Genomic DNA, 70,169 nt, shown 5'->3' on the forward strand with positions numbered 1-70,169 from the left:
ATAAATAAAATTTAAAAAATTTAAAAAATAATAAAATACATTGAATTAAAATAACATAGCATGAGGGAGTGAACACACTATATACAGATGATGTATTACAGAATTGTACACCTGAAACCTGTACAATTTTATTAACCAGTGTCGCCCCAGTAAATTCAGTTATGAATAACATTGTGGAGGGTGTGGGGTCCAGAGGACACAGAGTTTCATGAGCTGACGGCTGTTGAAGCTGTAGCATGAGTAAATGGAGGTTCACTTACTCTTCTCTCTACTTTGGTATGTGTTTGAAATTGGCCATAAGAAGAAAACTTCTGTAAAATGTTCTCAATCCACTGGTTTTATGTATACGTCTTTCTTCCTTAGGGAGTTCCATTAGAAGTGAACATTGACATTTGTGAATAAAAAGCCTTCAGTTCTTAAAGGAGCATTAGAATTTTAAGTGAAGGATGAAGCAGCGCTTTTACAAAAATCACAGCCAGGCCCGAGCTACCAGCTTCCTTGAAGGGGACAGAAACCATTCCCACCCATTCTTTGTGGTATTCATTTATCACACAGCTGCCAGGACAGAGACCGCTAGTTGCCCCATCGTCCATTTCTCCTTCTCCCTCAGCAATAAAATTCCCAATTTTTAGTTGGCACTTGACTACCCAGGTAAAAGAGTATGCTTTCTGTCCTCCTTTGCACCTGAGGGTAGCTATGTGACCACATTCTGACCAGTGGTTTATAAGGGGAAGTGGCATATGACTTCCTGGAAATGTCTTTAAAGAGACATGTCTCCTTTCCTGACCTCTCCCATTCTTCCTACTTGCTGGAATGTGGTCTGATGGCTGGAGCTTCAGCAGCTCTTTTGGGTCATGTGGCAGAAGTCCCATGAAAGGATGTGGAACAGTAAGATTGAAAGAGCTCAGTTCCTGAGTGATGGAGTGCCATGAGGGAAGAAATAAACTCTCATTTTGTTTTTCTGTTATTCACAACTGATTCTGATCCTAATTAATAAAGTTGCTAAAATTTATTTTTATCTCTTCTCTACTATGTATTGAGTAGTACTCTGAAGGTTGCATCATGCTAATTGCTGTGAGAGAAACTTAGTAAGTCATAGAATCAGACATAAAGGATTTTTCAATGTAATTGAAAGAAACACAAAATATACAATGATTAAGATATGATTAAATAATACCAGCTAGCATGTATTGAGTACTTATTAGGTGCCAGACCATGTTCTAAGCGTTTTATCCATATTAACTAATCAGTTTTCACAACAAGATTAAGCTATTACCATTGATAGATGAGAAAGCAGAAAAGCAGAGAGGTTAAGTAAGCGGCCCAAGGTCAGACAGCTGTGGAGACAGGACAGATAGATGGCATTGCTTAGGAAGGTTTCAGAAGGAGAGGAAGAGCCAGGGCCACCTGGCAGATCAACAAGATCTTCATTCATTCAACAGATATTCAGGGGGTGCTTGTGGAATGGGCCAGGCACCCTTTGGACAGAGACTGGGGCGAGCGTGGGCCTCAAGTCTAGTGGGGTTGACAAGGAGTAGGTTGGGGGATTGCGATCTTGCTTCCCAGCAATGGTCCTCAGTTTGGCTCAAATAAACTCGTAACAATGAAAAACAATTGAATGAGTAGGTGTGATTCGGAGCCAAGGCGGCCATGTTGGCCCACTCCAAGGCACTGCTCCAGGAAGGGTGCCCCCTGGCCTTGTGCGAAGCCACAGCAGTGACCCTGAACTTGAGGCTCCCGAGCTGAATGTGGCTGCAGGTGCATTTTGGTTGGTCTGTGGCATTTAGGATATTGAGAGACTCCACATAGAAACCCAGACTCCTGGTTTCTTTCGAAAAAGCAGAAGATTCATCAATAGCAGACCAGCATTGCCCCATCCGGCTGAAGCAGAACGCAGTCGCCCCTTCAGACCTGTCACAATTCCTAGCCCTCCCTGATGTTATAAGGGGGGGCGTTGGTTACAGGAGGTCCCCGTAGGACATGAGGGCGTGGCTAACTGCACGTGCCCTGGGCTGCAAGGGCCGAGTGTGATGCTAAATGAGAATCACAGTATCACGGCTTTGTTTCGCCCTCGCCTCCCAGAAGGGAGGAAGTATGGTGAAACCAAAGTCTTCACGAACATTCTTTTTTTTCTTTTAATGAAACAGTAACAAAGTTGTAAACATTTTTTAAAAAAGATTTTATTTATTTTTAGAGAGGGAAGGGAAGGGGAGGGAGAGAGAGAGAGACAGAGAGAGACATCAATGTGCAATTGCTGGGGGCTGTGGCCTGCAACCCAGGCATGTGCCCTGACTGGGAATCGAACCTACAATGCCTGGTTCGCAGCCCGAGCTCAGTCCACTGAGCTACGCCAGCCAGGGCTTCACGAACATTCTTATAACCAGACATAAAGCATCTGAGACTCTTCCAGGCAGTAGCACCAGTGATGACAACTTGACTGTCTTGCTTAGCTATCAAGTGTCAGTATGAAAGAAACCAAGAACACTTCTGGAAGACAAAGAAGTTGATTCATTCTGTATGCAGAAGCATGGAATGTTTTCTTTCTTTTCTTTTTTCAGAAGTACCCCCAAATCTAGGAAAAGACAAGAATCTAGATGGTTATAAGCATAAAAAATCACTAAAAGTAGACAGCAACGCACGCTTTGCCAATCAATAAGACAAAAATCAATCCATCTGAAAGGTTCATCTCTCGGGAGCAAACTGGGGGTCAGACAAAGGAGGGAGTAAGCAAACAGACCCGTATTTTAGTCTTTCGTCTGTAAGCCTTGAGTAAGTTCCTCACACTCTCTGCTCCTTCCTGCCACAGGGCCTTTGCATACATGATTTCCTCTGCCTAGAAATTTCTTCCTTCTTCCAACTTCTCCCTGCTTATTTCTTCCCACCCTGCCTTTTATTATTATTTTTTTAATCCTCATTGTATCCAAGGACATGTTTATTATTTTCAGAGAGAGGAGAAGGGAGGGAGGAAGGGAGAGGGAGAGAAACATTGCTGTGAGAGAGAAACATTGATCAGTTGCCTCTTGTGCACCCCCAACCAGGGACTGGACCGGCCACCTAGGAATGTGCCCTGACTGGGAATCGAACCTGCAGTCTTCTGACTTATAGGACCACATTCCAACCAACTGAGCTACACAGGCCAGGGCCAACCCTGCCTTTAGTGTAGCTGATTTCTGTTCTCCCTGTGCCTTCTACCTGGGAGCTTTATCCAACTCTGCACCACCTCCAGGTCCCTTGAGTATATACGGTCAAAGCATCGGGGCCAGTGCGGTCCAAAGGTATTTTTGCCTTTGTGGGCTATATCCTCCATAAAAGGATATTAACAATTATGTTTTGCAACTGCACTCACTGGCATTAAAACAAATATAACCCAGGCTGGATATATTATTATATATTCATTATGATGATACTAATGTTTTTGTTCTGTCTTTAAAAGACGTTAAAATGAAAATGTTTTCCTAAGTCCCTAAGAGCATCATGGGCCCCAGGCGCTGTACCTCATTCCCCCCGGAGGAATGCCCAGAGCGCCTGGCCCTCGCACCGCGCTTCTCCCCAGCACGCATTCCAGCTGCAGGTAAATACTCTCTGCATGGAACCCCGCTAAGAACATCTGCACCTAATGCCCCGAGGTGCCACTCAGAAGGTGAGAGGCCGATAGGCTTCTAGGAAGGACTGCCAGTCTGCATTTTCATTCTTGTATTTTTCTTTTTTTTTAATATTTTATTTATTTACTTTTAGAGAGAGAGGAAGAGGGAGGGCGAAAGAGAGGGAGAGAAACATCGATGTGCGAGAGATACATTGATCCATTGGAGGCCTCTTGCAGGTCCCCAACTGGGGGCCTGGCCTGCAACCCAGGCATGTGCCCTGACTGGGAATCAAACTGGCGACCTTTCAGTTCACAGGGCAGCCTTCAATCCACGGAGCCACACCAGTCAGGGCTGCATTTCAAGAATCAAGTATCAGCCCTGGCTGGCGTAGCTCCGTGGATTGAGCATGGGCCTGCAAACCAAAGGGTCACTGGTTCGATTCCCAGTCAGGGTACATGCCTGGGTTGTGGGCCAGGTCCCCAGTTGGGGACACGTGAGGGGCAACCACACATTGATGTTTCTCTCCCTCTCTTTCTCCTTCCCTTCTCCTCTCTCTGAAAAAATAAGTAAATAAAATCTTAAAAAAAAATCAAGCATCATTAATTCTACTACTTACAAATGGTTGAGATCCACTACAATGACCCATTCAATGTCTGCTTACCTGGCTAAAACTTTGACCCCAGTTAGGGCCGTGTTTCTCTGTGCCATTCTGCATTTCCTCACCAACACAGGTTCGGGCACCTAATAGGTGCTCAATACTCTTTCAGTGAACAAGCAGAAGAAAAGAAATGTGGCTGGCCGTGTTTGTGAGGGTCCATTATGGTCATGGTTGCAGGTCAATAACTATATGTTCAAGGAATGAGTACATTATATGTTATACTGACATTATATATTATTGATATAGTATAGCTATTACATTGATATTACATATCAATGTATCCCTGGCTCCTAAAATATTGCCTGGTGGAGTAGGTCTGCCATCGAGATATGTTGCTGAATGGTTGTCCATGGGGGTCAGCTTTTCATATATTTCACTCTGTTACGACTGCATCAGATCACAGATGAGTCATTTCATAAATCTCTTCCGATGTCCATTTGCATCTGAGATTTCTAATGCCCAAGACATAAGACACCCATGGATTTTACACAGGTAAATACGCAGGTGGTACATCCGGCTGCACTTCCGTACCACATCTCCCTTTCCTTAAGACCAGGGTGAGTGCTGGGGCCTTACTAGTCACGGTGACCTGTCTCCTGGCGACCTTGCTTTGGTGCCAGCAGACTTCTCTCTGCAGGTTTTCTTACAAATGAAAACATTGCAGGAATACCAAGGGAAGCGAAGCCTGCATTAGTGGTTTATAAATAGCAGCAGGGTATCAACACGGGTTTCTGAAAGTCAACTAATGAGAATTTCAGGCTTCTGAAGTATACCTAGCAACTTACGTGTCTCATCCGGGAGTCACGGGAAAGATCTGGGAAGCGGCCGGCGTTTTGTTTTCGGTGCCGCTCCCGTGTCTTCCGGCGGCGGGTCGGGCAGCGCCGGGATTGGGGGTGCAGCAGGCGTGGGCCCCAGGTCCAGCGGGGATTAAAAAGCAGTAGGTCCGGCAACGGACGCTTCCCCCTCTGAAAGAAGATGTTTATCAACACTGTTGAAATATTTGCTGTTGCCTACACTGTGTATTTGTAAGTATTTATCTTGCTGGGTTCCTGGGTTTCTTTGTCTTCTGATCTTAAAATTCGGTGCTGTTCTTCGGGTGGTATTGCGTGTGATGGAAATCCATTATTGCACGGAATGCTTCTTGTGGTGTGTAACCCTGTGATTGAGTCTGTTAAAGGTGTGCAAGGCTAGGTAATGGAGTTACTATAATTTGTTGAACAGCTTTGCAATAAAAATATGACTTTTACTTAAAAAAAGGGGGAGGGCCGTGGCCTGGAAGCTCAGATGGGTAGGGTGGTGTCCTGATACACCAAGGCTGTGGGTTTGATACCCGGTCAGGGCACATACAAGAATCAACCAGTGAGTGCATCAATAAGTGGAACAACAAATAAATGGTTCTCTCTCTCTCTCCCTCTCCCTCTCTAAAATCAATTTAATAAAAACTTTTTTAAGGTATGGGTGAATGGAAAACACGACGTTTGTGGTGGAAAGAAGGGTACTTCTCCATGGAGAAGGAACTGACCGTGATCTATTTATGAGATCCACAGGGAGAATTTGTTTGTGCTGAGGGTCATCCAGGTGTGTTTATCAAGCCAGCATTCTGAATCCTTCAGACAAAGACATTTTTAAAAAATGGGCCCTGGCTGGCATAGCTCAGTGGATTGAGCTCGGGCTGCGAACCAAAGCATCACAGGTTCAATTCCCAGTCAGGGCACATGCCTGGGTTGCAGGCCACAGCCCCCAGCAACTGCACATTGATGTTTCTCTCTCTCTCTCTCTTTCTCCCTCCCTTTCCTCTCTAAAAATAAGTAAATAACATCTTTTAAAAAATTAAAAAAAATAAATTCTGATTATTATACTTACGAAGGAAAGTACTGGCATAGGACCGTTTATGCTAATGTTTGGCTTTATCATTATAAATCTATTTTGCTCCATAAGAATTAAAATGTTCACTGAACTCTCTCCTACAATGAAATCATTTCAGCTTTCTCTCTTGGGGTTTACATGGAGTTCACTTTAAGATGCGAGCCTGCCTACACAGAATGGAAAGCTTAATTAAATGATGCTTGTTCCAGCGTTTTCGTGTGTTCTTCAGTCTGGTACAAGTTTTGATGTTAATCAAGGCAGGTTTTAATGACCCGTCTAAGTTCTGCACACTTCAGGGGTATCTCAGAGACCGCTCTTCTTTCTCTTGTTAAAATTGCACCGTGACATCCACATGGCATGCGCTGCATTTAAAAATATGTGTGTGTGTATGAGAACTGGGCCTTTTATTTTTCACTTCCCCCTTTGAAGGAGGAAGAGATAAATCATGAGAACAGAACTGATGTTAGGAATTTGGTTCCAAACAAAAAAGGAGCTTCCCAGGAAACGTAATAAAGTCTATGCAGGTAAAACTGAACTATGTTCTTTCTATTTTATCATGAATGATGATTCGGCCCAGAATGAGGGCACTGAGCAATTGTGAATTAGCCAAGAAAAATGATATTTTCTTCTACTGCTGGTTTAGTTTATTTAGACCTAACCTTGTTTAGTTTCGTAAAAGATGATGTTTCCCATCTTATACATGTTTAATGACTGAAAAAAAGTTCTGTATATTTAAAAATGTACAAGAAAGATTTATACAAGCAGATACACATATTTTAAAGATGTATTTAAAATACAGGGTCTGCCACAAATAATGCTCCTTTTTTATTACAGAATCTTAAGCATGTAATTCTGCAACAACAGTATCACACTCAAGCTCACCCTATGACCTTTTCTGAAATGTTCAAATAAAACTAGAAATTAGTACACCCACACTATTAGCCTACCAACCACACTCAAGCAGGCCTTACTTCGGCCAGATCCTCTATATTAAAGATGAACCCCGGCTGGGTAGCTCAGTTGGTTAGAGTGTCGTCTCAGATGAGCCAAGGTTATAAGTTCGATCCCTGCTCAGGGTACATATGAGAAGCAACCAATGGCTCTGACTGGTGTGACTCAATTGGTTGGGCACCGTCCCACAAAGCGAAAGGTTGCCAGTTCAGTTCCCGGTCAGGGCACGTGCCTGGGTTACATAGGAGAGACAATTAATAGCTGTTTCTCTCTCACATGGAGGTTTCCCTCCCTCTCTCCCTCCCTTCTCCTGTCTCTAAAAATATAGACATAAAACCTTTTTTTTAAAGCGACCAATGAATGTATAAATAGAACAACAAGTCCATATTTCTCTATCTCCCGTCCTCTTGCTCTAAAATTAATAAATAAAAATTTAAAACATAAACTAACATATATTAAAGATGAAACTAAACTCTTGTTTCTGGACATCTGAGTCACTAAAAAAATGCAATGAAGTCAAACACGTTTTCTCAGGCATCATGGCTAGGTCTAATTTGTCGTTGGCTTCGTTGTGTTTATTTTCTCCTTTTCTGTTTGTTTCTAGTTTGTGTGTTGGTTGCTGGTTTAGTGTTTTTTTTTTTTTCTTTTTTGAAGACTGTAACTATGAGCCCTTCATCTAGTGAATAAAACCCTCCAAGTTTTAACCTCTTGTGATTTAAGTTTAAAAGCCTTTAAAATGAACCCGAATAAATCTGTGTGTCCAAAGCTAGAGCACTGCAGCCTTTATTCTTCAACACACGTCACGTTTTCTGTTTGAGCTCACTGTGCCAGGGCCCCCCCACCCTGTTTGCGTTGCAGCGACTGACCACCGAGTTGGCCGGAAGGTTTAAAGGAAACATTAATGAGCACAAGTGAGGTGTTCGCCCAGATCGGAGTCACACACCTTTCTCAGTGGCTTCCTGTCGGTCCCAGCCTCTGTTTCACCGACACTCCTGGCACAGCTGAAGACATTTCTGCCTCTGGGACACAGGTCAGCGAGCTACCTCCACGGAAGGTTTGCGGGCTGCGTTACCACCACCTGAAGGCAGCAAACGATGACTCAGAACTTGGCCACTGAGCAAGCTGCGCCCGACGGGCTAGTTCGCACTTCCGTGCCTCAGTTTACTCCGCTGTACAATGGGATCTGCCTCACGGGGCTGTGGCAGGGATTCCCGGAGCTAATGCATATAAAAAAACCTTAGAAGAATAGCACGCTACAAAAATGTTTGCCATTATCCCGGTGTGATTTGGGGACAAGTCCCCCTCCCCCAATAGCTGCTGCTCCGAAATAAGAGTCCACTCAGCAGGGAGCGATCTGTAACCTTGGGGGGCGGGGGGCGGGGGGCGGGGCAGGGAAGTCGTTTACTTAAAGAACCATGTTTTCTTTTACATATTCTGAAAATGGGATCCTTCACCGGAGGCAGCTCTTCTGCCCGGTAAAAGTGCCTGTAAGGGAGAGAGAAAATGCTGACTTCTCCCAGCCTGCAGCAGGGGGAGGAGGGACTTTTAGGGCCAAAGGGACTTTTAGCTGAGTAATAAAGCAGTAGTCCTCCCTCCCGCGGCCCTGATTGTAAACTCCGTAACAGAACGTTCAAGGTCTCCTAGGTATTTTACAAAAATCACTGGAGGAAGGCGGCACCAGAATCATCCATTTTTAACCAGTGCTTACGGGGCATATTCTAAGCCAGCCGTCAACATCAGCTTAATGGTTTGTCATGGAAACTCGGGGATATTTTTCTATTGGCCTTAGTGATAACCACCCCTTGTGTGGAATACCCCAAAATAAGGGGGTTTTAAAAAATAATGTTTGTCCTAAATGACAGAAAAAAAAAATCATTGTAAAAAAATGTGAAAAATATACACACACAAAGAGGAAATTAAAACAATCACTGAGGATTGTTAGGAACACCTCGGTGGATGAGAAAGGGTTTTTGAAAAAGTCCCTCATTAGGTGATGCAGAATCTGGGATTTTTAAAGAAAAAAAAACAAAACGTTGGGATACAATAATACCAAAACAAATTCAAGGAGAGAAAGAGGAAGTCATTTTACACAACTGCTAGAATCTAGACAACTTCCTTCTCAAATAGGTGAAAAAGGACGAGGAACTTCAAGGTAGGAAGTAGAAACAAGACTTGAATGTTCCTTGGGAATTCTAGGAGCCCAAAAGCACCGCCTGAGCCACCGGCCCAGGAGCCACGAAGTCGGGGTGTATAGGGACATTCACACCCAGGTTACAAGGGACAGGGCGAGGGTGGGGTAGGGTAAGGGGATCTCTGCCAGGAGTCCGGGACTGAAGTTTGGGCTCTGCCATTGATTAACTTGGTGACCTTGCAAAGGTGACCGTCTCTCCCAGGTCCACTCTTACCTTGCAGAGTGCTATTAAGATATTGTATCTGTAAAATCCTTTTAATAGACCAATGTAAACATTAGGCCTTACGTGAAGGAGGCACAATTCCAGGCTTTTCTGGATTGCCCAGATCCAACCCTTTGTTTTCTTGTCTGTATTATTTATCTACGTGGATTTGCAGTTGCTTGTAAAGGTGAAATAAGCTGCTTCCTTTGGGCCTATTCAGAAACTTGGTTGGTTTTGCCTAGTGAATTTCTCCCAAGTTACATGTGATCAACAGGTGCCCGGAAATATTCGTCCTCAGCAAGAAAGAGACAGGGGACGCTGTCCCGAGGTTAAAGCCACCTTACTGACAGGTTTTTTGTTTTGTTTTGTTTTCAGTTTTAGTTTACACTCAATATTCACCTCACTCACAGTTTATTCCTGACACAACATGTGACTGTCTTTGAACAAGGATGGACCTGTCCTCTTGATAAAGACTTAAGTACCCTTGACAAATGGATCCAGAAGTTGGTGTTTCCTCCCCAAACACAGCCTCATCTGTACCCCATCTCTGGCCAAATTCTGTAGAGCTCTGGCCATAAATACGTAACATCTCCTAAAAACACGGGCCTGCCTATCTGGGAGCCCACGCCCATTTGCTGTCCCACATTGAAACCTGGAGGCGGGCCAAGGGTATGGACAAATAATGGCTGTTCCAGAGCTAGTTAATCATAGCCCCCGCTCCCGCCCCCCCCCCGGGGGGGACAGAGGCCCCTCCCTTCAGGACCCAAGCTGGTAGTGGAGACGCATCTGAGCCTGTCATCCTGATGGGACAGTCACCCTTGAGGGCATCAGGAGTCTTTGTTCAATTACTCCAGCTACTGATTGACTTTTTTTTCTAAATTTATTGATTATTGAGAGAAAGAGGGAGAGGGAGAGAGGCACCGATCTGTTGTTCCATTTATTTATGCATTCATTGTTTGTTTCTAGTATGTGCCCTGACCGGGGATCCGACCTCAACCGTGGCCCAGCAGGACACCGCTCTAACTCACTGAGCCACCCGGCCAGGGCTGGTTGGCTTTTCTGAGCCTGCTTTTGGCGTAGGTAGGAAAGGAGGAGGCAAAAAAAAAAAAAATGGTGTAAGCAAGTTTCGAAATCTTAGACCATTTCATGAATGACTCAGTGTTTCCTTCTGGAAAAGTGCGATAATTGGCTTTCATTAATAACTTAGCTGGGGAGAAGGTTCTAAATATGGAGGATTCTGTGTACTCTCCGAATCCAGCCATCCTCCGATCTTGGTTTTTATAGCTTCCCCAGAAGGAATTCCATTCAGTTGATAACACGGGCTTGCTGAAAAATAACAAAATAACCTGTGACATACTTCCTCCTTCAGGCTTCCTGTTCTTTCTGAGAAAAGCGTTGAGGTTGTCTTTCTCTCTCTTTCCTTTTCTTTTTCTATTTAAAAATATTCAAAATATAAAGCCTCAAATCAATATAACCTTAAACTTACACAATGTTATGAGTCCATTATCTCTCTCTAAAGCTGGATAAAATATTCAAAATATGTCCAAAGCTATTACTCTTCTTCAAGAGACTAGAAAAGAATAATGTGTCATTTATCTCTTTATAGAATGAGAATGTCATAGTGCATTCCTTCAGTGTGTGAAATGTATAACTAAGTATGTTTCAAATATTATTTTTAATTTGGGTGCATTTCAAGTTTAGAATTAAAAGAAAAAACAAACAAAGACATTAAACCTCTGTGTCTTTCTGTCTCTCTCTGCACATAAACAGTCCGAGTTCTGATACAGAAGACATCCATTCTTCCGGCATTACTGATGTTGAATCCAGCTCAGAGCTATAAACCCAGAAGATGTCTCAAATGACTCATTACTGGAATAAATGTTGCTAATGTTAAAGGTATGCAAATAGAGCTTAAACGGGTGAAGGAAGACTCTGCAATTCAATAAATAAAGTTGAGAATGTTACTGTGGTTACCGTGGACTCTATTTGCATACAGGCTTATCTTGTTTTTAAAGCAGGAGGGGGAAAAAAAAAAGAGGAGGAAGAGAAAAATCCCAACTTTCACCGCCTGTTCTCAAAATACAACCTCTTTTAAAAAAGGCCCAACAGTTCAAGACACGTTAACCCGCAAAAGGCGCTTTGTGCAGAAGAGTCCAAAACACGTTCCACATTTTCTAGTGTGTAGAGTGCAAACACGGGACTGGCTTTAGGTCATCTTCCTGAGCAAATTGCACAATCAGGCTTTTTGTCACTCAAGTCTGGTGTGTTAGGTCAGGGCTGAATCTGTCACTACTCAGGTTTCAGGAGTGGACCTGCCTGGGTTTTTGGGCTGATCGCTAGTGGGTCCTTGGCTCACCTCCCAAGTCAGACTCAGAGCCAGACGGAAACAGAATGAGAGAGAGAGAGAGAGAGAGAGGGAGGGAGAGAGAGAACCCCATAGTAGATCCTGCTGCTATTTATCCAATTACAGATCTTCCAACGCTGAATCCAGTGAATGAAAGAAAGCCAGGGTGCCTCGTCATTTGGGAAGGAAGGCGCACACTGTACATCTTATTTATGTCTGCGTAAGCATATATTTATCCACCTTGGGCTCCGGAGGAAAATGTGCTTCAGTGCGATTGCTCATCCATGTAAGGTGGAAATCGTTCAAGGAAATAAGATGAGCAAAGTCCATCCTGACTCAGGAAGAGAATGGATTTGAATAAATGCTTCAGAAAAATGTCTAAATTAGTCACACCCTCGTAGGTAGGACGGGGCGGGGGGGTGGGGCGGGGGCGAAGCTCACCAGGGGCGGGGGCTCCGCAGAAGCCCCCCCCCTTCCCCGCCCCCCCCCCCCGCGGGGCACTCACAATGCAGCGTCTCCACCGCCGCCCCTCCCGTTCAGTTCGGTGAAGACCCGGGCGGGAAGAGTCTAGAGAAGCCGGGAAGGACCCTTGGACTACAAGCCATGCGAACGCTGTAGAAAGATTCATTTCGTGAAGACCTTTAGGTGTTTTTCTTTTCCATGGGTATTTAATCTAGCTTTGGGGACCGTGGCCAAGGCTTTTCTGACTGTCCTACTCGTGGACAAAATGGAGCAGGTTTTCGGTTTGGAGTTCCTGTGCACCCCCGCCCCCATCCCCCACCCCCAAATAAAGTTGGATTCTGAAACGGAAAGTGAGACAAGGGAGGAGTGATAAGAACCTTATGCACTAACAAAAGGAGGTGGTATGGTTCTTATTTCATGAGCTTGGTCCCTTAAGATTTTAGTACAGACACGTGCATTACTGTACTTAAAAAAAATAAAAAAAAAAAAACCACCGTACACATGTCTATTAACTTCTTTTTAAAAGAAGTTAATACCTGCTTCCGATACCCAATTCAAGAGGTACAAAGGGGACACAGCAAAAGTCAGTCCCCTCCCACTGTGGTTCCCAGCCTCCCAGGTCCTCTCCCTAGAGGTCACCACTGTGACCAGAGAGATTTTATTTTATTTTTTAAAGAAGATAATTACCCTGTCAATGTGTTTCTCCTTTACAATGTAAATACACTTTTGTTGTCCTTATTTCTGGATAATTCCCTCTGAAATACCATAAGGTACAGAGGGATTAAAAAAAAAAAAAGAGTTTTGGTGGCCTGACACCAGATTTATTGTTAGGCTTTTAATTCAACTGTCAGTGAAAACTGTTTCTTTTTCTGTTTGACTTTGCACAGATACTCTGCCCCATCCTGCTCCCCCAATGGGAGTTACAGGAGGGGGTGAGGGGCAGTCAGGAGTTAGCCCAGCATCTGTATTTTCTAAAATTTTACAAGAGAAGGAAAACAAGACGTGACTGAAGACGCTAACATTTTTAATGCTTGAGCAACACCATCGTTTTCCTGATTAAAATATCAGGGGGAAAAGAGCAAGAGACTCCCAAGTACTAAGCCATCTTTCAAGAGCTGCAAGCGAGTGCCGACAAAGCAGCTGTGGTTGCTGCCGAGTGTTATCATAAACATAAAACAGTATTTATGATCAGAAAGCCTACTGTTGCCCTGGCTGGCGTAGCTCAGTGGATTGAGTGTGGGCTGTGAACCAAAGCATCGCAGGCTCGATTCCCAGTCAGGGCACATGCCTGGGTTGCAGGCCACAGCCCCCAGCAACCGCACATTGATGTTTCTCTCCCTCTCTCTCTTTCTCACTCCCTTCCCTCTCTAAAACTAAATAAATAAATAAAATCTTTAAAAAATATTTTAAAACAAAGAAAGCCTACTGTTTATTGTACTAAGTTTGAAACCTGCAGAAATCGCCCGTAAACCCGACATACAACACCCAGACACCACCACAAAAGCTAGAAGGACGCTCTCATTGGATCTTCGCACTCACCGTATGTAAGTACAAGCATTCCCAGAGTTTGCAATGGCCTCAGAAAAGACCAGAGGTACATAGGCCCAGCACCAATATTCTTCTATCCCATTGTGCAGCTGTCCCAAATAATTTGGAGTCACCTGCTGGGGCCTCTATTGTCTTCTATTTACATTTGTCCGACACACATTTAAACATAGTTTCACTGGTATCTACGAAATGTCCACGCCTATCCCCATAGTTTGGAAGATGGTATATATATATTTTTTAACGTTATTCAGGACATTCTGTATCAGTTCAATAAATATAAATCAAGTTTGAATATTGAGGATCTGATTGGCCTTTTTAAAAAAAGATTCTATTTTTTAAAAGATTTTACTTATTTATTTTTAGAGGGGGGGAGGGAGGGAGAAAGAGAACATCAATGTGTGGTTGCTTCTCACACACCCTGCACTGGGGACCTGGCCCACAACCCAGGCATGCGCCCTGACTGGGAGTCGAACCAGAGGTCCTTTGGTTTGCAGACCGGCTCTCAGTCCACTGAGCCACACCAGCCAGGCCTGAGTTAGCCTTTTTTAATGGGTACATTTGGGTATGTTTTGACACCTACGAAAAGCCTGGGAACAGACCCCAGAGACTGTATCAATATTCCATCAACTCCCCTGGCAGTAGCTTTTTGGCTTGATCGACATAATGATTCATTGACGCTTGTAATGTTATTTTTCAGTTGTGTGCCTGTGGCACTTAAAGTAAAAAGGACAAAAATAAGTTTGAGGGGGGAAAGGCCCATTTTAATTGCTTTCAAATGTTCCAATAAAACTCAAACCCATACACTCTTGCTCAAGAATTTCCTTGCCAGATTATTGCATAGTTGCTTGCCAGATCTCTCTAGCTTTCTCCCATTTTCTCATTCTTAGGAACTGCAGGCAATATTAATGTACATAAATATGTTCAAAGGGCGTTTAAACATTCAAATGTCATAGGAAAGAAGTTTTAAAAATCAGATCTCCACGCTTAAAAACAACTAAACGTTTATGAGTCAGAAAATAGCAAAATAATCTTAAACTCCGAAGAAGAAAGTTAGGTTTTTTGTTGTTGTTGTTTTTTTTTTTTTGCATTCATGGTTAAATAACCATTTTGTTATCTTCAACTGTTGTTCCGACTGAGAACATCCCGGTAAACGGCCAGTCTCTGTGACTAAGGAAATATTCCAACTTACGATCCACCGATAGGAGAAGAACTATCAGCAAGGCCAGGAGGCCCCGTAGGTCACTATCAAACAGCCAGTGGCACTGGCACGGGCCCAGCTAGATGGTGATGGAGCAGTGGTTGTGCCCAAACCGTGACAAGTGTAAAAGATTATTTCAGTCCATTGAACGACAGCAGGTGGGCACCGTGCCGCAGAAGAGAACAGAATGCGCTGTGGGTGGTGGGTGTCCTGTGTTCAAAACAGAGGCTTCGAAATTATTCCAGGGTGAAATTCCAGAGTTTCCTTGATAGGATCTGCAGTGTTGCTTGAAAATTATGAAAGAGGTAACATTTTTAATAACTTGGAAAAGCGAAGTGCAGAAATTTTGTTTTCTGATACATATACAGAAATGGAAGGAAATGATACTTTAGAGTGAATTCAAATATTTTTTTTTTTTGCCCTGGCTGGTGTGAGTCAGTGGACTGAGTGCCCGCTTACAAACCAAAGGCTCACCAGTTCGATTCCCAGTCACGGTACATGCCTGGATTGCGGGCCATGTCTCCAGTGGGGGGGCGTGAGGGGCAACCATATGATACTTCTCTCTCTCTCTTTTTCCCTCCCTTCCACTCTGTCTAAAAATAAATAAGTAAAATCTCTAAAAAAATAAACACCCCAAATATCATCTTTTTGTCACAAGCAAAAGTCTCTTAGATATGAATGCTACCCCCAAATATTCATAAGAACAATTTTACTTCAACCTTGATTTCTTTGACTGAAAGAAAGCTCAGCTTCTTGGGTTCAGGACCATACCTCACAGTACACCGTCTTTATATTATTTTCAAGAAAAAAAAATCTATGACATGGGTAAGTCTCTAGAAAGACAATGTGAAGGTCACAGGGCACTCTTCAGGTGCCCACATAGTATCTTCTGACCCAGGGACAGAGCAGGGAAACCGATTCAGGGGTAGACTCAAATCATTGCTCCTACGTGACTCAGGAACACGAGAAGGCCAAGGTCTATTTAATTTTTTAAGCTGTGCCGTTGGCTCCGGACTCAGCTCGATACACTTGTTATTTAAAGTCAATGAATTTTTCAGAGAAAGACAATGACCATAACGTGGAATCTAATGAACACACTGAACAAACAAGCAAAATAGAGACAGATTGTAGGTAGAGAGCAGGCAGACAGCTCTGGGGGAGGGGGTGGGTGGGGACGTTGGGAGGGTGGAATGATGGAACAAAAGAAAAAATGAAGAACTCACCGATGGGTGTGGTGACTGCAGGAGGTGGGTGGGGGGGTGGAAGAGAGGGTGTGAAGGGGATAAATGGTATATGTATTTGGTAAAAAAAGAAATAAAAGAAGCCATGGTAAAAAAAATAGTAAATGAATTTTCAGCTATATCTTTCATCATAATTGTCATTTAGTGTTAGAAGTAATTCATAGCCCTGGCTGGGTAGCTCAGTTGGTTAGAGGATCGTTCTGACACATTAAGGCCGGGGGTCAAGACATATGTAAGAATCAACCAATGAGTGCATAAATAAGTGGAATAACAAACTGATGTTTTTTTCCTCTCTCCTTTCCTTTCTCTCTAAAATCAATAGATTTAAAAAAAAACAGCTGCTTTTTCTTTTCTAAATTTTATTTATGTATTTTTAGAGAGGGAAGGGAGGGAGATAGAGAGAGAGAAACATCAATGTGCAGTTGCTGGGGGCCATGGCCTGCAACGCAGGGATGTGCCCTGACTGGGAATCGAACCTGCGATGCCTTGGTTCGCAGCCCGCACTCAATCCACTGAGCTACGCCAGCCAGGCATATTTTTCTTTTTTTTAAAGAGGTAATTCATTACTCTGGAGGATCAGAAGGGAGGGGCTTTCATTCTTAGGAAATCCAATCAAGGGGTGGTCAGCCCCACTAAACAGCTTCAGGCCTTCTCAAATGCCAGGAGATGTGGTCAGAAGAAACAAAACTCCTAAGTAGACCTTCTTTGCTCCTTCCCAGACACCTAAGGGGTCAGGTTTGCCAGTAAGGCGAACGTGCCGGCTTCTGCTGCACTTTAAGATTGTACGCTTTTCAGCCCTGGCTGGCATAGTTCAGTGGATTGAGCTCGGGCTGCGAACCAAAGTGTCGCAGGTTCGATTCCCAGTCAGGGCACATACCTGGGTTGCGGGCCACGACCCCCAGCGGCCACACATTGGTGTTTCTCTCTCTCTCTCTCCCTCCCTTCCCTCTTGAAAGGTGAATGGGTAAAATCTTAAAAAAAATAAAATAAAAAAAAGACTGTACACTTTTCTTATCTAACTTCTGGTTTACCGTTGAAGTACTTAATTAAAAACCAAATATAAACCGATTTAGTGGGCAAAGCGGAGCAGAATTCTTCGAAAAGACATAGTTTCAGGAAGAAAAAAAACTAAAAGGAAAAAACGGAATAATCCATGGTAGCACAAACTGAGGACCCCTCCAAGTGGGGAAAAAATGTTTTCCAGAGTTTTTTTAAAAGTGTCTGCCAAATCCGCCCATCACCTGCTGGGCGGTATTCACATTTCTCCCCCCGCCCCCCCTGCCCCCTGTGCCCATGAGTTTTTCCTCTTTTTTTTCTTGGTTTGCTCAATCCCTATTTCACATTTCTTTAAAACCTCAGAGTTCAAACTAAACAATTGTGAATAAGGGTTACATCCAGTATTCACATGGAAAATGTCTCCTGAGAGTTTGACATTCCAGTTAAGGTTGCAATCTTGTCAAAGACGATCAAAGATATCACGCTGGAAAATTGTAATCTTGTCTGGAAATCTTCCTCACGCTCCTGCATCCTGTCTGAGTTCTGCCGGAGCACTTTAGTACAAACCAGGAACTTAATTTAAGTAATTCTTACTAAAAAAGAAACTTCTGGCCCAGCACAGTTACTTTGAATCTTTTGACTGTCAATAATGAAGAGAAGAACTGTTGTGTTTTCCAGTGGGTGAAGCATTCCTCTATCCCTCTCCCAACGGTGATCTCATACACAGGGCGCCCATGAAGTCCAGCAACAAGAACATGCAGAAGGTCATCACGACATCTGCAATCTGCAGACATTAGACTACCGTGGGTGGCACAGGGGGTGCCAGAATGAAACAGGACAAAACAAAACCCAAGGAAAGTGGTTGCACAAAATCAAGTCAATGGAAGAGCACCATGCAGATTTCCAGCCTTCACAGAAATCCTCTGTGTGAACCCGTGGGGCGTTTTGGGCCAACTGAGTAGCTGGATGAAATGGGAAACTCCGCCGCAGGAAGTGCTGCTGCTGCTAATTAAGGAATGTGGAACCCTTCCTTCTGAGTCAGCTGGGCGGTATGTGGGACTCTGTGCTGCTTGCATGATGATTGCATGAAACTTGATAAAGAAAACCAGAGTATCTTGCTACTTAACATTTAGGAGGCAAGAGGTGGGGTGTGTGTGTGTGTGTGTGTGTGTGTGTGTGTGTGTGTTTAAATGGTTCCTAATCTTTAAAATGGCTCCTTGCAGCTGGCCTTTTTTTTATCAGCTGATTGTATTTACAGCATCATCTCCTGGGATGGCTTGGTGCTATCCCATAGACAGGATATGGACCATTTACGAGTTCACGTTTTCGGGTGCACCGCCTTATCGTGGCGTTCTGAGGTTTTGCTACTATTACACAGCAATAAAAACATCTCTTGGGGACTGTCAGGTCTTACTTAGTTCTAATTTCTTTTTGGAAAAATCAATGTTATTTTTTTTAATTTCAAATGTATTGTAGGCATATTATAGAAAATAATTCAAGGAAAACAGGAGATAGGAAAAGGTGGTGTAACTCTCATGATCAGAAAACTAGTTTAAAAAATTTTATGTGTGGCCACCAGCCATATATGGTTAATTTAAAAAATATATAAAAATTTTGAAATGTACATAAAGCAGAGAGAATAATAAAATGAACTGTTTATCACAGCACCCAGTTTTGCAGTTTCAAGGTGTTAGGCTCATTTGCTTTGGTTCTTCCTTTTTTAAATTTGCTAACATATTACAGATTCCAAGGTATCATGTCAATTCTCCTAGATGCTTTAGTATATGTCTCTAAAATATACATATACATTTTTTCTAGTAGCTCATAACACCATTAGCACAGCTAATGAATTAACAATGAGTCCTCAGTATCACATAAGACACTGTCCATACTAAAATTTCCCTGATAAGAAAAGCAATTTAAAATTTTTATGTATTCCTATAGCCTTCCTTTTTGCTTACTAATATGAAAATTTATAGTTTGTTAAAAAATATGATTTTGCATTTTGACTTTTTTTTTCAGTTTTGCTATTATAACTATATCCCCACAGCATATTTTTCAAAACTTTACAGTTTGACATGGCTGTGTGCAAGAGAGGGGGGTGGTGTGTAGCTTGGGTGATTAATCATTCCTCTATTTGTCTGTTTCTCCGTCTATCCGGAGAGCGTTTGTGTGTTTTTCTTCCTCTCATAGTAAACTTGTTGCCATGAATATCTTTGTTCATAACACCTTCTCCTAGATTAGGGCTATTTCCTTAGGATTCATTCCAGGATTCTTATTGCTGCACCCAAATGTATGAACATGGCAAGGCCCTTGACTTGTCTCCCTGAGTTGTTTACAAAGGGACTGTACCAATTTGCACTTCCACTTACAAAGGATGAGAGAGCCTCTCCTAAAGTGTTTCAAGGCTGTGCTTTTCAGAGCTCTTATAAAATCATTGGCTAGGGCTGGCTTGTGTTTGTCTTATAGTCATAGCCATCTCCAAATAAATAAATACACATTTCTATAGCTCTGAAAACGTGGCATGCGCAGACTGCCAAACAACCACTAACTAACTTTGATTAGAAGAGAAACCGGTCTATTTGAAAATGTGGTAATGAGATAGTTTCCACCCCCCGGGAAGCCCAGTCCTGGAGGGGGGAGGGGAGCCTGCGTTGCTTCTAGCCTCTCTTCCCATCCTGAAGAAGGTAGAAATGAACAGGTCAGCGTTCTCTCCGTTTACTTTCCTATTTTTTTTTTTTAAAGCGGGGTATGGTATTTGTGTCCATGTGGCTGAGTTGAGGATGCAGAAATACGGGTTGAAAACTAGCAGAAAACTTCTGGTGGCGGGCGTTTCCTGTAAACGCAGCCCCATCGTACCGGGTAAGAGAGGATTAAGGCAGAGAGCCATTTTAGCTTCGAGTCCAAATTCTACTTTGTTTCCTTGGGGACACGTTGTTCTTAGTTGTTGACTTCCAATGAAATTGCCTCAGAAACTGTTTATTTCGGTGCATAGCTTTCTTATTTTCTGTAAGGAATAGAGCATATCAGTTACAAATCCTTGCAGAAAATTCAGTTGTGTTGGCTTGGAGAAATTTATGTGACAGATTTTTTTTTTTTTTTTTTTTTTAAGGCAGGGAGAAAGAAAAACTATCTCATTACTGTCGTGTTTATGGGGGAGAAAAAAAAAAGGAGGAACTTGATAAGAAACTATTTAGCAAGATGGTCTTTAAAAGCCCAACATGTGAATCTTGATGAATCTTTGTTTTTTTCTCTCTCTTATTTTTTTGGAAAAAGTTAAGATGATCCCATTACCCTCATTTGTTCCTCCCTGTCTCCACCCCACTCAGTGACACTGGGGCCGTTCCTCAAAGCAAGTGGGGACAAAACACGATCTCTTAAAATATTTTTAAGAGGACACACAGGCTTGGCATTTGTAAAAAAAAAAAATCAACAAAATGTGCTAACCACATTTTTAACAAAGTTGTGAAAGCAGCCAGAGGGCTCTAGTAAGGGGAGGGCTGTTTTAGAGTAGGGAGATATCCAGGAAGAATAATAGCTAATGTGATTTTGGCTGACATTTGAGTGGTCACCATGGGTCAGGCAGTTTTAAGGTTTCATCCCAGTTGGCTCATTTAATGCTCAAAAGTGCCCGATGCGCTGGGCGACTGTTTTCTTCCCATTTTACAGGTGAGGCCGAGAGATTGGGCCACTGAGCTGAGGGCTCCCAGCAGCCGAGCCGTAGAGGCGGCATTTGGGTTCAGACAGCCTCTGAAGGTTGTGTTTTTACTCAGTTCTGCTTTCTGGGAAAATTTGCCCGCGTTGGGAGCTGCTAGGCAAAAGCCCGTCTGCTGATAGTGGAGGGGCGAGGTAGGGTCTCTTTGAGTCACCGATTGAAATTTAGGGCAGCTGTCTATGAGCTTGGGTCCAGACTCTTAATTTCTTGGCCACCTTGCGTCCGTTAGGGGCGTGGCTCTGATTTTAATCTCTTTTCCAGGATTTTCCCCAAATCTCAGTGTCCTCTTGGAGGGCGTGGCCGGAGAGGGCACGCTATATAATCCGGAGACTCGCGCGCGTTCATTCCACCTTCTTCCCCGGCGCGTCTCACGCTCGTCTCCTTCCGTGGCCGCTCAGGTCTTCGTTGGAGAAGGTGCCCAAGGGACACCGAAAGGCAGACTGTCTCCCAGCGTCCTGAGCGTCGCTCAGATCCAGGTACGTGGCAGGTTTTCCTCTACACTTCGTCTTGCTCGGTGATTTTCAAACTCACCTGCCTTTCGTCCAGCGATGCTGGCGAGTTAGGTTCCGGAGCGGACAAATCCCAGTCCAAATCCGACTGTTTCCCGTGCCTGCTGTAAACACACTCGTTTCTCTGTCCCAGTCCAGGAGTAAAACTACCCTGGCTGGGCCCTGGGGTGGTTAAGCACAGACCCGGCCCGGCCAGCTTGAGAGCTTCTGCGCCCGGGGCAATGGTCTTTCTAATAGGAGCGTGTCTTGAGTGCTTGCTATGTGCCACATTCTCCGCGAGCATTTTATAAGTGGGGACTTATTTATCCCATCCAAGTACACCTGTCAGTGAAATACTCTTCCCTGCATGTGGAATATGGGGAAACAGAGGCAAAGGGAGATCAAGTCTAGTGCCAGCGGCAGGACACCTGGAAGCCCGGCGTCTGGCTTGAGTCCGGACAGCCGGATCTAAGAGCTCAGTAGGCGTCTCACCGCCGCTCAGGGGTCGCCCTCTCCCGTGGGCGATGGGACGGACTCCGCCTGGCTCTCCAGAAATGGTGCGTATCATGCGCTTGGCCTATAGAGAAGTACTTGATCAACGATCGCCATTCTTCTCAATTCTCCTAAAGCCAAGGTCAACCACTCAGTCCAAACAAAATGGCGTGAGTCAGCATGGGCTGTTAGTTAGATCAGGCTGGAATGTCCGCGTTATTCTTGTCGTGGAACCCAAGGAAGTTAGAAACGTCCAAGTCAGGAGGCGAGCCAACCTCGGACGGCTACAGTTTCCTCATCTGCCCAGTGAATTAAATATACAGGTTATTAGGGGAACTAAAGAACGCCATGATTGGGTCATTCGCATGTGGAGTTAAGATGGCACATAGCAGGGGCTCAAAAATTGTACGGTTCCGCCCTTTTCTTATCCTTATCTCTGTTTACTGTTATTGTGTTGTGAAAGTACTCTGAAAATACCAGCACACTTAAATACCTGAGCGATTTCAGGCAGGGGGGGCAGGCTATCCACATTACTCTTCCAGGAGTATCCAGTATTTGGTTTTATCAGTCTGTTGATAATACTCTTAATATTCAAACTGGGTCATTATTCCTTCGCTCGAACCATTCCGAGACTCTCAGGTTCATTCAGAGTAAAATCTGATTTTTTTTTGTCCTTTTGTTTTTGTCATTTCCATCAACTTTATTGGTGTGCCATTGGTCAATAAGATTATATAGGTTTCATGTGCACAGTTCTATAATGTATCACCTGTATGTTGTATTGTCTGTTGACCACCCCAAGGCGCAAGTCTCTGTGTCACCATTTATCCTTCCTTTACTTTCTTCTACTTGCCCCGCCACCCTTTAGAATTAAAATTTGGTCTTTATGGTGACCCAACAACCCCATCTTAATTTTTTTTTAGTGAGATGTTTCATTTATTTTTTAAAGATTTTATTTATTTATTTTTAGCACGGGGAAGGGAGGGAGAAAGAGAGGGAGAGACACATCGATGTGTGGTTGCCTCTCACACACCCCTTCCTGGGGTCCCGGCCCACAGCCCAGGCAGGTGCCCTGACTTAGAATCCAACCCGCAACCCTTTGGGCAGCAGGCCGGCACTTAATCCACTAAGGTACACGAGCCAGGGCTATTTTTATTTTACTTACTTATTGATTATAGAGAGAAAGAGGGGGCGGGGGGAGAGGACGTGGATCTGCATTCCCACCTGTCCACGCATTCGCTGGTGGATCCTTGGACGTGCCAGGACCGAGGTGGCACCTGCAATCTTGGCTATGGGGACAACGTTCCAACCAGCTGAGCTACCCCACCAGGGCCTCTGTCTTAATTTTCTCACGCCACACAAGCCGCCATGCCATACTGGCTTCCATGCTGTTCCTTGAGGTCTTTGCATGTCCATCTCTTAGCCTGGAATGCTCTCTCCCCTCAACCCGCATGGCTCCCACCGTCGTCCCCTTCAGATGGCCACTCAGATGTCTTCATCTGTGAAGTCCACGTGGCCTAGCCTATCCCACCCACGCTCTTCACCCCCTGGCCCCTTGGCTCCGTTCCCTTTATTTCTTCCCCCATAGTAGTTACCACTTAATACTCTAGGATATTATTTAATACAGTACGTTAACTCCGGGAGGATAGGCATCTTGTCAGGTTTGCTTTCGAGCTGCACCCCCAGTCCCTAGCGCAGTGGCCGGCACACGTGGGGGGGGGGGGGCCTTAGGAAACACTGGTCGAGCGCACCCGGGGAGCACGCCGGTGTAACCCCCGGTGTGGGCCGCACTTCCTGTGTGCGGCGGCCATACTGCCCCGCGTGGAGGGAGCGGGCGGTCCCTCGAGGGGCCCGGAGCCCGCGCTGCCGCCGCCGCACACGGCCGCGTCCGGGGCGAGGCCCAGCCCGGCCCACCCAGGTCATAAAGGAGGCGCCGAACAAAGGGTGACTGTCGGCGAGACGGTGGTGGCCCGGGCAGAGTGGGCCCTGGCGGGTGGGGTGGGTGCGGATTGATCTCGGCAGACGCGTGGCGCGAGGGGTCGGCCGTTCGGCGCCGTCGGGGCCGCCGGTGCGAGCGAGGCCCCGGGGAAGCGGAGGATGGTTTCTCCAGCGCGTGTCGGAAGGTAGACATGCCGAAAATTGCACTCACCGTGTTTTGTTCCCTAGGGCGTTGAGTAGTTTGGGGTTCTATGCTGATTTGCACTTTATTCCCGCCCATCAGCCACCCCGTGGGCCGCCTTGCTGACTAGGTCCCTTCCCCTCCGTGGGATTCTGTGTTAATAGGCAACTAAGTTTTATCTGTTTATTTTTAGAGAAGCGAAGGGAGGGAGGGAGACACACACACGTTGATCGGTTGCCTTTCATAGGCGCCGGGACAGGGGACAGAACCCACAGGCCAGGCATGTGCCCCGACCCAGAATCGGAACTCGGCCCGTCGCTTTGGCGAGGAGGCCCCGACCAAGTGAGCCACACCTGTCAGTGCAATAGGCAACCAAGTTTTAATTACGCAGGGAAAACATGAATATGTTTTACATGCAAAAAGACCAAAATATTTAGCCACCACCCGACGTGACGGTCCTGGGTCCTTGTCCACATTTGGGCAGGAACCGCTTTTGGTTCAGGTCTTCCCAACGTCTGCATGTGCCCATATTCCTTCTTCCTTAGTTGTTTACCTGTTTACATAGAATTCTTCCCTTCTTTCTTAGTTGTTTACTTGTTTACATAGAATTCTTCCCTTCTTTCTTAGTTGTTTACTTGTTTACATAGAATTCTTCCCTTCTTTCTAGTTGTTTACTTGTTTACATAGAATTCTTCCCTTCTTTCTTAGTTGTTTACTTATTTAGATAGAATGGTCATTTATTAATTTTAGGTGCACTACATAGTTATATGGTATTTTTACATATTATGAAATGATACATACACATATTATAATCTATGGGTATGTAAACACAGGTGTATATTGCATACATAGTGTATGTGTATACACATACATACTTATGTTATACACATACACATATTTTCTTTTGGAAAATAGTATTGTAGTGTATGTTGAAACAAAAGTGGCATACCTTTTTGCAGCTTGAATCTTTTTAAAATTTTTTAAACTGTGATGTCTTGGTGATTTAACCATGTGGGTCCATGTGGCCCTAGTTCATTCTTCCCACCTTACTGCCTATATTCTTAAGTTTGTGTATACCACAGGTCGTGCGTCCATTTTCCTTCTGATGGACATGTCAGGCGTTGCTAATTTTTCACTGTTATAAACTGTTGTAGTGAACATTGTTGGGGACCTGAGGGATTATTTATTACTCTCGGGCAGATATTACATACTATCTCTTATTTATGCTTTAATTTGTTTAATGCCTGTTTCTCCTATTAAAATATAAGCTCCACAAGGGCAAAAACACAGTTTGTTTTGTCCCTCACTCTTTAATTACTGCCTTGGCCAAGTGCCTGAGACGAAGGAGTTGTCAGTAAATACTTGTGGAATGAGTGCAGGTTTGGCTGGGACCAGGGGCTGGCCTTTGCATGCTTAGAGAGGGACTGATGACTTATTTTGGTGCAGTGTGTAATTTTACACAGGGCTGTAGCAGATGGTTATTAGTGGGTTTAGGAAAGAGTGTTCTGGGCTAGGAAGCATAGGGGTTCAGGAGGCTCCGTGATGAGATCTTTGTCCAGATCAAAAGGAAACAAACAAGGGACATGAAGGAAAGTAAGGGTGCATTTGTGAGCAGTTGGGTTGATAGGATCTGGAGGTGCACTAATTGATTAGCTCTGAGGGGCAATGGAAAGTCCCACAGGGAGGGTTGGGACCTAGTCTGGGACACTTTCATTTTGTAAACATTTATTGCCCCCCAGCTCTATGCAAAAAGCACCAATTTGCACCTTCAAAGGAGAGTGCAGGCCTGTGGGGGAAGTGGGATGAGTACACAAGCGCACCAAGAGCGCAGGGGAGTGCTGGAGGCTGGAGGGGACTAGCCCTGGGGCCACCCAGTGATCGCTTGCTGTTCCAGGAACGGGGGAGGGGAGGGGGTTTAGGCTGAGGCTGCTTCAGCCAGGCCCCAGAGCCACACACAGCAGACTGGCAAACCCTCGGGGTAGGGCGTCCAGAAATGTGCATCGGTGTAGATGTTTAGAAAGTAAGGAAATTCAGGTTGGTGAGCTGAGGTTTGACCTCAGGTTCACATGGCCCGTTGGCCTTTTGACCTTAGGCAGGCTACTTCACCATCCTGAGCCTCAGTTTCCTCTTTTTAAAAAAGGCGGTAACGACATAAAGGGCGAAGATTGATGAGATTACAGTGGGTCCAGTGACAGGTGTTCCCCCATCAGGGACAGCACGGGTTCAGTGGTCCTGCCCTGGACACAGGACTGCTGGGTCCTGTTGGCCATGCCCTCTGTGCAGCCAGGATGAGCTCGTGGAGGAGATAATCTGTCGAGGAAGAAACACTTGAGTTCAGTAGTTCTTTCAGTTTTATTTCCGTTTCCTTTCGGTGGTTTCCTGGTGCTCTGGGAGGAAAATCCCAAGTGGCTGGCCAGGTCCTGCCGGCTGCGCTCAGACACTCTGTCTCTATCCGAAGGGACGTTGGGAGTTTTGGCAGGGCGCTGACGTAATCAGATTTGACTTTTGAAAAGATCGATGTGGCTTTTGAAGAGATCAATGCGACAGCTACGCGTTTTCTGCTGGAATGGTAGTTCTGTGGACGCAGAGTTCGTGTTCCTTCCTGCTGTATCCCTGGCCTGTGGGGAACGCCAGGCATATCACAGAGCAGGTGTGCACTCTGTTGGTTAATGCATACTTCACCTCTCTGCCTTTAAAGCAAGGCTAAAAATAGCCATTGGGTTGTGTTGGGAGGAAGATGTAATGAGATAATGGGTATTATCTCAAGCCTGGCACACAGTAACCATTTACTGGTTTTTAATCCAGTATTTAATGGGCAACTACTATGCACTAGGCATGGTTCAGTCCTGGGGATACAGGAGGGGGTGTGGGGGTGAGGCTTGACTAGTGTCTGCCCGGGAGGAAAGCTCTGGGTTGAAGGATGGAGGGAGAGGGGCGGGGGAGAGAGGAGCTGAGGTTGGAGACCCAGGCAGGGGAATGGGCTGTGGGGGAGGCCCCATGTCTTGGGGGTAAGGTCAAGGCCCTGGAGGCAGGTGCTGGATCTGGACTCCTAGCTCTACTGCTCATGACCAGTGGGCTTTGGGAGAGTCACCTAATTCCCCTATAGCCAGGTTCGTCCATAAAAATGGAAAAACATAGGCCCTACCTCAGAGGGTCACTGGGAGTTAGATGAAATGCGTTGCAGAGTACAGAGTTCACACCGAGAACATAATCCATGCTAGTGCTTATTGGCTAGCCTGTTGGCTCACTGGCCTGCTTTTGGACAGAATTGTTTGGAAGCACATCAGTCCTCCATCACAAGGGGGAGAAATGTAGAAGGCACTCCTGGGCGTGGGTTTGGACAAGTTCCCGCTCTTGACGGAGTTCGCAGTTCAATTCAGACCATGAAATTAAAAAAAAAAAATCCTAACCAACCCATTATACAAAGACCTTACTGGCCATTTTTGTCGTCTGAAAGGGAGAGCCAGAAGGCAAAGGGGAAAGGTAAGGTCAGAGACTCTCCCTGTTCTTCCTAGTGGCCCGTGGAACCCCTTGGGTTCCAGCTGCAGTGTCATGGGCATCAGGAGAGCTGAGGCTGGGCTGCCGAACAGTACGTTCAAAGCCCAGCCCTACACAGCCCTTTGAGGACTTGATACTTGGCACAGCTGACCAGCGATCAACATGGAGGTTAAGGGTGCCCCCTCACCCTAGGGCAGTCGAAAATCCAAGTACAACTTTTGGCTCCCCCCAATGTAACTACTGATAGCTTATTGTTGCCTGGAAGCCTTTGCAATAACACATATTCTGTATATCGCATGTATTACAGACTGTATTCTTACAATAAAGTAACTAGATAAAAAACGTTATTGAGAAAGTCATGAGGAAAGTAGGTTTCCGATGTTGTTCCAGCTGGAAACGAGTGTGTAGGTGGGCCTGCGCAGTGGCCGCAGAGAGCCATCCCCAGGACAGGCCCGGTGTGCAGCGCGGCTTCCCCGGGGCTCAGCTCGGGGCGACCCGACCGCTGACGGAGGCCGGCGGCAGGAGGCGATGCTCTCACATTGATAGGTGAGGAAGCTGACCTGGAGACCCCGATTTCAGTCCCCTTCCCGCCGGAACGCCCTCGGCCAAGTTCTGTGTGCTACTCACTTGCTTTGAACGCGCTTCCCGATGTGTGGTCAGGCGGACGTGGGGATAACAGCAGAGAACGAGACGCACTGTCACCTTTTATTACGGCGCTTAGAGGCTACCGGGAGGAGGGCAAGCAGAGACAAACAGTGACTGCGATGTGACATGCAGGGAGGGTGACTGCGTGGCGCTGAGCCCCTGGCTGCCTGCGGGGGTGCGTGGTCCGGTGTCGGTGGCTGGCCGGTCTCGGCCTGCCCGCTCCCCCTCCGTGTTCACTCCCCGTGGAGTCTCGCCCGGTTCCGTGGCGTCGCGCATCCGTGAGTGCCGGAGAGCCGTGGGAGGAGGTCTGAGAGTGAGACCTAGAACTCGTGGCTGGGCGTGTAAAGGGGGATGGCATAGGCAGTTGGAAATGTGTTTTGGGAGTGGAGGAGGAAGGTCTGTGTGAGGAATGTATCAATTTGGGAGCCGTACAGGCCTCTTGAAGCATTGAATTGGCTGAAATCACCTAGGGAATAAATAAGAAACAGAGAAGGTGCCAGGATCGGACCTGGGCACTTGAAAGCCTGGAGGTCGGGAGAGGAGGAAGCAGCCGCCGGGGAGGGCTGGGGGGAGCCTGCAGATTTCCAAATCCAGGGGAAGAGCGTTTCAAGGAGGGGGAAGGGGGAGACTCCGTGAGGTCCGGCAGGTGAGGCAAGTAAAATGAGGGTAGGAAATAGACACCGGCCCGGCTGGGTTGCTGAGTTGGTTAGAGTGTTGTCCCTACAGTAGCTGACCCAGAATGGCCATCCTGTGTGAGTGAACAACATTACACCTTTTCTTTGTCAGACTGGCAAAATATATGTATTTTTCGGTATGCCACAGATTTTAAAAAAAAAGGATTTTATTTATTTATTTTTAGAGAGGGAAGGGAGGGAGAAAGAGAGAGAGAAACATCAATGTGCAGTTGCTGGGGGTCATGGCCTGCAACCCAGGCATGTGCCCTGACTGGGAATGGAACCTGCGACACTTTGGTTCGCAGCCCGAGCTCAATCCACTGAGCTATGCCAGCCAGGGCTCGATTTTTTTTTTTGGGGGGGTGCTGAAACCTGGGCACAAACCTTGCAGAGCTTTAATAACTACTTTATGTGTGCCATGAGTTAAAAAGTTTGACAATTGCTGCTCCAGAGGGTAGAATAAGGCCAAAGGAGCAAGGACTCCATTCCTTTGTTTCACTTGAAGCTCTGTCTCCGGTGCCTAGAATAGTGCCAGACCCCCGCCCCCCCACCAGAAATGAGGGCTCACAGCTCTGCAGTGTGTCTCATGTAGTTCTCTAGTCTTGATGAAAATATTTATTACTTATGCCAGCAGTAGAGTTATGTATTTTTTCTGGTTTTATTGAGATACAGTTGACATGGCACCATGTAAGCTGAAGGTGTACACACCGTGATTTAATGCATGCATGCTGCAAAGTGATCACCGCAGCATGTTTGGTTCACACCCATCATCTCATAGCTACACTTTTTTCCCCTTGTGATGGAAACTAGTTATTTTTTTCCCTCTTCTGCCATCACCTCCTGCACCACCTCCTCTTCATCATTATCCCATTTTATGGATGAGGAAACTGAAACCCAGAGACAGTAAATAATATTCTAGAATTAATGCAGCTTTTGAGAGGTGGACGTGCGGGGTCGGAGCCCAGAGTGGTTGGAGAGGAGAGCTTCTGATGCCTTGAGAGGCCCCTCCTGGCCCCACAGAAGCGGTTCCTGAAGGGAGGGAAGGGGGCCGAGGCGGGGGCCCGATCCACAGGGCTGGGGGGGCGAGCTCTGGAGTTCCTTCTTTTTTTCCCGACGCGAAGGGGAGCCGGCCGGGCAGGGCCGGATTTATACTGGGAAAGACCCGGGCTGTGGGGTGGAGAAGGTTGCGCCGCAAACCTAGAAAGGAGCTTTGGAGAAACCTCACATTCAGGTATTTGGAGGACAGAGTGAGTTTGTGGTGCTGTGAAGGAGAGATGAAGTGGACCAAGTTGAAATGTATTTGGAAATTACAGGGTTTGCCGATGGAGCCGATGTGTGGAGAAGGAGTTGAAATATAGTTTGGCCTCCTCGTTTCAGCTTGAGTAAGTGGGTGGGTGGGTGGGTGGGAGAGGGTTCCATGTGTTGAGATGAGGGTGAGAATCGGGTTTCAAGAGCTGTTACTGAACCTTCCTCTTCCTGGCTTCCCTCTCCCAAAGCTCCCTTTATGGAGTATCAGGTGAGTGCAAAAAGCTTCACAGAGGTGCTTCCCAAAGTTATGTGACATGAAGTTTTTAAGGAAAGTTTACATTTGCATGTCAAGTGAGGTCAGCCTTGGGAAAACATCTAGAATGTTAGAGGAGGACAAAAGTGTTTGCAGAGGGAGGGGCACCGGTCCACTTATCAATGGGACGAATGCAGCCGAAATAAACAATGTGCCCCCCCCCCACCTTATCAAGTCAATCTGATCGAGTCGTGATCGAATCTAGACCTCTGTTTAAATGGAGCCTTATTCTTGGCCCCTCCCTTTTTGGTTTGCTGGTAAAATCCCGCAATCACATCTTTTCCAGGACGGTTCCCAGCCAGGTGGACTGGCAGACCCGGAGAGAAAGGGACAGACTCTTGGTTCCAGATACTGCCTCCACTTCTGAAAGGTAATTTCTGCTGTTTACTTTTGTCATCGAGTGGTATGGTGTTGTACAGAGGGTTTAATATTTTGAGGTGACTTGAGTGAAATCAAGGAACTTCGTAGAAGAGAGAGAAGGGCCGTGTTTCCTGCGGTTGGCAATCCCTACTTAATTTAGTGCATTCAGTCGTGTTAAAAGGCCGCCCTGGTTTTCTTCTCAAGTGTCCTTTGTAGTTTGCAGAAGCTGGCAGGTTTGGCTAACTTTTTCATTCTCTTTTCCTGCTAACTCTTCATTGCAGTTTTTCAGGTTTTCCTGCTCTGAACACTAAATTCTTTTTAAGTCAAGTATCTGTGTTGGCTGCATTTCAGCTCCGGGGTTTTACACACAGTGGCCAAACTGTTTTTTCTGTAATAGTTCCACAGTAAAATAAACACTTGCGAAATAAGAAGATCATACTGCATTCTGTACTTCTAATTAAGGCTAAGTCCCAAAAGATGATTCCAATAAGTGTTAAATATAGCAAATCAGAAGGGTTTTTTTTTTGTTTTGTTTTGTTATTAGAGCTGGAGAGAAATTCAAAAAGAAGAGGTCTCACATCACCAGGATTAAATCAGAGATAATGGGGCGATTTTTTTAAAGCGTACTCTGGGAAATATCTTAAGGAGGGCTGGTTTGTGTAGGTAATTGTGAAAAATGAAGTGCAGCCGATGTTTGTCGCATTAAAGAAAGGCTTTTTCTGCCCCTTGCCAGAGGAGCATGTGCAGAGCATCAGCTCACATTTGCGGGGACCTTTCTGGATCCGTTCTTTGTGTTGCCGGCTTCTCTGCAGCACCTGACTCCTTAAGAATTAGTCTAGCTGGGGGTGCTGGCAAAATAGGATTACTTGTGGGTGGAGCTAAGTATGTGTAGACCAACGTTCGATTTTCAATTTTCATTTCATACAATACTAATGTGAATTCTTTGCATTTATCATAAAACAACGTTCCTAGTGTTCTGTTACTTTTGGAGTTTACATTTTTAATTGTTTTAACTCTACATGTTTTCCAAATACACCCTAAGTACGCGTCTCTCCACTGGAAAGGGAGATTGTGTCTCACAGAAGCCCTTACAGTGAGTTCAGATCACTCTGCGTCCATTTAAAAACACAGTGTGTGTTTGCAACCCGGCACTCAGTCCCTGGCAGCATTTTGCAACCATTTCCCAGTTTTTTGTTGGCATCCTTCCAGGAATGGGGTTCTTTGTAATTCCTTGCTCAGACGTAAGGATCACATATAAAATTCTTAGCAGATAGGTCAGTTCAGACAATCATCTTTTAATTTTGAAAGCTACAACATAACAAGGTTTTTCTTGGGGGGAGGAGAGAAACAGTAGCTGACAACCATATGATGTTATTTTGCTAACAAAGTGGTAGCTTTGTGCGGGTGTAGAAAAGAGCACAACACTTTTTGCTCTGAAAATAATTCAGTAACAACAGGGTCTGAGAGCCAAGAGCCCTATTGTTCTTAGTGAAACGATTATTTGTCAAAACATTTGATTGTTTCCCTATGCCTGCTGAAAAGTTTGGACTTTTCTTTTTTGCTCAATTTTAATAGTAAGATTTTAAATGATCAGTGCTATTCTGTTTACAGCACTCAGGGTTTCAGAGTTCAAAGGTTATCCATTAACATGTAGAGTGAGGCTCCACTCACGTTAAGACACAACCTGGTCCCACTAGTTCATAGTTCCTTTGTTTGGAGCCGTGCTGGAAGTCGTTTGTTTTGATAAGTTCAGTAAAGCTTCTTGTTCAGGAAGAGTCTGCGTCTGGACTGTGTTTTAAGATGTGACTGTATGGCTCTAAGAAGTATTTTAAAGAAAGGTATTCATCTTCCCTGAGAAAAGGAATTCTAGTCATAGAAGTAATCGGTATCAGTGTACTTGAGTGGAAAAAAAAAAGTTCTGGCCTAAGAATCTACTTCTGGCGCTAATTAATTAAGTGTGAGTAAGTAATTGGTTCACTTCCTTTTTAGAAAAGACTAACCAGACCATATGTGGGGCTAGTAGTTATATATAAAATGACAGCAAAACATCACACTTGGCAAATTCTTCCCCTTTGCTAAGAAGCTGCCTCTCAAATTCCATTTCCTATTTATTATGGATGGCATTGCTCACCAGCTGAGCACTTCTGTAGTGTTTTTTATTTTTCATTCTGGTCCTGATTTATTAAGTATATACTTTTAGTGCCTTTCTTGATGTTTTAAGTTTTTCCGTTTTGGATACACCGAAGGCCAAAAGAAAAAGAAATACCGGGCTGTTTTGTTTGCGGTGACTCGCACAGTCCCGTCTGCATTTGCATTCGTTTGCATTGGGGCAGAAGCCTTGGTGGGTGTGATTGTGCTCCTGTGCTTCCTCTTGGGGCTTAAAATGGGGGAAATCAGTGTCCTCAGAACCGTAAGCTTTCCTTTTTTTTTTTTTTTTTTTTAAGCAAGGGTTAGAACAGTAGGGAAACGCTTTAAATGAGTTGGGCGTGGGGAGGTGGGGGAAAAGCTTTTTTTTGGGGGGGGGGGTTCCCACTTTAATAAGCCCGGTTTCATCCACGTGGGTTTCTGTCAAAGCCAAGTGGATTCTTGGAACCCAGGCCAAATTTAGAGATCTCAAATGATAGGGCGCAAACCCAGTCCTTAAAAAAAAGATTGCTTTATAAAGATACTAATTAAAAATGTTTTAATCATCTTGTATCATCGATTTTACACTTAAAGAAAATCTGAAAAAAAAATGTTTGTGCATAGCTGCTTTTTAACCTATCCAAATGAGTGTAAAGGCTTTTTGTTTGTTAGTAATTCTGGATGACCCAGGAGTTCGGGCTACCAGCCCCTCCCTTCGCCTGGGCACACCTTGCAAGGGAGGGGGAGGCAGCAAGTCGGAGGTCTGGATCTGCGCCTGCGCGCTGCCCTCGTGGGGGCCCCCTCCCCGCGTACCTGTCACTAGAACCGCCGGGCGCTGGCTGGCCACGTTGGGCCTGGGTTGTGGGGGCGGTGAAAAGCGCGCGCGTGCGCGGGAATCTCCCGGACGAGAACAGGGAGTGCGCGTGCTCGTCCGCTCGCCCCCGACTCAGAGGCGGAACCCGCGGTGGTGGGCGGGGCAGGGGCGCGCCTTCGAAGGTCACGTGGGCGAGGGCGGGGCCTAGGGCAGATCGCAGCCGGTGAAGGCAGGAGGCGGGGCGTATTCGAACGGCGGGGCCGAGGGCGGGCGCAACAGCTGCTCCCTGAGCACTTTCTGACCCAACAGTCCCGGTGTGCCGGACGCGCCGCGCCCCGGTGGCTCTAGGGACCCCCCGCGCCTGCACTGTCCCCTCGTGGACGAGTAGGGGGCGCCCGAGCCTTTACCCCCGTGCGCACCCCCACCCCGCTCACCTTAGCCCCGCGCCCGAGGTGAGCCCGGCCCCCAAATCCTCCCGGCGGGGGTGGGGGTGGGGGGCACTCCATTTGGGGGAGGTCTTCGAGGCGCGAGGCCCTGAGGCGCGGTGGGGGATGGCTTGCCTCTCGGCCCCCGTCTGTTTTGGGGGACCGGTGCCGGCGCGGAATCCGGGAGGTGTCCGCACAAAAGGCCGAGAGAAACTCCCCGTCGCCTCCCCTCCCTCTTGCCTTCCCCGCCCCCTCCCCTCCTCTCCTGCTCCCTCCTCATTCAAACCTCGGCTCGCTCGTGTGGTGTCAGTTCAGTCCCGGCCGCCGCCGAGCGAGGAAATGGCCGAGGAGCCGGAGCCGCAGGTAAAGGGGGCGCGCCCCCCGCCCGCGCTGGGCCCCAGGGGGCGCCCCACTTAGCCCCTCCGGCGTCCCGCCGAGCCCGCCCTTGAGTCTCTGGTGCTCGTTATCTGGCCCCCTCCTCGGATGATCGCCCCGCCCGACCCCCACCCTCGGTTCCTACTGGATTCCGCTCCTCTAGGGCGCCCCCTCCCCACCCGGCGAGAAGGTGCCGGGCGAACCCCCGGCGTGTACAGACAGTGTTTTACCATCACACTCACTCTTGGAAATAGTCGAGATGGCTTGGGGGCGGGGAAGTCCCCCCTCTCCGGGTCGGGAGCCAGGGGCCGGCTGGAGGGAGCTGGGGGCTGCCTGCAAGGGTGTGGGGGCTTTCCTGAAAAGTTGGGCGGCTTCACCGGGCGGCTCTCCGGATCTGCCGACCCGGCTGTGGGGGTTGGCGGCCGGCGCGGGGTCCCCCGCGATGGCCCGGGAGGGGCCAGAGCAAGTTGGAAAGAGCCAAAACAATGCGTCCTAACAGGCGTCCCCCGCAAACAATGGCCGGGACCGTCCACACGGGCCGAGAGGAAGGCGCGTCTACAGGGGCCGGGGGAGGGGCCTGGCCTGGCAGTGGACCCCGACGCGCACCCCAGCGAGCCCCCGGGCCGCCCCAAGACCCTTGCCCGGAGTCCCGGTCTTCTGCCCACCTCTGAGCAGGCGGTGCACAGGGCTGCGTTTCCTGGATGTGCGATTGGGATTTTTATTCCTTCCCCCTTTAATTTTACAGATTAAAAAGAACTTTAAAAATAACCCTTAAGCGTTTAAAGAATAGCTTTGTAACTCAATTCTAGTGGGAGACCCGAAGCCACTTGGAAGCAGAACTAGGAACTCCGAAGGGCAGGAGGGATTGAAATGTTAGCCTAAAAGTGTTTCGTTTTTTTTTTTAAAGGAAGTTTCTGCCAGCAGGCGCTGAGTGGCGAAACCGCGCAGTTTCAGATGTAGAGCCCTCTTCCCTCTTGATTTGGCCCCAAAATGAGTGCGGCACGGGATGGGAGGGCGCTGCTGGGGGCGCGGGAGTCAGGAGTTGGGGTGGCCTGGGCGGTCCTGAGCCGGGCGGGCGAGAGGTGGCCTGTGGGGTGCCCTGGCCGGTACCTGCGCGCCTGGGATCACGGCCATTCAGGTCCGGGAGTGAGCCCACATTTTAGGGATGGGGTAGGGCCACCGAGGACGGGAAGCCGCATTTTTTTCTGGCGGATGGGGTGGGCGAGCGGGTTTTTCTGCAAGGTTTAGCTCCAGGAGCAGGAAAGAGCCACCAGTGGCCACTTCTCGGACCCCAGCAGCCTGTTCACATTTATTTGAGCAGCAGAAACTTTTATTTTCTCTCTGCCCTCCCCCACTCCCTCCAAGAAGAGGATAGTTATTTCAGCGGAGGTTAAGGCTGTGGTGTGTTGCTCCCCTTTGAAATTCCTTGAGCCACGATTTATCTTTTCTGAATTAGCCTGTGGGGCTTGGAGCTTTGAACGTTCCTGAACGTGTGTTAAATAAATGGCGGTCGTAGTGGTCCTTGGGCCAGTTCGGGGCCCAGCGCTGCTGACCACTTATACCACAGCCTAGCTGGCTGCCTGGTTTTCTAGATCGTTTGCGACCATTAAGCTGTATGTTCCAAAAAGCCTAGGTCTGATTTAGTTCAGGTTGATTCAATTATGTCTTCATCGCTTTTGAGTTGGTTGAATGAGTTGACATGAGATTAAGCTCAACAAAAGAAAGGCAGGGGGACAACAGCTGCCAGCCAGGCCTGGCCGCTAGGTAGGGGTCTCGGGCCTTTTACCTTCTCCTCTGTGTGTCAAGAAGTTCATTTAAAAGTGTCCTTTTACTGTACTTTCCCCTGGAATGCAGGGGCTGCCTTGGTATCGAGTGAGACTTAAAATACTAAACCTTATATTATTTTGAGAGTGAGTAATAGATCTAGAGTTTCTAAAAAGCCTTCAGTGTCTGCACTGACAAGTGCAGAGCAGTAACCTAATTGCTTTTTGTCTGAAAAATACAGCAGACCTCTAGTTTGCGCTTGTTTAGTTAATGAGTGCTAAGAACTTTTAAGGTGTGTCCTTCATGGTGGATGGTTTTTTCTGAGAGATGCATTTATTTCAGAGACTCCTTTTTTCAGTATTCCCAAGTCCCTAGTAGTGCATGTGTTTTTTCATCCTGGTGTTTTAGTTGAAATTATAGCCCCCCATCCCAATTGCTGCCATTTTAATAGTATGTAAGTATTCAATTCTAGAGGCAGTGCCTTATTTAAAGATTGAGAAGTCAGTAGCTCCAAGACAAATTTATAATTTACTTGTTTGTTAGAATAGGGTTAGTAATCTGATTGCTTGGAATTTTAATGACTTGGTCTGAGGAAGAAGGCAGCTCCTTTAGCTCTGCACATTGATTTGCATGCTGGAGGAGGAAGTGGGGGAAGAAGATGACTCTTCTAGGTGAAAGATTTCTTCAGCGTCCCATTTCTTCCAGTCCTTTTTATCTTCACAACACCTAACACTTTGCAGTTTGACCTTTGCCATTGCTAAAAAAATAACTCGTGGGTTCGAAGTTTAGCAGTTGTCTTAGGCTCATATTATTCCCATTCACTTCTTAATAAAAAAGGAATTAATACCCCACTGAAATAAAACTTGTAGAAAACATTTTCTCCCTTCAGCCTGAAGAATCTGTTTAGATAACAGCCCTCCTCCCCCTCCTCCCCCAGGTAACAGGGGAGGAAGAGGGAGGAGTGAAGGTTTTTGGCTCTGCCTTGACTTTTAAGGTTTAAGGTGGAGGCAGATTTGCATTCCTTTTTGTGAGCCTCCATTTTTGGCAGTGGGACGCCCGGGAGAAATAGCAGCCCAGTGGCCCTTTCAGAAAGGAAATCTGAAAATAAGACTCAAGCAAGTCACTTACAAACTGGTGAAATAATTAAGGAACATAATGGCCTGGCAAGGGCAGGCCTTCTGTCTCTCGTCAGATAAATGCTAATCACTCTTCCCCCTTTGTACAGTAGGATGAAATGGCACGTTCTTGCCACAGCGGGGCTGCCTTTTCCCGGCTCTGGAGCGCTCTTGCTTCTGACATGCTTGAGGAGAGCCTCAGGGGTCCCCAAAGATGTGTTTTCCCAGTTCCTAAAATTCCCTTCTTTTCTCTCAGTTGTCACAAACATGATACTGACTGATGAGAACTTGGGAGTAGTTTTCCTGAGTCTTGACTGCCTGCAATCCACTGCTTACAAAAAAAGATATGTGTTTATCTGACTCTTAGGACTGTGATTGGCCCTCTCGTGTTTTACATGAAGCCCTGTTGCCATTTGTTCAAAAAGTTCAGTTCAAGCTGTTCTGTCTCATGGATGCCAGTGTGGCCTATAATGTTAAAGCTGTTGCGGTTGCTGCATATGACCTGTTTTAAATGGTTTAGTCCTCATTCCCTATTTCAGTTTAATCCTGGAGCAGGATGGTTACTAAGTTGAATGGAAAGGTGGCGCCCAAATAGTGAACAGTCAGTCACCAGGTGTTTCCAAGCCTTGGAATTAGACAGTAGAAATGAAAACATGAGACAGTTCTATATGCCGATGTGTATGCCAATAGAATAAAACAAACATAATGAGATTTTAAATTAAATGACTAATTGGAATAGGTGGAATAGTTCTCAGATTACTGAGGTGTTTACAGACCACGCGTTAAAGGAATCCCAGTTCTTACACCAAACGTTCTGAATAGTGAAGGGCCTGCTGCCAGCGTGCAAGGTGGACCCAGGACAACGGGGGAACGGGATCTGTCCACCTCCTCTCCAGATGGGGGAGGGGTGTTGAGTTGAAGTGCACGTGGAAGCAAGTGAATTACACAAAGCCAGCAGGAAATGGCTCAAATTCGGGTGAGGGGAGCCCGATCATTATAACTCAGTGGCCTCATTTTGGGTGCAGCATAACAACTTGACTGAAATGACAGCTTTTACTTTCAAGAAGAGTGAGGTGATTTGGCTTGGTTTTCTGCAAACAGTGGAGTACAGTTAGGTGCATTTGCAGTGGTGTGTGGGGCAAGGGGTTTTGAAGTGAGACCGTGAGGGCAGATAGGAGTCTGACTTTGAGGAAGTGGGAGGGTAGGGACCATCCTTTCTTAAAATCTGCAGCTCTGATGAGCAGGCTCAGTTCTTGTATGAATCTGTCTTCCAGATAAATGGAGGGGTAGCCCCTGCTGGCCCGCTGCCACCTCCAGGCGCCCCTTCGTGCCTGACATTGGGATGCTGGGGAAAAGCCTTTGCGTTTGATCGTTTGTGGGCTGCCTGTCCTTCACATCCCCGCTACTTCCTGCCCAGGGCAGCAGCATGGCTGGTTACTGGAAATTTGGGGCCGGTTTGGTAATTTTATGATAAAGTTGAGAAATAAAATTACCAAACCTGAAAAGACAGCTGAGTTAAGTTATATGAGGGAATTAGTTTAATTCCTCAGCCTCCCTTTGTTCTTAAGCTTTACCAGAGTTATTTCTGACCTGCACATTCCTCCCCTTCACAGGGAAGAGCTTCCCAGGAGTCAGAGGCCACGTTTTAAATGGATTCTTGTAGTGTTTTGTGTATTGGTGGCCATTACTTTCCAGCGTCAGAACCTTTTTGAATTTAAAATCATTCAAAATGCAGTTATATGGCCAGGAGATTGAAAGCCCAGATACGTTTTGTTCTTGAATCAACATTAGGAAAAGTACTTGTTTGTTCCTATCAGAGGTATTTCTGTTCTTCATCAGTGGATACTTTTGTTGTTGAGTATATAAGCCCACTGAACATAAACTGTATGTATTCATTGAAAGGAGGCTTGTTTCCTTTATTTTGAAAGCAAACAGGTGACTTGAAGGGGCCAGACATACGACTGTAGGGTAGCTTCTCTGCAGAGACAGGGAGGGGGGTATTTAAATGTCTCTAGTGAAACTTCTCATGCCTTAAAAGGCATTGCCACATTTATGTTCAGTCTGAAGGTAGTTAAGTTGGGGTGCAGTTAGGGACACCCGCCATTCGGCTCTGTGGAGAGAGGGTTGTGGGAGTGTAGGGCAGTGGTGAGATGTGCTGCTCAGTTACTTGTGCACCTATGTGTGTACAGGTGTGTGTGTACATGTACACACACAGTGTTTTCTTTGTCCAGTGAAAGATTACAGGTAAAGCTGAAACTGTGTATTTCTTTAGTTCTCTGAACTCCCTCTCTTGGGTGTAGTTATGCTAAAATCTTTTCAAAAATGCTAAGGTAGCACTGGTTAAGTCATAATAATAGGAACTCACTGATAGCAGTGCTTAATCTTGCCTAATTAAAATTCCTTTTTTTTTAGCCCTGGCTGGCGTAGCTCAGTTGGTTGAGCGCGGGCTGGGAACCAAAGTGTCCCAGGTTCGATTCCCAACCCAAGCCCATGCCTGGGTTGCAGGCCATAACCCCCAGCAACCGCACATTGACATTTCTCTCTCTCTCTCTCTATCTCCCTCCCTTCCCTCTCTAAAAATAAATAAATAAAATCTTTAAAAAAAATTCTTTTTTTTTAATTATCCATTTCCCTTATAGTTCTCTTTCAGGACACAGTGAAATTTTTAAAAACCAGTTTACAGACCACAGTATCTGTTAATTGTGATTATACAGAAACTAAAACTAATATGGTGCTTTAAGTACATATTAAGATCCTTTAACTGACCTTAATTTGGAATGAACCAGGCAGTTTTTAATCGTGACATTCAAATATGCTAATGTGATTACATTTTTATAACACTACTGTCTGGCCTCGAGTCCTCCTCAGTATTGGGCACTGGATACAATTTCAGGAAAATGAGACTGCCTCTGAACAGTTGTTTGCTTTTGAATAGTTTAGGTTGGAATGCTGACTGTCAACTTGGAGTACTTTAATCTTTTTTCTTTCACTTGCATTTTAAACATCTTTCCACAGCTACATTAGGAAAGTTGGGTTGACCACCTAGCTCTCACAGGTGTGACCTTGGTGATTTCTTTGCAGTGGTGTTGAAGGGTTTCAAGTTACAGGTGTTGGTTGCTACTGTAGATTTCTGTGTAGAGTTCTCTTTCCTTGTCAGATGAAGGGAAAAAATAGCATGTGTAAAATATGAAAGGGAAACTGCTATGAAAACATCAGTTTCCTAACCAGATCTTGGAGACAATTTTGCAGTTTAAAGGTGCAAATGAATTGGTCAGTGACTAGCAGTTTGTTTATGTTGAATGTTTTAATGATCATTTAATTGGCACTTAAGTAACTAGGGAGGGAGAGCCTAGCAGTTTTGTTGGATACTTCAGATTACTTGGCTGTGAGTAGAATTCTTGTGTGCTGCGGATAGTTTTGAGGCCCATCAGTGGCTTACCACTCTGTCCCGTGGTAACGAAGATGGTGACGAATATTCCGTATCAAGAAACGTAAGAGGCCTGAGCAGCTGCAGCACCACAGCGCTGCCTGGGGAGGGTGACAGTTTAGTCCTGTGCACACAGAGGACGCTGTCGAAGAGTCACAGTGCTTGTCAGCGCGGTGGCCCTCGCCTCTGATCTGTTGTGCTTGAACACAAGTTATTGTGTGTTTCATTAAGCATGGTATAATGTGCAATATTTGCTAATTTCAGCATCTGCAGGAAGTGGCAGAACTCAAAGTAGCTTTATTCACAGAGTATCTTAACAAACAAGCAAACGGAGGAAATGATTTACAACATCAGACTTCTATTTCAGGCAGTTATATATAGCAGTAAGTAGGGTTCCTACCTTTTTTGAAAGATTCTATTGTAAATTTAAAAAAATACTTAAGTAACCACAATATAATTTAAACCCTAGTATTCTCTCAGGATGGGAGGTTATGACGAAGAACCTTTTGTCTAAGGTGCCTTGGAGTGTACGGCTGAGGTTAAGTGCTGTTACCTGAGTAAAGACTTTGAAAAAAATTTTTAAACATTGAAAAGCATTTTTGCAAAGTCCCTTTCAGTAAGCCTAGTGTGTTCACAATGCTCACTTTTCTGCACACTAAAAGCATTTATTTAGACTGTAGGTGTCGGGTGAGACCGCCCTCCCCTCCCCCTCCAGGTCTTTGGGGAGAGAGACAGTTGACCAGCGGTCACTGTGTCCTGCGGGCGTCCGTCTGCTCAGGTGCAGAACGCCCAGGGTCTGGCGCCCACGCTTCAGCCAGTTGGAAATGGGGGTTGATTATTAACAGTAATTAGGTCCAAATGTCTATTTTCCCTAAGTTCTGTTTCACTCTAAAGATTTTTGTTGAGCAGATTGGTTTTAAGTGATGATACTGATGTATGGTGTAAGGAAGTGTTTTGTCTGCGCGTCGGTTCTGAGGCCAGAGTCAGGGGGTTTGCTATCACAGGTTTCCCTAGCGTGGCCCGCATTCTCGTTTCTTTGGGTCCGTAAGGAGAGTGGTTCGAAGCCCAAGTGATTGCTTGTGCTGGTCAGTTTTACGGTATGGCTAATTTTTTTTTATTACACCTGAAATTGCAGAGAATGGTAACTAGATGGCAGCCACAGATAGCATGTGGAAGCTCTTTTATTGAGTTCGCAGCCACGTGGCAGTTTGATGAACGTGCAAGGTAAATTCAGTATCAGCTATGGTTGGGACTGCGGCCAGAGTCGTGCATGCGGGGTCTCCACCTGTGCTGGTGATGTAGCGCGTGTCCCGTCACTCACCAGGTGTTTGTCGAGGGCCTGACCCCGTGCCTGGGACCCCTTCTTAGGCCTGGGGGGCAGTGAGGGCACAAGGCCTGCAGGACCCCTGCTCCTAGGATCTTTAAAGGGGCGGCCCAGGGTTTTGGTGTCTTAGGGGTGAATGGTAAGGATTACGAGGACCCGAGGTCGCCTAGTGCTTGACAGTCGGGCCAAGTTAATGAATGGGAGTCTGCCTCAGAGGCTTCCCCAGAGGAAGAGGAGCCTCCGTTTCCCCGGGAGGGTGGTCTCCCCACCTGCTGCACCCCAGGCCTCTCTGGCCTCGGCCTCCACCTGCTCACTCCGCCTTCCTCCTCCCCAGGCAGAACTGCCGAAGCCCTTTCTGCAAAGATTTTAGCGCTGCCTCCTTTCCCAGTCCGGTCTTCTGTCAGAAGCTGGTGATAACCTGCTTAGTCCAGATCCTTAACATTTCAGAGATAAAAATGGAAACTAAAGCATCTTTGCGAGCTGCATCTCTGGCCTTTGCCAGGGCCCTGGGTGGGGAGGGACGGCGGTGGGCCCATACCGTGTTCCAACCCGGAGATCGAGTCGAGGGTTGTGTCTTTTGGGGAAAGATGATTTACAGAAAAGTGGAATTCCCCAAAACTTAAAAATGTCACAGACCAGTAAAATTTCTTTAAAAAAGGAAAGAGAATGTTGAGGCTTTGACATGGGAGACTAACTGTTTTTTTGCCAAATTAGGATATTAAAAACAAAAAGAACTATTATTTGCTATTGCCACCCTTCCATTTTTTAAAAAGGGTATTTTGGAACCAAGAAGTAGAAAAGACCGCACATAAAGGACAGTCTTCATTGACGTTGAAATGAACGTGAACTCACTGGGGTGTTTCTCTAGTTCTCAGCTAGCTGTGGGCCAGTGAGAGTGTCAGTTTGGTGACTGCTTCCCCTTGAACACGTGCTGCTATTTTCTCAGTTAAAATATTACCCGGGATAGCGGCATTCAGTGAGTATTTGTTGACTGAGTAAATGATCAGCCACATAGCCGAACATCATTTACTGTCTTGATTCGTATGCTCATTAAATACTCTTGAGTATATCTGTCCATAAATGTAGATCTAACCCCCAGAACTGTAGACTTTTGAAACTCTTGAGGTGGTCCTGTAATTTGTCTCCCTGCATTAAGTTGAGGTAGTATATAGTGGTGACCGCTTTAAGGTTGTGACTCAGGCAGGACTGGAACTCAGGCTTCTGGAATGTTCTGTCATGTCCCTCCTGAGCTGGTAGTCAGCCCATGGGTTTATCCTCCATTGTGAATGCAACAAAGGACCAAGAAGCTAACATGGAATACTTCAGTGCACTCTTTCTTTACCCCAAACTTTGATCTGCAGTCTTATTTAGAGAAGTTTATTGTTTTTTCAAAGTGAAAGATAACAAGGAATGTGAAATTTTCTCTTGTATGAGTGTGAAGAAGTGTTTCCTGGTCTTCTCTGAGCTTGCTCTTTGAGGAAGTGGAGAGAAGGAAAGTAAATTTTTTTTTTCTTAAAAGTTTCCTGTGGTGGGAGTAGTTTGCATGTCTTTCTGTTTCTCTGGGTGGAACTGACTGACTGACTTCGGTTAAAGTAGTTGGGATACTTGGAACAGTTCCTGTCCTTGCCATGGAGGTGGAGGGTTTGGCTTGAGAGGTTGCTGGTAATTCTTCCCTGAGCTTGAACGTGAGCTGCTAGATCAGAGCCTGCAGAGCGGAATTCGGGGCGTCCGCCCTTCGCCCTCCCGTGCAGAGTGAGGCGGGGGTGCCAGCGGAGGACCCGTCTTCTGATTTCGGGATGTAAAGGCCTTAGGGCCTGCGGAGCCAGCTCTGTAGAGCATGTTAAATGTGGACATCCACAAGGGAGTGTTACGTGTGTATTTCCTTATTGTTGTGTGGATGAGGAAGCCCTACTCGGATGCTTGCTGAAGGCAGGGGGTTGTCAGAAGCAAACTGGGATTTGGGCAGGCACTGAGGTTTACAATATCCAGTGAACCAAAATTGATCAAGGTTCCCCTTGGCCAAGATGAGCAACCATTCTGAGGTGTTCTGTATTTTTTTCTTTTTTCTTTTAGAGAGATTTTATTTATTTTTAAAGAGAGGAAGGGAGGGAGAAAGAGTGGAAGAGAAACAACATTGTGTGGTTGCCTCTCATGCGCCCCCTACTGGGGAACTGGCCTGCAACCCAAGCATATGCCCTGACTGGGAATCAAACTGGTGACCCTTTGTTCGCAGGCTGGTGTTCAATCCACTGAGCCACACCAGCCAGGGCTGTATTTCTTGAATAGGGATTTTAGGAAGGGCTCCCATTTTTTGTGGTGTTGACCTGTGTATGTGTACTCGCCTGGTGTGCTTCTGGGCATGTGTGTTTCTTGTGTGTTTGTATATAAGCAGTCTGAAGCTCTGGCTTTTACAATTTTACCTAAAGTGCTTTCTTTGTCATCTTATTTTTTATAATTCTTATAGTCTCTAGGTTTATAGAGGCTTTTTATAAAGATACAGATGTACATTTCAGTGACATTTGGAAGGCATTTATCTGAATTTAACAGTTTCTGTTATGAAACATTGTATTTTTGATTTCAACCATTAAAGCACCATATTTTAAGTTTCTTAACTGGATGAAATCCTGGTGATGTAATGAGTGTACTGATTGGTAAGTGGTTAGACTTAATTAACAAGCATGTTTAACAGGCTGGCACAGTATCAAGTTAGAAGTGAAGGGGCTGAATCAGGTGCCCCCTCTTTGCTCTGTCTGGAGCCAACCGCTTCTGTCTTTTCCCCCTCCAGGTTTCGGACGGCTCCTTGTCTCCAGGTTGCTGGAATTGACTTCTTGCTCAAGTGGATGACTCAGTCAATGGAGACAAAGAGAACTAACGCTTCGCGCTGACTCACATTTGAATCAAAGCACCAGGGAGTCAGTCTGCCTTGCTGGTGGGAAGAGCCAGTGATACTGTCTATCACTGAGCTTCCTAAGGCTTCTGAAGATAAGGTATTCAGAGGAATATACGCTTTCTTTTGAACTTCTATAACAAATACTTGCTCCAGTTTTGAAGCCCCAGGGCTGCTGGGGGTGCGAGTGACCAGTTTCACAAGTGGCCTTATTCCATCTCCAGAGACCCCCGACCGGACCCTCCCTGGTCCCCAGCCCGGAGCGGCGGGAACATGCCGACTCAGTCCCTCCTGGTGTACATGGACGGCCCGGAAGTCATCGGCAGTCCTCTGGGCGCCCAGGTGGGGCTGGACGACGCCGTGTCAGTGAAGGGGGCCGCTGCCGTCCCCTTCAGAGCCACGCAGGAGCGGAGCGTCATCCAGATCGAAGGCTACACGCCCTTGGACTGCATGTTCTGCAGCCAGACCTTCGCGCACTCGGAAGACCTCAACAAGCACGTCTTGACGCAGCACCGGCCCACCCTCTGTGAGCCCGCGGTCTTGCGCGTGGAGGCCGAGTACCTCAGCCCCCTCGATAAGACTCGGGTGCGCACGGGGCCTCCCGAGGACCAGGGCGGCAAAGACAGCGAGGACGTGAGCTGCGAAGTGTGTGGGCAGACGTTCAGGGTCGCGTTCGACGTGGAGACCCACATGAAGAAACACAAGGACTCTTTCACCTACGGGTGCCACGTGTGCGGGCGGAGGTTCAAGGAGCCCTGGTTTCTGAAGAACCACATGCGGACGCACAACGGCAAGGCGGGGGCCAAGGGCAGGCTGCAGCCGGGCGCCGACAGCCCGGCCACCATCAACGAGGTGGTCCAGGAGCAGGCCGCCGAGAGCCTCTCCTCTCCCTACAAGATCTGCATGGTCTGCGGCTTCCTATTCCCGAACAAAGAAAGCCTCATTGATCACAGGAAGATGCACACCAAAGACACGGCCTGCGGCGGCGGCGCTGCGGCGGACGCTCAGCGGGCGGGGACGGCGGCGCCCGGGGAGGAGTTCCTGCGGTTCCTGGGCCTGAGGCCCGCGGCGCGCCCGGACACCGGGACGCGGCCCGCCCGGTGGATACCGCAGCTCGACCCCTTCACCACCTACCAGGCCTGGCAGCTGGCCACCAAGGGCAAGGTCGCCGTCTGCCGGGAGGTGAAGGAGCAGCCCGGGCAGGAGGGGAGCACCGACAACGACGACTCGGACAAGGAAGAGCTGGGGGAAATCTGGAGCGCCGGCAAGAGCCACCCCGAAGGCTCTGGGAAGCCCAGGGCGGGCAGGGGCGGTTGCGCGGGCCTCGCGCACGACAAGGAGAAGCCCAGACACGCCAACGGCGAAGTGCCTTCCGGGGACTCGGACGCCAAGCTGTCCGGCAACAAGGAGAAGCCCACGCATTGCTCCGAGTGCGGCAAGGCTTTCCGGACCTACCACCAGCTGGTGCTGCACTCGAGGGTCCACAAGAAGGACCGGAGGATGGACGCGGAGTCGCCGACCATGGCCGCGGACGGGAGGCAGCTGAGGACGTGTTCCCCAGACCTCGCCGGCACCCTGGACGAGCATGGGGCCGGGGACCGCGACGGCGGCTCTGAGGACGGGTCCGAGGACGGGCTCCCCGAGGGACTGCACGCAGGTGAGTGCCGGGCTGCGTGCGGGCCCCGGGGGCTCGGGGTCTGGGCTTTCGGGGTACCTCCCTGTCCCTAAGTCACGTGCGCCCCTCTGGGCTGGGTCGAAAGGCCTATCCATCTGCCAGGGTCTTTTCCTGTTCTGAAAATTCTGGGATTCTGTATTTTGCCAACAAAGGACACATGTTATTTTAATTCGTGCATCGGCCTAAAGCAGCACTTGCGGTTAAGTGGTGATTTTGCCCCCGGGGGGCACCTGGCAGTGTCTGCAGACATTTTGGGTTGTCACAGCTGCTTGGGGGTCTGTGCTGCTGGCCCAGCGAGGGGAGGCCGGGACGTCCCTAGACATGCCACGACGCACAGGATGGCCCGCAGCAGAGGAAGGCCCCAGTGTCGGTAGCACCAGGGTCGAGACACTGGCCTTTGCTTCAGTTTTTTCTGCATCCTTGACCTTACCTATGAAAATAAGTTACTCCTCCACGCAGTGGCCGGCCCTGTGCATCGAGGCCCAGCTTGCTTGTGTTTGTCGCGGGTGGATTTGTAGTGGTGACAGGAGCACTAGGAATGGTGGCGAACCAGAGGGAGGCTGCTCCTACTGGAGACGCCCCTCGGTTCTGCCTGGTGCCCTGGCCTTTGTGTCTGGGGCTGGTGTTCATTCACAGTTAGCTCACAGGCACGAGTTGTCCGCAGAGTGCAGGGAACGTGGGCGCACCAGAGATGTTTCTAGGAGCTCCCGTTTGCTGTGTGATTTTTAATGTCTTAGTGACATTTCTAGGGAGTGGAAGCTGCCATTGAGGCCTGGGTGGTGATGCTTCTGCAGTCCCAGTGGGCACTGTCCAGGGCAGAGGACCTCGCGCCCACCCCCACCCCCGTGGGAGGCTCGCCACCCTCACTTCACCCAGAGCTGCTGACATGCGCGGTCAGGTCTTTTTGGAATAAGGGGCTCTGCTGCTTTGAAAAGAGTTTGAAAATCCCCACGAGTGGATAATGAGAACATGAGTTAGTTTTAGAAAAACATTATCATTTAGAAAAGTGTTTTTGGTTAAAACAAATGCTGCTTTTTGTTGTAACTTGACTGTGTGGCTGTCTCGAGAGCTCTGGGCGTGACACCCAGATGGGTTTGACCAGAGAAGACGCTGAACTCGCCCAGGCCCACGCTCTTTCTGATCACGCGGTTGGTGTGTGAGCTGTGGTTTTGGTTTTTGTTTTTGTTTTTTAAGATTTCATTTTTATTTATTTTTAGAGAGGGAAGGGAGGGAGATAGAGAGAGAGAAACATCCATGTGCGGTTGCTGGGGGTCATGGCCTGCAACCCAGGCATGTGCCCTGGCTGGGAATCGAACCTGTGACACTTTGGTTTGCAGCCCGCGCTCAGTCCACTGAGCTATGCCAGTCAGGGCGTGAGCCGTGGTTCTCATATCAAGTACTCATTCAGAGAATTTCGAGTTCCCTTGGACACCAGAGACCTAGCCCTTGGAGAACTACCATTCTCAGTTTTCAGAAGTCCAGAAAACCCACTCCGGCGTCTGGGTGACGTCATAAAGAGCTTTCGACCCAGACCTCTCGTCTCGGTGTTTCTTGCCGGGTCAGTGCTGCTCAGGCCATGCAGTCTCGGGGAAGCCTTCAGGCCCCGGAGGCGCCAGTGCCCTGAAAGAAATGGCGTGGCTGGGCGTGTCCTGCCAGCAGGTGGCGTGGGAAGAGGGATCGGGTGGGAACCCTGGGCCCAGTTGGCAGGCAGCTAGCATGCCCACAGTAGCTGGGAGCGCCACGACCTGTGTCTGGTCTGGTTCTGCCACTGCGTGGTTCTGTGGCCGAGGATGAGTTGCTTCACCTTTCTTTGCCCTGATTCCCCTGTTTGGGAAACGGGTTCATCAGCTTTATCCTTGTCTTCTCCCCCCAGGGGTAATTGTAGCAGTCTGTTTATAGAAGCCCAGTTCTTTACAGGACAGGACAGCACTGGCAGGTCAGAGGTGCTGCTGTAAGAAGGGCAGGAACCGGGTAGACGTGGGCATTTCACGTCCTTTCTGTTAAAACAAAGGCGTTGTGCAGCTTTTTGGACGTGATGCAACACACCCTAAATCCCGACGCACGGTCGGCAGCGGGCAGTGGCGATGAGGTTGGAGCCCCCTGCACACGGGGCTGGGGGGGCGTCTCCCTGCTCAGGGAGTCCCTCTTCCTCGGTCTGTGCGGGCGGGGCAGAAGCAGGCGCGCAGTTGTGTTGTCACTCACTCCCCGTGTTGTTCTGCGGGAGCGCCTGTGGGTCTGCTCCTGCCCCACCTGGTACTCTGGTGTCCTCTGGTCTAGATTCACCTCGTTACAATTTACCGTCAACCCGGATTTCTTTAGATTTATTTTCAAGATGATCAAAAACCAAAGTAAATTGTTTAAAAAAGGTCTCCAGCTTTTATAAATGGGGTTACTAAGAGTTGTTCACGGGATAACCTGTTTCTAACGTCCTCACAGCACCTTTCCGATCAAGGGCCATCTCGGCCACTTCGGAGTGCTCAGCGGTGCTCAGGGCGCTAGAGGGGGTGCGTTTCCCTCGGGGCACGGGTCGCACACTCCTGTCTGTCTTCATGTACCGAGGGGTGCTTGTGAGCCGTGTCGTTAACACACTAGTGGGCCCCGAGTCACCTAGAACGTGAAACTTGACGGGAACAGGGGAGTGGCCTTTTAGCTGGAAATACCTTTCTCAAGGCAAAGTGACCGGTTTAGTTGTGCTGAATTTTAAGAGGTGTCTCACCTCGTCACATTGTAACATGCATAAAGTGAACCACAAGAAGAGGCATTTCGCCCTGGCTGGCGTAGCTCAGTGGATTGAGCGCGGGCTGCGAACCAAAGTGTCACAGGTTCGATTCCCAGCCAGGGTACATGCCTGGGTTGCAGGCCACGTCCCCCAGCAACTGCACATTGATGTTTCTCTCTCTCTCTTATCTCCCTCCATTCCCTCTCTAAAAATAAAGAAATAAAACCTTAAAAAAAAAAGAAACATTTAAAAAAAAAGAAGAGGCATTTCATTTAAAACTTAAATGTGCATTTTGGGGGAGCGGGTATTTGAACCTCAGCCTCTCTCATCGGCTTCTGTGACGTGCAGCCACCCTATAGTGAGTGTCCCCAGGGGACCTTTGCTCTGGCACTGTCTCGATCATCCTGCCAGGATCGAAGTTTTAAGTTCAGTGCATTGTGGTTCGAGGGCAGATTTTGGTTTGTCAGATACATTTCGGCCACGTGAGCGCTGCGGATAACACCGCCTGCTCTCCAGAGCGGCCGCGTGGCTGAGTGTTGACAGTCAGCCCTCGGGGTTTGCCCACGCCTGGTCCCTCCTGTGAGCATGAAGTTGTGCTTGCTTCCCTCTAGTGGTAACTCGCCCAGCCATGGGATGAAAAGCTTACTTCCCCCCGAGGTTGGGAAAGTTGGCCGTTGATACGGGCTCAGCCATCCGGAGGGCCTCCTCTGCAGAAGCTGCTTATTCCAGCCCGTCTGGGTGGGTCCAGCTCCCGTGGGCCGGGCCCCGCTTGGGTCGGCCACGTCGGCACAGCGGGCGGCCTGTGCTTCCGTCTTTCCCGTGTTTCAGTGACGCAGAGTGCGCAGCTCGGTCGTTAGCAGTGGCCTCGGCTGTGGTCCGAGGCCGCCCCCAGGCGAAACACAGAGACACACACATGTGTTACAGAACTTCAGGCAGCCGCAGAGCAGCGCCTGGTGTGTTCGTACCCGCACCAGTGTGAACGCTGTTTTGTACCTTTTACCACGAACATGTGTCACCTTGGCTTATTCATGTGCTTGAGCTATCTTCTTACATCCTTGTGTTTCTTCTTTAAGATAAAAGTGACGATGGAGGCAAGATAAAGCATCTTACGTCCTCAAGAGAATGTAGTTACTGTGGGAAGTTCTTCCGTTCCAATTATTACCTCAATATTCATCTCAGAACGCACACAGGTAAGGGGCTTAAGGGTGTTTTGGTGAAGAGAGTGACGTCGTGGTGGTCTGAGATTTTTGTGGTGCCTGTTCAGACAGTCTGGCGGGCCCTGGACTCGGGCGAGGGTGAACGGGTGGAGCGCCGGCGGCGGCGGCGGCCGTCTCAGCGTGTTGAGTGGCGCTGTGCCCTGAGCTATTCCCGTTCTGAAGTCAGTTTCCCCTTTAGTTTCTGATGGCCAAATCCTCCCGCTTCCGGAACTCGCCAGTGAGTGTCTTCTAATGCCGCAGTTGCCTTGTGTTGTGAATGGGTTAGAAGGAAGTGGGGATATATTCCATAGTCTTTTGTTTTTTAGGTTTTGGGTGATTTTTAGAGAGAGGAGAGAAGGGAGGGAGAAAGAGGGACAGAAACATTGGTCGGTTGCTGAGTCTCATACGCCCCTCACTGGGGACCTGGCCCGCAACCTGGGCACGTGCCCTGTCTGGGAATCGAACTGGAGACCTTTGGGTCCGCAGGCCGGTGCTCAGCCCGCGGAGCTGCACCCGCTGGGCCGGGGTCTGCTCTGTAGATCGCAGAGCAGCTGGAACGGTGGTGTAGGAGGCTGCGTGCTCTGGGTTTGGTCTCGGCCCCTCGCCAGCTGTGCAGCCTAAGGCAGGTTGCTTAAGCTCTCTGAGCCCCTTCTCTGAGCTTTGAAAGTGGGGTAGTACTCACTCCCACAGGGATACTATGAGGATGAAAGAAGTTGAGAGTGTTGCTGGTTGTTTTTGTTGTTTTTCTCTTTAATTAAAGACACGTATCCCATGTTCAGATGCTCAGTAGAGTCAGCGAGGTCAGCGGTCACAAGGAGGCTCCTGGGCGTGGAGGCCGGTTAGCAGGGGGAGGGGGGAGAGGACCCTGTGTCTGTGTTAGAGTCTCCTAGTTTCCAAAGGTCTCTCCTGGTACTTTTCATAAACCTCTGCAATATGGCGACATCTCGTTTTAGGTGAGAAACCATACAAATGTGAATTCTGTGACTACGCTGCGGCCCAGAAGACCTCGCTGCGGTACCACTTGGAGAGACACCACAAAGACAAGCAGGTCGATGCGGCCGCCGAGGTCAAGAGTGACGGGAAAAGCCAGGAGGTCGAAGACGCACTACTCGCCGCTGACAGTGCGCAAACCAAAAATTTGAAAAGATTTTTTGATGGTGCCAAAGATGTTAAAGGCAGCCCACCTGCCAAGCAACTTAAGGGGATGGCCCCTGCCTTTCAGAGTGTCCTGGGCAGCGCTGCCCTCTCGCCAGCACACAAAGATACTCAGGATTTCAGTAAAAATGCAGCCGAAGACAGCGCTGACAGAAGGAGCAGAAACCCCGCGCCGGCTCATTCGGACGCGTTGAAGGAGAGGCCGGCCGCCGGACCCCGGGCCGGCAGCCTGCTCTGCGGGCCTGAGGGGGGCCTCCCTCCTCCTCCTCGCCCAGATGCCCCCGCCGCCCGGGGCGCCGCGGCCGTGAAGCTGGACGTGGCAGTGGACGGCAGCGGCAAGCCAGGCGTGGACTGTCAAGACAGACCTTTAAATTTATCCCTCGGGCCGCTCCACAGCTGCCCGGCCATTTCTCTGAGCAAGAGTTTGATCCCTAGTATCACCTGCCCGTTCTGTACCTTCAAGACCTTCTACCCGGAAGTTTTAATGATGCACCAGCGGTTGGAGCATAAGTACAATCCGGACGTTCACAAAAACTGCAGAGGCAAGTCTTGGCTCAGAAGCAGACGCACCGGCTGCCCGCCCGCTTTGCTGGGAAAAGACGTGCCTCCCTTGTCCAGTTTCCCCAAGCCCAAGCCCAAGCCCGCCTTCCCGGTCCAGCCCAAGACCCTGCTGTTGGAGAAGGGGAAGCCGGGCCCCCCAGGGCCAGGCAAAGCCCCTCTGACCTCAGGGACTGACTCGAGCACTTTAGCCCCCAGCAACCTGAAGTCGCACAGGCCACCGTCCGGCGTCGGGGTGCAGGGGGCTCTGGCCGCCAGGCCGCAGCCAGCAGAGATGTTTCCTAAAAGCGGAGTTTCTCCCGCCCTGGAGAAGACGAAGAGGCTGGAGGCGAAGTTCAAGGCCCCGGGAGTGTCCGTGTCCCAGCTGGCGCTGGGCAGCAGCGCCATCAACGGCTCAGACTTCCCTGTTAAGCACGACGGCCCGTGGGCGCCCCCGGGAAGAGACTACTTCTGTGGCCGCAGCGCGGGAGGCACCAGCCCGGAGCTTGGAGAGCCGCTTCCCAAACGGCCGAAAGCCGGGCCGGCGGCCCTGGACGCGGAGCAGCCCGGACCTCACTACAGAAGGGGCCTCGACCTGCCCAAGTACCAGGTGGTCCGCGGGATCACGTCGCTGCTGCCCCAGGAGTACTCGTGCCCGCCGCCAGCGGTGCTGCCCCCCAAGCCGCGGTTCCTGGCCTCGGGGGAGATCGACTCTGCGAACGTGCTGACCGTGCACAAGCCCTATGGCGGCCCGGGACCGCTCTACACGTGCGCCCCCGCGGGGGCTGCAGCCGGCGCCACGCTGGAAGGTACCGCCCGTCGCGGCTCGGATGCTGGCTCGGCCCCTCGGAGCCTAGGGTTCTTGGGGGAGGGGCCCCCGGGGTATAGAGCGAATGGGAGGAGGGACAGCGGGGTGTTCCTAGATTGGCCCTGGTTTCGTGGTCCCCAAAGCTCAGTCCTCCGGAATCAGCCTTATTTCTGAGTATTGAATTTCTCTAGTTTTTCTCTCTTGGGGTGATGATAAGAAAGATGGTTTTGAGAACCAGTGGTCTGACCCTCTCCTTGCCCTGAAATGTCCGGTGTCATTTAGGCCTGTCACCTCCTACCACCGTGGTCCCCTGGTGCCCAGCACTCCCTCCCAGCCTGCCCTGGGATTTGAGACCTGGGAGACTTGTCTTCTGCCCACCCTTACCACCGCTCCTGGGCTCCCTACTCCTTCAGAGCAGAGAGCACAGGGAACCTCGAATTGCCTGCGGTCCCTCCCTGTCCCACGAGTGGGGTGGGGGATGCTGGGGGCGGGCGGGGGATCCCACCAGCACCCTGGCCCGTCTGGAGCTGACCGTGTGCGGGCTGCTGCTTAAACACGCTTCTGAGCAGTTTTGCTCTCAGGACTGGCTAGGGTTGTGCGGCCTGTTGAGTCCTTGTGTTCTTCGTGAATTTCGGGGTGCCCTCACTCCCCCGCGTACGTCCGTGGTCGCCTCCTGGACGGCTCTGGAGTTCCCTGTGGGACCGTTTTTGAAGCCCCTGCTTCTTCCTCAAGGTCGCCGCCCTTGGCAGAGGGGCCTGGCCCCAGGCTGTGCCTGTGGAAGGGCGGGAGCAGTGGCACCAGACCACCGCACCGCCTGGGATGAGGCTCTGCCGGCCGGTGCTGCCCCGGAGCCAGGCCGCGCCGAGCCCCCCGGCCGTGCTCGCTTCAGACCCCGGTCCCGCGTGGCGCCAGGCCTGTCTCCAGGTCTCCGTCGGGGGCCGCCTGGCGCCTGCTGATCTGGGGCAGATAGCAAATTGAGAAACGGTTGCTCTGAGCACTGCAGTGCCTTAAAAAACCACAGTGAGATAATAATTTCTCTTGGCTTTTGATTAAAAGTACTCGTTTTCCCCTCAGTGTATAAGATGGGCTCGAGTCAAAGCTTTGTCTTCACCAGGTGAGAAAAGACCACCTTCAAGTGAAGTCCTTTTTGAAAACCAGTGGTGTCCTCTCCTCCCATGCTGGCCGTGGGCTTAAAGTAGATTATGCTGCCCAATTCTTTGAGCTTTTTAACTCTTTCTATGGCAGCCCTGTGCTTAGATAGCCTTAACTTGGGTAAATTAAGTTTCTGGGGTGACAGATGTCTCCCTGGCACTTAAAAACTCGGTGGCGCTAATCGGACCACACGTGCGCGCGACCGGGGCGCTCTGGCGCACTCTGTCAGGTCAGGGTTCAGAAGACGGGCCTCTGACCACCCCCCCCCAGCTCACCCGGTTGCTTGGACTGAATGCTAAATGCCCTTTCACACTTTCTGTTTCCCAATTAGGAAAAAGGCCTGTGTCGTATCAACACTTATCGAGCAGCATGCTGCAGAAGAGAAACTACGAGAGTTTTATTGGGAGTGCACATTATCGACCAAATGACAAAAAAACTTGATTTCCTATTTGGGGAAGAAAGGTGAGCATGTATACAATGTAGTGATTTGATTTCATTGAAAATAAGCCATCTATCGTGCTCAGTAGAATGTAAAATTGCTTTTAACTTTAATTTTGATTTTTTAAGGTGTTTTGATTGAAACTTAGAGTGCTCAGGCCAGAAACAGTAAGATAGCAACTGAAATGTAGTAAGCATTTATTTGGTTCTGCACTGAATGTTATATGAACATGGCCTCTTTCATCCTTCTTTCAGTAGGGGGCAGTATGTCAGGCATTTTTGGCAAATTGTGTTCGCTGCTTTTTTGCGTTAGTACGATTTTATTGGTGCCTGGCCATGATCTTTTGTCCCCGGGGTCACCCGGGGGCCCGCCAGCCACGTGCAGGTCTGCATTCTTGTCCCGTGCAGAGTGGGTGAAGTGTTGGTGTCACAGGAGTGGGATAAACCCACTCTGCACGGAGACAGGAACACCGTTCATGGACCAGGAGGAGCGGGTTACCGCTGACAGGTCACTTGCCTGTGCATCACAACCTGTCAGTGACATCCCGGGCCTCTGTCCACAGCCGCTGGGCTTCCCCGCCTGCGTTCCCCACTCCCCGGAATGTCCTTCCTGCGCCCTCTTGGTGAGGCACCCTCTCTGATCCCTCAGCACCGGCTCACGGACCGTCTCTGCCAGTGTTTGCAGGGAGCCCCGGGCTCCTTCCCCTTGTGCTGCCCTGAACTTGCGTGTGGCTCATGCCCGTTTCCGCCCAGCTCCCACTGCTGGCCAAGCTCGGCGCCTAGCCCGTTGCGGGAATACCGCAGTCGGTGTCAGCTGAGTGCGTCATGTCGCAGATATTTTGTGCACCTTTCTTTCCAGGCCGGAGGTTATTCTGAGTCGTTTGTTAACCACTCCGGGTCTGTGCCACACACTCTCCTTTTGTAAGGTGTAGCCTCGCAGGGTTTCTTGGAGGTGGCAGCTGGCTTTGCAGACTTAGTGTGACTGGTGTGGGTTCTGGTTCTCGCTTGCTTCGTCTTCCTTAAATCGCAGTCAGGTCCCTGTGACCGTTTCAGTAGTGCGACATCGTGGCTGTCTGGTGTCCGGGCCCTTGGCCGCAGGACTCAGGCTCACGTGGAACACGCTGCAGGCCGCTCTGCGGCTCTGTCCGTGTCGTATACCTCAGTTTTTAGAAAATTCTTTATTCAGTGTTAGAAGTGAAGGAGGGAGGGCGGGCGGGCACGTGTAAAATGCCAGTTTGCGGTTCCACTTAATTAGGCGTTCATTGGCCGGTTCTTCACGTGTCCTGACGAGGGTGTGACCCGCCACTCTGGGGAATCAGAACGATGCTCTGACCGAGCTACCTGGCCAGGGCTTAACATTTTTAAAAGATTGTCTTTAGTTTTACCTTAATCACTTTAAAAAAATTTTTTTTAAGATTTTATTTATTTATTTTTAGAGAGGGAAGGGAGGGAGATAGAGAAACATGAATGTGCGGTTGCTGGGGGCCATGGCCTGCAACCCAGGCATGTGCCCTGACTGGGAATCGAACCTGCGACACTTCGGTTCGCAGCCCGCGCTCAGTCCACTGAGCTATACCAGCCAGGGCCTCCTTAATCACTTTTTAAACTGTGTTTAACCTAGGTCTCGACGATGGACGTGTGTACTCTGCGTGAAGTGAAGTCAGTCCATCCTCTGAGAAGCCGGCGGTGAGAGCTACTGAAAGAAGCTGTGACCGACTGATTGTACTGTACATAGACTCGGGAACACTACAGCGTGCGACGTCCCGTCCACTCTCGTACCAAATAGCAATAAAGACTGTCGTCGGAGCCGTGGGGCTGTACACGATGGAGACCGGAGATCTCTATTTTGTCCCTGAATAATATTTTTTTTAGAATTGACCAAATAAGTGGAGTTTTTGCATACTTGAGCGCTGCTGAAAAGAATCATTTGGGATGGGGGGTGGGGCGGGGAGAAAGTATATAATGCTTGCACCTCAGGTAAAAATCTGTAAATAGATAAGTTGTACCTGCTTATTCAAATACCCTGTGTATTCTTTTTCTCATGTAGCTCATCACTTTGAGCGGTTTCTTGCTATTTGTGCTCTTTCATTTAAATTGTACGTTTTAAAATAATTTCTTGATGATTTTGTATTATGTTAAATCATCCACAGTCTGTTGTCTTAAAAATCGTTACTGGAGGCAGCGGCCCCTGTGGCTGAGAGCTGCGCATGCCCAGGTCAGCCGCTCTGAGCGCTGCGCCCTCCCGTTGCTGGCGTCTCCGCCGGCAGAGGGCGCCCTCGCTCCAGCGCGTCCGCAGGGAGCCGGCGGGCGTTAGGCGCACGTGTCTGCAGAGACTCATTTCCTCTGTAGAGCAGCCAGCTGCCCAGTAAACGTACCAGATTGTATGTGGAGCTACTGAATAGAGTTTCCTATCAAATTAATCACTTTTGTTGGAAAATGCAGTGTTTTGGGCACTCGTCTAAATTAGTAGATACAAACTATAAACGCTAAATTATACATGTGATGTACAGATATTGGAAGCAATTTTCATGGAAATGAAAGTTGTGGGGTAATTGTAGGTTAGTATTTGGAGGTCTCGCTGTGCCTGCACCGGGGTCCCCGGCGGGCGGGCGGGCGGGCGGAGACGCGCTGGTTCTGAAGGAGAACTGCTGGTGGAGCCCTCTGGTGGCGATGACCGGGGAGGGGCGGCGCGTCTCCAGACCTCGGCTGCCTTCCCATTTTTGGTTTTAAAGCAGCATTTTCTCAGTACACATGCAATTGGGGTTTTAAAGAGAGGTGGCCACCAGTTGGCCTAGTAGATGTTTTAAACTTTCTGTTCCCTTAATTTGCAGTCCCTAGCGGAGTTTCTTCAGCAGTCCCCGGGTTTAGCAACTACAAAATGTTTTATTAAGAAACTGTTTTCAAAAATAAAATTTGCACTGTTGATGTTTTCATGTCCTAAGGGTAAAGTACTGAAAGAATCCTGATTTTTTTTTTTTGTTCGTTTATTTTCATTATGCAACACGAAGCAAAGTTGATCGCGAAGTCTTAACTCCCGTGACAGGGAGGCCTAACTGGAGATCAATCTGCTAGCCTTGCAATGAAGTGCTTTGTATCAGGAGAGTGTACACTATTAACCTTTCTTCCTGTCCACAAGCTGAGCCATATGTACATAATCTAGATTTTCGTTTTCATAGTTTTGCACTTTTATAGCCTATTTTTGAAGATTAACACATTTGCAAAGATGATTGACTTGATCGTGGCCTCGTCCGATGAGTGTTACCGGAAGCGTGCCCTGACCCCAGGTGTTCATCTTTGAAGGGGGTGCGGCTTAATGGAGGGCTGGAATGTAAACCTGTATTTAAAAAAAAAAAATCACCAAATCTATTTCAAAACAAGTCGGTTTGTGCTGTGCTGAAATTATTGGGGTTTTCGTATTTCTCCTTTCTAACTACATTTCTGAAAGCGTAAAAATACCAGTTTTTTTTTTTTCACAGCCCTTGTATTCCAAATTTTTGCCCATCAGTATTAACTATTGGGATACTACTGGTTTTGTATGTTTTTTTTTTCCTTGGAGACAACAGTACATATAATAGAGGTACAATCTGTTGGATTTTTGTTTATGTATTTATTTCATTCCAGTTTGATTTATTTTAATTGTTGATACTTGTCAAACAGTAGACATTACCTGTTTTATTTATGATATATTTCAGCTTAAAGTTATGTTATTATATGTGGATGTAAATATAGATTTGGTGTTTTGCAGTCTTGAGTTTTGGTCTTTATTGTGTCCCTGGTTTCCGATTTTGTTTCATTTAACTTTTTTTTTTTTAAAGATTTTACTTATTTTTAGAGAGGGAAGGGAGGGAGAAATAGATAGAGAAACATCAATGTGTGGTTGCTGGGGGGTCATGGCCTGCAACCCAGGCATGTGCCCTGACTGGGAATCGAACCTGTGACACTTTGGTTCACAGCCCACGCTCAGTCCACTGAGCTACGCCAGCCAGGGCTCTCATTTAACTTTTTATAAATGCAATTGTAAAAACACATGATAGCTGCGAGATCAGCAGCGTGACCACCCTCGTCCTCAGCTGCGATGTTTTGTGTCTTTCTGCCACTCCTTCCCCCCTCCCCCGAGCATTTACAGTCAAGTCTCTGACGGGATTTAATTTCATCCCTCGAACGCTTGCTCATGTGTGCATCTCACACGGCGGGGGTGGGGTGGGGGGGCCTCTGGCCCAGCGGACAGGGTTTCTCACGGCCCCGCGCCAGCTCTCAGAAACGCCTGCCCGCAGTCCGCGAGCTGGAATCCGGATGCCCCCAACCAAACAAGACACACTCATCCGTTCCGTTCATAGGACTCAGGCCGGGTTCAGTCCCATCCGCGCCTTGTGCGCCATTTGATTGGTCGAAGAAAACTGGGCTATTTGTCCTGCAGGAGTTACCGCATTCTCGCTTGGGTTTCCCGCACACTTGTGGTTTCCTCGAACCTGTTTCTGCAGCCTCTGTCCGTCCTGTAAACTGGTAACCGCGCCCGGGGGTGAGAGGGAGACCTCCGGGTTCCGAGGTCACACTACGCAGCCACTCGGGGTTTTCTCCCATCGACCTTCCTCCGCTTGGGTTTGGCGACCCCGATGAAGATCTCTAGGGGCGCTACCGACATGAGGTGCTGCAAAAGGTGATTTTTTTTGGATGTCCCATTATTCCTGCATTCGTTAGTTGGAATTCTGTGAGGAAGACCTCACCGGTTATTTTTTACCCTGAAATGCAGCTTTTGAACAGAAAGGGCCGACTCCTGATATCCGTGACGAACTGGATTTGATGGTGAGTTGGTCGGCGCCCGGTCAGACGCCTCCCAGGCGTGACTGGTGAATGAACTCTTGAGGATTTGGTTGTGAACTTGCACCTGGGGTTCGTCTCGAGCACTTGCAGGCATCGTTTTGATGCCCAGTCTTCTGTCTCTGGCCAACAGGGGTCTAAGTGGGCCGTGTAGTTGGGACCGTGGTCTGAAGGGTCCCTAGCTTTTTGCCGTGACAAGGTGTTCTGAGTCATCCTGAGCATTTCTTGAGATCCAGACCTGGAGACAAGTTACCTCTCCAAGGATCCTGGGTTCCACCGATGGGAGACAGGATTGGAATTGCTCAGGGGTTGGAGGGGAGGTTTGGGATGGGGTGTCGGGGCGGGGGGGTGGTGGTGGGAGGAGGGTGCTTATCACATCTGGATTTGCCTCCGCTCCTGGCCTGAAATACCTACTTGAAGAAAAATACCTCAATAAATAATACGGCTGTTGCTAATCCAAACTTAAGAGGGTGCTTTCACTTGTTTTAGTTTTGATTTTTCTGAAGGCCCAGGCTCCTGATGACGTTAGCACAATGAGCATCTGTGTCACCGTGTGTGACCACGGAGTCGTGATGCAAGCCCCCGACCACGTGATGACTGAGTGGAGCTTTCAACAAGACATTTTCTGTATCTACAGTTCTACTGGTTGGTCGCAGTGGTTTTTGACTCGGGAACCCAGACGAGCAGCATCGTCACCCCCGGGAAAGGGTTCGAAGCTCAGATGGTCAGGCTCGCCCCAGACCCGCTGAATCGGGAACCTCGGGGCGGAGGCCCTGGCCGACCAAGTGCCCATTGTCTGTTCCAGGGTCCACTGGCCCCTGCTGAGGAAGCCCCACTCGGGGGACGAGGGCCACGTGTTCGAGAGTCTTGAGTTGGCCTGGGGGGCTGTGCCGCGAGCCCCCTCTCCGCGCCCCACTGTAGACGCGTCGGTTCCCACCCCCAGACCCAGCTTTGTTCGCCGCCGTCCTCAGTACAGTTTTGTTACGTGAAACACACTGTCACAGTCGCACCGAGAAAACCAGGTACATTCCGAGACCTCCAGCTTTCCACCCCTTCACCCCATTCCCTCCCTTTTATAAAGGAACCAGTTTGGAAAAATTAGTGTTTGGTTTACCCTTCCATTTATTCCATTGGACAGGCTAGGCTTGGGAGCAGGTCACTGGTGTTTCCTCACATGAGAAGGAGCGGGCACATGGCACGCTAGTGCAGGCCAACGTTAGGACTGCGAAATTTCTCCTTAAAGGATGAAAATCAAACACCTTGGGGGAAAAAGTGTCCGAGGGGCGCGTCCGTGGCCTCCCTGCCTGATTCTCCTTGTTAGGCACATAGTCACTGAATTTTTACTAAGTGCCACGCACGCGTAGGTGTTGGGGGTCTGCCTCCATGAACCAAAGCTCCGCTGGGCGCTGGAGACGGACTGGAAAGTGGTCTCAGAGCCACGCCGCCCCGTCGGGACAGGCATGGGGGCTGCGTGGACAGGCCAGGCCCTGAGAGAGACCCGACGCTTTCTTTTTTTTTTTTTTTAAGATTTTTAATTTATATTTTAGAGAGGGAAGGGAGGGAGAAAGAGAGAGAGAGAAACATCAATGTGCGGTTGCTGGGGGTCATGGCCTGCAACCCAGGCATGTGCCCTGACTGGGAATCGAACCTGCGACACTTGGGTTCGCAGCCCGAGCTCAATCCACTGAGCTACGCCAGCCAGGGACCCGACGCTTTCCACACCCCTCCTCTCGTTTATCCCGGCCGGCCGCTGCAGAGGGCGCGGCTCTCCTGCAGTGGTAGTCATGCTGTTTCGGATCTGGTGGCACTTTTATTCCCGATCATCACCACGTTCCAGTGCTACCTACTCGGCACCTGCCTCCCAAGCCTTGCCCGCTCCCTCTGTACTTGGCATTGATTGTTTCACTCAACACTGCCTGCCGTCATCACGTATTGGTCAAGGTGAGCTCCCTGAGGGCAGAAACTAGCCTGCTTATCTCCTGGGCCTAGAGCAGGGCTTGGTGCTCCTCATATTTGCTGCTAGAATGAGTAGACGGGGCTTATTCTAGCTTGGCCACACGCTGGTGACAGGGAAGAAGTCTGGAAGTATCTCAGGATAACCTCCTGCCTTTGAGGTTATTTGCTGAATTACTCCCCGGAAGCATTTTCATTTATCCGTAGCGGTAAGTGGAATCACGCTCACCACGTGTTAGTTTATGGTCCCTCACACACAAACCAAGTGAAAGGAGTTTCGCAGAGCGGATGGCATGGGGGTGGGCAGGCCGGTTAGAAACATCAAAGGTGTGTGTGTGGGGGGAGGGGAGTGGGGGAGAGGTGGCTGGAGGGTAGTCAGGCGGCAGGAGATTAGAGACACAGGTGTACCTCATTTATTCCTCTTCATCAGTCAGTGCTTTTTTTTTTTTCTTTTTTTTAAACAAATTGAAGGTTTGGGTTGTGTCAACCCTGTGTGAGTCCAACAGTCTCAGACGATGGTTAGTTTTTTTTAAAATTTATTTTTAGAGAGAGAGGAGGAGAGGGAGAAAGAGAGGGAGAGAAACATCAATGTGTGGTTGCCTCTCACAGTCCCCCAACTGGGGACCTGGACCACAACCCAGGCATGGGCCCTGGCTGGGAATCGAACTGGTGACTCTTTAATTTGCAGCCCACGCTCAACCCACTGAGCTACACCAGCCAGCGTATGATGGTGTTTTTTTTTTTTTTAGCATTAAGGTATTTTTTTAATTAAGGCCTGTTCTATGTGCCAGAGACAGCACAAGGGACTTACATGCAGTATTTTAAGGGAGCTGATGTGTTCTCACCATTTTACCGATGAGAAAACTGAGGCCCCCAGAGAGCTGGTAAAGGGCTTGGACTAGGTCTGTGCTTTTTACCTAAAAGGTGGACATTTTGGTGAACTTAGCTGAAGAAGTAAAGTGGATATGACTACATTCGGAACCTACCGCTGTCTCTGGTTATAAGTGACAAGCTCAGTATGCTGCTGTTAAATTGCATGCGAGGAGGGTGTTCTTGAAGACGGTCAATAAACAAACACTGAGCCCTGGCTGGTGAGGCTCAATGGACTGAGTGCCGGCCTGCGAACCAAAGGGTCGTCGGTTCGATTCCCAGTCAGAGCACGTGCCTGGGCTGCAGGCTGGGTCTCCAGTGGGGTGGGGGGCGTGAGAGGCAACCACACATTTCTGCATCTCTCTCTCCCTCTCTTTCTCCCTCCCTTCTTCTCTCTCTAAAAATACATAAAAATAAAATCTTTAAAAAACTAAAATAAAAAAGCTCCTTCAGTTTTAAAAAATAAAAAAATCAACGAACACTGCGTATCCAAGGCTTCCCCATAGAACTAACCAACCAGCGACCACACGCATTTTAACCCTGGAGAGTGCTCAGCTTCGCCACAAGGCGGCGCTGTTCCAAACTGCATTTCCTTGTGCTACCAGCTGTTCGGGGCAAACTTTTCAAAGACAGAACACCTGCGTTATTTCCAATGCTGCAGGAAATATGAGACTCTATTAGTACGATTTTATTGAGCCAGTTAAAGTTTTTATGGTTCAACCTTCCGGGAGCTATAGCCTTTACGTGGTCATGACCTAGTTTGGTCCTTGCACTTTAATGACAGACTCATCGAAACAAAATGGGCACCACTTTCATGTTGGTATTTATTCCCGTTGGTCCCCCAAACCCCGTTTTATTTATCATCTATCTATCTATCTATTTATGTTTGAGCCAGGGGCGGGACGGAGGCGCCCGTGCCTTCCGGAGGGAGGCTGCTGGGCCAGAAGGTCCAGGCTCAAACCCACCATCCTGGCCCGGGGGGTCACACCCCAGTGGAAAAGGAAATTCGTGCCGGGCGGAGGGAGTCCCGGGCCGCAGGTGGGGCGGCCCGAGCCTGCGGGCTCCTCTCTTCCTCGGCCTCACCCCCTGCCCGTCGAGCCTCTCCACTGCCGTCTCCTCCACTCCCCGGTCTACGGCGACTCCGTCGGGAGCCTCGGGCTTCGCGGGGCTCGTGGAACCTGAAGAAAACAAACAGGTGAACGCGCAAACTCACCCAGCCGTCCCCAGATGGGAGTGAAAACGACAGCGTGGCAGCGACCGCAAGACTTCCTGGGCTTCCGTCCGGACCCCAGTTGGACAGCCCCTTGGCTGCGCTCCGTGACAACAGATAATCCCGATCCCAGAGGTTTTCAAGCCCAGACGCGCCGTGTGCAGGCCCAACAGTGCCGTTGTTTCGGGACGCACGAGTGGCGCAGGTGCCAGCGCCTGCCAACAGGAGCACGGGTTAGTGCGTTGCGGTGTGTTCTTCTAGGAAAGCACAGCGGTGACAATGAGTGGCCCGGGCTTACTCGGAGTAACACGGTACGCCTCCCACACGTTGAACGACAGAGGCCAGGCACGAGGAGGGCGTCCTGTAGGAATGAATCCACAACGTCAAGGACAAAACCAGGCAAAAGTAACCTCTGAGGTTAGAGGTCAGGAAGGTGGGTGGGTGGGGGGGAATGGTGGGGGGTGACTGCAGAGAGGGACAGGGGCCTTCTGGGGCGCCGGAGAGGCCCCATTTCTTCATCTGGGTGCTGGTTTATTTTGGGAAAAGTCACTGAGGCCTATGCGGATGATTTGGGCACTTTCACGTACACGTATTTTACACGTGAGTTAAAAATAGCACAACAAGCCATTGGGGGATGCGGAACATAAAAACCAGAGCACTATCGATGTTTTCGACTCACAACGTGCCTTCCCGCTCGGCACAGTTTAATGTCAGTCTCCAAACAAGGACACGGAGGCTCGGACAGGTTAGTGTGCGGAGTCTGCGCCCGCGTCTGCGCGGGGAGGGCGCTCGGTCCGGGGCGGGACCTGCGGAGCCTCGTGCGCCCCTCCAGGTTGTGTGACCATTGTCGCACCTTCCTGGGGCGACACTGAGCTCCACGAGGGCGGCACAGGCGCATCTACTCACTCACGCACTCATTCATTCATTCACTGCTTACATTCACATTCATTCATTCATTCATTCATTCATTCATTCATTCATTCACTGAGGGCCTATCGTGAAACCCAAGGTTTTGGCCCTTATGGACAATCAGTAATTCCATTATGCAGGATGTCAGAACTCGTAAGAACTGTGTAGGAAATAACCTGGTGAGGAGACTCAGGAATTCAGGTTGGGGGCAGGGGTGCACTTTTAAATACGATGGTTGGAAAAATCCTCGCCCAGAGGATGCCATTTGACTTTTTTTTTTTAATCCTCACTTGAAGACATTTTTTTCCCCCGAGTTGCTTTTAGAGAGAGAGGAAGGGAGAGAGAAACGTTGGTTGGTTGCCTCCTGTACGCGCCTGGACCGAGGGAGGGAACCCACAACCTAGGCCTGTGCCCAGGCAGGGAATCAAACCTGTGCCCTCTCGGTTACAGGTTACAGCACGGTGCTCCAGCCAGCTGAGCCACACCGGCCAGGGCGCACGATGCCGTTTGGACAAAGACTTGGAGGAGGCGAGCGAGTGAGCCACGTGGTTGTTTGGACAGAAACATTCCAGGCAAAGAAAACAGCGGGTGCAGAGGCCCCGGATTACTCAGCAGCGGGAGACACAGGTGGCTGGTGGGCCAGGTGTCCCTGGAGAGGAAGGAGGGTGGGGCTTTGCTGGGCTGTCGGAAGGATCTCAGCTTTCGCCCCGAATGTGATGGGAGCCACGGGGGAAGGCAGCGTCTGAGCAGAGGATTAACGTGAGCGGTCTCAGGCACAGCCGTCCCCAGCCTCCGGCTTGGTTGGGCAAATGTGGCCATCGAATCATCGATGTCACCTTCAAACGCTCAGGGGACATTCATGCAGCCAAGGCACTGACAGGGCTGCTCGTCCCACCACGTTGAACCTGAGTTTTATTTCTGGAAGACGCCACCTGTCTGCGCATTTGGACTCTCAGGACGAGGGCCAGGAGGGCTTCCTGGAAGAAGCGTCCTCTCATCTGAAGCATGCTCAAGGAGCCAGGAGGACCTGCGGCTGCTGGGCTGCTGGCTGCCGTTCCCTCTGAGCTCCCTGCCACCCCAAAGCGCACCCCCACCCTTTCATCCAGAGGTGGAAGGCGGCAGCAAAGCTCCGGTGAGGACCACCGGAGTGGAGTTTTCTGCCAGGGGAGGACGGTGCAGAGGCTGAAGAGGGGCTGGTGGCTGGTGAGGGAGTTCCCATCACCTTGGCCACGAGAAACGCTGCACGGTGCAGAGTTTTAGGCCGACAAGATCCCCAGTCTCATCGACCAGAAGCAGAAAGGGTAAATTCAGACAACAGCTTCTTTTTGAACTTATATTTAAGTTTCCCTCATGCTTCTTGGTTAGATTCTGAAGGTGAGCAGGTGAGTGTAGCACATTGGAATCCGCTCAGGACTCTTCTTTATTGCTTTTTGCTGATCCTTAATAAAAAACAGTCATAAATCACAGCTGGCTCCATGGCCTCCTCTCATCTGCAACACAAAGGACACCCGAAGTTGAGTTTATTTTTTTAAAAGATTTTATTTATTTATTTTTAGAGAGGGGAAGGGAGGGAGAAAGAGAGAGAGAAAAACATTAACATGTGGTTGCCTCTCATGTGGCCCCCACTAGGGACATGGCCTGCAACCCAGGCATGTACCCTGACTGGGAATCGAACCTGCGATGCTTTGGTTCGCAGCCCATGCTCAATCCACTGAGCTATGCCAGCCAGGGTTGAAGTTGAGGAGTTTAAAGATTTTCTGATGTAGCATCAGCCTGACCCCTACCCGGGCTGCTGAGCCCGCCAGAGCAACGTCTTCTCATATGCAAATTTGAATTATGTAAATCTAAAATTGTGATATGGAGACGTGTCAAATAGAGTTTCATTGTATGCACCAAATTCTCAGTAGTGGGATTTCCACAAAATTAGAACGTCTTAGCCCTGATTCGTGTGGCTTAGCTGTTTGGGCTCTGTCCTGCAAAGTCAAAGGTCACAGGTTCGATTCCCCGTCAGGGCACAGCCCTGGCTTGTGGGTTCTGTCTCCAGTTGGGGTGCGAGCGGGAGGCAACCAATCAATGTTTCTCTCTCACTTCGATGTTTCTCTCCCTCTCTTTCGCCTTCCCTTCCCCTCTCTCAAGAAATAAATAAAATCTTAAGGAAAAAAAAAATTCTCGGAGAATCTGATTTCAGGCAGGAGAACTGAAGCTCGCGTAAACATAACCGCCACACGGGGGCGCCCGCCGTCAGGTAAACGGACCTGTGGGCGAGCCTTTGTTGAGATGAGGCCTGAATCCTGCGGCTTCCCAGGATGTCGGGGTTTGGGTTTCCCCGCCCTGAACAAGAAGCAGCTGCTGGTAATTCCAAGCTGGACATGCCCCCGAAACCAGAGTACATTTGGCCAAAGGAAACATTTAAAAATTCAAATGAAAGATCGCAGCTGATGCCTTAATTGAACAATGATTGCATTCCCTTATGTCATCGCTGCCCGCCCCCCCCCCCCCTTTTATACGAGTTTATTGGAGCCAAACTGGCGACGTTTGCCTGGGAGCAAGAGCTCCAGTGCTCCGCGCCCTGGTCCTCTCTGTGCCATTGCCATTGCAATACAAGTGGACGAAATGACGCGTGCAGCTGGTTCAAACAATCCAATAGTATTTACAGTGGAAAACAAGGGTCCTGCACTGACTGCCCCCACGCGAGTCCTGTTCTTCCGTGGGCCCAGCCACGCGGGGAGCGCTCGCCTCTGGCCGCCTCTCCGATCTGTTTAGTTTGCGGTGTTTTCCAAAGGAGAGGCGGGGAGCATCAGGGGCGGGACAGCTTTTCCTCGTGCGGGACTGTCCACCCCTGGCCGCGTGGCCTGCGGGCATCTCTGCCCCTCGCCCCCACCCGAAGTGGACAATCTGCCCGTTCAGGATGTGAGGAAAGTGTTCCCAAATGTCCTTTGGGTGGGGCGTGCCTCTGCTCACGGGGGGATTGTCTGCCCTTCCGGTTACATTTAAATTCCAGTAGTGGGGTCCCGTCTGCGTTTCCCCCATCCTCAGAGTTTCTGGCTTCCCGGCTTTGCGAATGATGCTGTAACACATACGTCCACGTTATTTATTGCTCGAGCCGCCGCTTTCTGTTCTTTTGGGTACACGCTCAGGATGGAATTATCTGGTCTTATGAGTCACTATCTCACGCACCTTTTTTTCTTTTATTTTAGAATATGAAAACCCATATTTTTGCTTCACTTTATTTTAACTTTTTTATTTTTATTTTTAAAAAGATTTTATTTATTTATTTTTTTAGAGAGGGAAGGGAGGGAGAGAGAGAGAGAGAGAGAAACATCAATGTGCAGTTGCTGGGGGCCGTGGCCTGCAACCCAGGCATGTGCCCTGCAACCCAGGCATGTGCCCTGACTGGGAATCGAACCTGTGACACTTTGGTTCGCAGCCCGAGCTCAATCCACTGAGCTACGCCAGCCAGGGGAACTTTTTTATTTTTAAATTACATGCATGTCCATTTTTAGTGTGATACTTTGCCCTAGGCTTTTTTACTCTTTAAATGTTAATTCTTGCTTTTTTTTCCCCCTAATGAGTCTCTACTATGAGTGATTGCTTGACGGGAGATGTTAAATAAATATATTTTGGTAAAGGAATGAATGATAGTCATCAACGCCACCCTTAATGGCAAAAACCAAGACTTTTTTTTTTTAAATCAATGAGTTTGCACATTATTCATTACAACATTAGAAAAATCGTTACATATGTCAGAATGGGTATGGAACCTTTATTCTTACCGAGTAGCACAGGATGTCTTTTGTTTTTAATTTTCCATCTCAATCTCTCCACTTGTTCATTCCGTTTCATTTTTAAAGATTTTATTTATTCATCTTCAGAGAGAGATGGAGGGAGAAAGGGAGGGAGAGAAACAGCAACGTGTGGTTGCCTCTCGAGTGCCCCCCACTGGGGGGAGCTGGCCTGCAACCCAGGCATGTGCCCTGACTGGGAATCGAACCAGTGACTCTCTGGTTTACAGGGGGGCCCTCAATCCACTGAGCCACACCAGCCAGGGATGTTCCTTCCATTTTATTGGTCAGGGACTGAGGATGGAGCTGAGGCTGGACTTGGGGGCTCTCAGCTGTAGAAACCCTCACATCCTAAAACAGCTTCTACTTAACCGGATTACTTCTGTCCAGAAAACTCCGGAACACGGAGAACCCAGACACAAGTAGAGGCCGGCATTTTCATTCTCTCTCTTTTTTTTTTAAGAAAGCCCACTAGAGCGACTTCCTTAAACAGTGAACGAAAAGGAACATCTTTTGCTGGCAGGCAATTGTAATACAACGTTTGCCCACACGGGGGCAGTATTAACCAAGAAGAACCATTGTTGGAACAAAGAGAAGCTGGCTACTAAGCTTTCTAGGGCAACTTAAAGGAAATTAATCAGCAACTGTAGAACTCTGGGTAAACAAATATAAAACAGACCAGGCTTCAGCTTAGAAAATCACGGCGAGGGCTCTCACTTATGCAGCGGGAGGGAAAGGGCTCCACACCACCGCACTCCTGTCGACTGGACGGCCGCACCCACGGCCTGCAGAGCCGCCCAGCTGGGCCCGGGTTTGCTCTGGGAGGGCTTCTGTTGTCGCAGGTGACAACGCGCAGGTAGGGGCGCCTCTCAGCCAAGGGAGAACGCTTCCACTCTTGTTTCTCTGAGAGGACAGGTGATGGCACGGCACGCCTGGTTCAAATCCGGATGAAAGCAAGTGTTCAGAGCGAGACCTTTCATTTGGGTGGGGGGGAGATTTTTTTGGAATTCATTAACCAGTCTCATTGCAACCCCGTGTCATCGTAAGGATGGAGACAGAGTTTTTGGTCTTGCCAGTTAAGGGTATTAAAAAGATACAATTGGCATTTACTGTCTCCATTCCTTCACACAGGAGAGGGCAGGGCAGTTGGAAAATATGATTGAAGAGTAAAGGGCAGTCATCTAAATTGACCCCCCCCAAAAAAAAACACCCCAAACAACCCCAAACAAACAAACAAACAAACCCCCCAACTCCCCCTCAAAAACCCAAACCAAGAACACCCACATGAAAAACAAATCAGCGAAAACTTCATTAAGACCTGCACAAAGATTCCCGTTGGGAGGCATTATTCTAAATGAGTTAATTCTTTTGGGTTGAGAGAAACTTCTTAAGAAAATTGAGAGAACAAAGGACAAGCAGGTCCCCCGAATTCCCCCAGACACGCGGCTCCTCTCCGCCAGACCAGAGGAGCGCTGGTCGAGCACGCGCAGTGGACTTCGGACGGTCAGTGCATGGTCTGGGCTCCTTCACGCCCCTCGACGCCCCTCGACGCCCCTCCGAGACGCGAGCTGGCATCATTCCCATTTTACAGGGAGGGGAACCAGACCTTGCAGGGGCTCCGTAGCCCCGCCCACAGCTGGGGAGGGCGCTGGGGTTCGAACCCAGGCTGCGGCGACGAGAAGCCCCTCCCTGACCGTGGGGTCAGTGTGCGTTTCTGGTCTGTGGTCGCTCAGGTTGTTTTTGAAAGACAAGTGGTGGGTTTCCTCGTAAACTAAGAAACAGCCACCACCCTGGTTGACCATCAGAAAAAGACAATCACCCTTCATCTCCCTGCTTCGAGGAAGCCAATGGGTGAGCACAGTTCTCTTCATTAATAGAGAGGCTTTTTTTTTGAGGTTGAAC

The 70,169-nt window shown here is 48.7% G+C and overlaps 1 protein-coding gene and 1 long non-coding RNA gene across 6 annotated transcripts; one reads left to right on the top strand and one right to left on the bottom strand.

Moving 5' to 3' along the window:
- Nucleotides 1–2,283: 2,283 nt before the first annotated feature.
- LOC123815192 lies at nt 2,284–8,354 on the bottom strand. The gene is made up of 3 exons (XR_006785037.1): nt 8,003–8,354; nt 5,028–5,207; nt 2,284–2,572 (listed from the first exon to the last, which is right to left on the bottom strand). It is a non-coding gene; the product is annotated as an uncharacterized LOC123815192 (long non-coding RNA).
- Nucleotides 8,355–19,877: 11,523 nt separating this feature from the next.
- On the top strand, nt 19,878–58,215 carry ZNF217 (zinc finger protein 217). Of its 5 annotated transcripts, XM_045833263.1 has the most exons (9): nt 19,878–19,942; nt 21,218–21,432; nt 30,717–30,800; nt 44,944–45,145; nt 45,270–46,702; nt 50,513–50,629; nt 51,589–53,136; nt 54,619–54,749; nt 56,347–58,215. In XM_045833263.1, exons 5-8 carry the CDS (start codon nt 45,319–45,321, stop codon nt 54,726–54,728), a joined length of 3,159 nt encoding a protein of 1,052 aa, XP_045689219.1. In that variant the 5' UTR covers nt 19,878–19,942; nt 21,218–21,432; nt 30,717–30,800; nt 44,944–45,145; nt 45,270–45,318; the 3' UTR covers nt 54,729–54,749; nt 56,347–58,215. The 5 variants fall into 5 exon arrangements, with proteins under 5 accessions (XP_045689219.1, XP_045689214.1, XP_045689217.1 ...); XM_045833258.1 differs by having other exon boundaries at nt 44,944–46,702; XM_045833261.1 differs by lacking the exon at nt 19,878–19,942 and adding an exon at nt 19,988–20,103 and having other exon boundaries at nt 44,944–46,702.
- The last annotated feature ends 11,954 nt before the right edge of the window (nt 58,216–70,169 follow it).

Source organism: Phyllostomus hastatus, unplaced genomic scaffold, assembly GCF_019186645.2.
Source record: "Phyllostomus hastatus isolate PE091 unplaced genomic scaffold, TTU_PhHast_1.1 phas_contig_17, whole genome shotgun sequence".
NCBI lineage: Eukaryota > Metazoa > Chordata > Mammalia > Chiroptera > Phyllostomidae > Phyllostomus > Phyllostomus hastatus.

What these genes read in the sequence shown, in the direction of transcription:
- ZNF217 (XM_045833258.1), top strand. Translation starts at nt 45,319, where the DNA reads ATGCCGACTCAGTCCCTCCTGGTGTACATGGACGGCCCGGAAGTCATC. An exon ending in CCCCGAGGGACTGCACGCAG is followed by an intron (nt 46,703 to 50,512) that starts GTGAGTGCCGGG and finishes TTCTTCTTTAAG; the next exon opens with ATAAAAGTGACGATGGAGGC. An exon ending in TCATCTCAGAACGCACACAG is followed by an intron (nt 50,630 to 51,588) that starts GTAAGGGGCTTA and finishes ATCTCGTTTTAG; the next exon opens with GTGAGAAACCATACAAATGT.